The sequence below is a fragment of the Microtus oregoni genome, unplaced genomic scaffold (assembly GCF_018167655.1).
Source record: "Microtus oregoni isolate MIOR12 unplaced genomic scaffold, Mior012 000006F_ref0000085, whole genome shotgun sequence".
Lineage (NCBI taxonomy): Eukaryota > Metazoa > Chordata > Mammalia > Rodentia > Cricetidae > Microtus > Microtus oregoni.
The window spans coordinates 2117268-2186369 of record NW_024543065.1 but is presented as its reverse complement, the minus strand read 5'-3'; the positions used below and the strand labels follow the sequence as shown (position 1 = coordinate 2186369).

The 69102-nt window shown below is 43.0% G+C and overlaps 1 protein-coding gene across 1 annotated transcript; it reads right to left on the bottom strand.

The window, feature by feature from the left end:
• Positions 1-31920: 31920 nt before the first annotated feature.
• Il20ra (interleukin 20 receptor subunit alpha) lies at positions 31921-48111 on the bottom strand. The gene is made up of 6 exons (XM_041654942.1): positions 48020-48111; positions 41642-41820; positions 40017-40189; positions 38845-38989; positions 35638-35777; positions 31921-33077 (listed from the first exon to the last, which is right to left on the bottom strand). Exons 1-6 carry the CDS (start codon positions 48094-48096, stop codon positions 32313-32315), a joined length of 1479 nt encoding a protein of 492 aa, XP_041510876.1. The 5' UTR covers positions 48097-48111; the 3' UTR covers positions 31921-32312.
• Between the last annotated feature and the right edge of the window lie 20991 nt (positions 48112-69102).

Below are 69102 nucleotides of genomic sequence, written 5' to 3'. Positions count from 1 at the left end.
CTGTGTCTCTGTGCTCATCTGCCTTTCTCCTCTCTGCATCTGTGTCTATAATTGCACACTGGTCATCTGAATTTAGGACACACCCTACTCTTATATGACCTCATCTTCAGCAATCACATCTGCAATGACCCTGTTTCCAAACGAGGAAAACGGTAACATCTCTCTGGAGGACACATTTGAACCCATAATAGATAGTAACATAAAAATGGAAGGAAAGAAAGGATTGCTCAATAAATGGAATATAGATTTTTTAAAAAATTATTGGAGTTAAGATAAGGGAGTTAGAAGGATTCCTTGGTATAAAATAGGTTTCAAGTGGGTAAAGGAGAATACACGTGCCTTATTTATTACTTCTTAGGAAGTCAATGACTCTAACTGCAAGAGTAATAGCAGATGTTTACAAACATCTAAATTAACAAACAATATAGAAAAATTAAAATGAAAAAAAAATAAAAACAGGGGAACCATATGCAACTAATACAACGAACACACACAGCTTTCTTTGAACTCAATATGAAAAGGCTTAAAATACTAATGGAAAATTAAAGTGATAAAATTTATGAGGAGCTAAAACACTGATCATATGCTAGTATACATTACTAATGTAGTTCTGTACGGACACGGCTCTTAACAAAGCCATCAGTGATCTTCATCTTCCTAAACTAATTCTCCACTTTCATATCGCTTTTCCTGTCAATAATTATTGTTGGTCCCCCGTTCCTTTAAAAATCTTCTATGCCACATTGACACCTCGGGGTCTGTGTTCAGCTTGCCTGGGATCCTCCCTTGGCTGATCCTATCCCTGTTAACTGGCTCCGTCTTCTGTATCATCGACATTGCTCAAGCATCTAGAGGTCATTGCCAATATCTCTTCATTCTTCAAGGCTGTCCTCAGTCCACCAGCAGTTCTTTATTGCCCAGCTGTGCCCATCTGATCACTTACATATCTGCAGCCCCACTTCCCCGAGGTCAAGCTCCCTGCCTCTCACAGGCCAAGCATCCTTCCAGTCTTGTTTCCTGCAGTGAAATCATCACACCAACCGCAGAAATGGATCGTCTTCATAACATAGCACTCCCTTTCCCATGCTCCAGATCACCCAATTTTTCCCCCAGAAGCAATGGAGTTTCTTGTATTTTCTTCTACACTTACTCTGTGAATTCTCCAATAAACTCACTTTCATCCAGTGCCTACTTGTGTTAGAATGATTGATCTTCCATAAACCTATCAGATATTCCCATTATTCTCAGAACATAATCTAAATGCATGGCAAGTATGTTCAAACCTAGAATGTTCCATCCACCTTCCAAAAGACTACTCTGTCTTCTTGCAGTTCCTGGACACAGCAAGTTCATTCTTTTCTATGCATATTTGCACACAAATATTATTTTCTTATTCTATTTTCTTTGTTTCCTTGAGACTTCTGATCAGCTATGCCCTCAGCAGAGAGGTTTTCTCTGTCTCCCATCTAAAATACCACTTTATGCCTAATGACACCGGTATCTCGCTGTACTTCATAGGTCATCTGCCTTTTTTTTTTTTTTTTTTTTTTTGGTTTTTCGAGACAGGGTTTCTCTGTGGTTTTGGAGCCTGTCATGGAACTAGCTCTTGTAGACCAGGCTGGTCTCGAACTCACAGAGATCTGCCTGCCTCTGCCTCCCAAGTGCTGGGATTAAAGGCGTGCACCACCACCGCCCGGCTTTTGAAATTGTATTATAACTTATCTGCCTCCTGAAGTAGGCACAGTCTATACAGGAAATATTTTAATCACTACCGTAGGTAAAGGACCTACAACAATGCATGACATATGATGGCATCCAGTAAATATTAGCTGAAGAAAAAAACAATATGTGCAAATACGTAAAAAAATTGTTGCTTATCTCATGTGAAATTGGCATACTTCAAGGTTTATAAATATTGGTAATCAAACTAATAGGAGCTACTATTAGAATGTATAAACTGTTATCATTTTATCCATTGGCTAACAATGAGAAAAAGTGCATCAAGAAAGTTTATATAGCCAGGCATGGAAGTTTGTATCTGTCATCTCAGCACTCAAGAGTCTATGGCATCTCAAGTAGCTCAGACACCAAAGTTATCCTTTAAAGCCATCATTGCCTGCATGGGTGGTTAAATAAATTAATACAGATGAACAAAGTGATTATAAGGTGTAAAAGGAGACTACACCTTGGTTTCCTGGCCATTCAGACCGGGGAAACGACTACACAAACAGTATATTAATTACAACACTGTTTGGCCAATGACTCAGGCATATTCCTAGCTAGCTCTTACATCTTTAACTAACCCATTTCTATTAATCTGTGTATCGCCACAAGGCTGTGGCTTAGGTTCTGGCATCCTTCTCCTTCGGCAGCTACATATTGTCTTCCTGACTCTGCCTTTTTTTTCTCCCAGGATTCAGCTATAAGTTTTCCAGCCTAGCTCTATTCTGCCCTGCTATAGGCCAAAGTAGCTTCTTTATTAACCAATGGTAATAAAACATATTCACAGCATACAGAGGGGAATCCCACATCAATAAGATTATTAAATAATACACAGTTACACAGGAAAATGGAATGCTACGGCAGACAAAAAGGAAATATAAATCACAAACACTGAAATACAAGTTAGGCACATTTTTTTTTTTCCAGCCAGGTCCGCTGACATGAGCAACAATATTGCCAGAAAAAGCCTTTGCTGAAATCAGGCGAGTATTCTGGGGATGAGAAGCTGACACTCTAGAATTTTAATTTAATGAGTAGACAAAAATGCATCAGATTTCCTGAAGTGATGGGTCTGGGAGGTTGTAAACAGACCAAAACAAAGGGGAACATTGAGCTCAAATGTGCAAGCAGAATTTCAATCAAAACTTACCCATTTCTACACTGCCATAGCTCCCGGTGCTTTATCTGCATTCTAGAGAAGAAATTTTGCTGCCAGGGTCTAGCCTAGTGGAAACCGATTGTCCAGCCCAGGGTCTAGTCTAGTGGAAACCGATTGTCCAGCCCAGGGTCTAGTCTAGTGGAAACCGATTATCCAGCCCAGGCGTCTGTTTCCCTGGAGACGCATAGAACTGTACAGCAATGTAGATGAGGTCCTTCTACACTCCCTCGAGGGGATGGTTGTTCCTAGGCAAGATGTCCATGTCTAGGAGCCTGTGCCTGGCTGATTAGGGAACCTGGCATGAAACATGAAATCACTACCCCTTCACATCTGCCTCTGCCTCTCCTTTTCTCCCTCCATCCTACTTTCTTCTCCTTCTCTCTTCTCCCCATGGTGTATACAAAAATACCTGTGCAGTGTATGCATGTGAGCATGCAAATGTGTGGGTACATGGAGGCCAGAGCAGAATTCTGGTTGTCTTCCTGCATATCTCTCTCTCTCTCTCTCTCTCTCTCTCTCTCTCTCTCTCTCTCCCTCTGTCTCTCTTTCTTTTTTGAGATAGGGTCTCTCACAGAACTGGAAGCTTGCCATTTTGGCTAGGTTGGCTGGCTAGCAAGTTCTAGAAACCTTCCTGTTTCCAACCCTCCATACTGGGGTTACAGGCACATGCAGTCATGCTTCTCTTTTTATGCAGGCATTGGGGGTACACATTTAGGTCCTCATGATGCACGGCACGTGCTCTCATCCACTGAGCCATCCCTGTAGCCCCAGACACACCTTTATAATTAGGTACTCTAATTTCTTCTTAAACTCTCTACATTCTCTCTAGTATTTCTTCTAGCCCTAATCCTCAGAATTTCTAGGGAAATTTCTAGTTTGTCTTAGCTTCCATTTTTTTTTTTGTTGCTTTGATAAAATGTCCCGACAGAAGCACCTTCCACGAGACAGGGTTTATTCGGTTTACAATTTCAGGTTACAGTCCATCCCTCTAGAAGGAGCCAAGGCAGCAAAGATTTGAAGTTGGATATTAACAATGAATTTATCCTCATGGAAAAAGTGTGGGTTTTGCTTTCTGTGGACTGTCTAGAGAATCAGTCTAACCAATCTGCTAGCCCCAGGTTCACAGGGATAGCCTGTCTCAAAAAATAAGGTGGAAAAGAGAAAGACAGTCAGCATTGATGCCTGGTCACCACACTTGCACATGAGTGCACACCCACATGCACAGGAATGCATTCCTGCATGCACAAGAACACCTGCATACATGTAACTACTCATTCACCTGTCCATATACATAGTACAGACAGATATACACATACATATAGGTACACGGAGACAGACATAAACACAAGAGGAATAAAAATATCATTACTCACAGAAGACATGACCATGTGTGTCAGGATTCCAAAATATGGATGTACAAACAGTTAGAAGGCTTAAATTTATTTGTATAATTAATATTCTGCCATTAAGCTATCCCCAACTCTCCTTTAACTTTTTAAGACAGTGTCTCACTAAGTTCAGACTAGCCTTGAAGTTACCGTGTAGTTGAGGATGACCTTGAACTTACAGTTCTGCTACAGCCTCCCTAGTAATTTTATGATTCAGCAACAGTGAATTGCAAAAGAAACCAAGCTCTTTCTGTGTGGTTTGTAGAGAAGGAGCTCAACCATGAGAACATGGCAGTGGTGCTCAGCAACACCTGAGAGAGAGAGAGAGAGAGAGAGAGAGAGAGAGAGAGAGAGAGAGAGACAGAGACAGAGAGAGAGAGAGAGAGAGAGAGAGAAACTCTAGAGATCACACAGTCTTCTTTTACCCAGAAAACATGCTCATACCACCAAAAGTGTTGGTTCAGGGACAATCCTTGCTAGGAAATAAGAGCTTCATGCCATCAGAGGACTGAGACGAGCCAGGTCTTATCTGCTAACCTGCCCACAATGAGCTAGAGATGGATTTAGCTGAACCCCCCTTCCTCCCTTTATCCCATGGAGGGTTTGATGTCCAGCTCTAGGGGCTAGCTTCAAGCAGTAAGACTGGCACTTAACAGTGGTACCTGCAGCTATAATAGTACCCTGAAGACTGTCTGTGGCAGAATCTCCTCTTTCCTGAGCAGATAAAGGACTCAGGTTGTCAGCAAAACTCCTTCAGTCCCTTGTATGTATGTGCCTTGAAAGGGGAGAGCTTGTAGCCCCAGTTCTTGCCTACCTTTTCCCTTGTCTCTTCTACCTCACATGACCCAGAAAGCAGGAATAAAGAGTATTTGTTGTTTGTCAATAAAATAAAACAAAACAAGGTTTCTGGCAAGAGAGAATATTGCTTGCAAAAGATTATACAATTTTATAACTTCTAAAATTGTAAACAACACACCCGTCTAATCGCTGCCATGCCACCATTTTTGAAAATATGAAAGAACTTTGGAGTTTATTATTTTCTTTAATCTCCAGCTTTAGAATAGTCAGTTACACAGGATCACCCCTTGAGAAGCATGCGTTTGTGTGTTTCTCTTATTGCTAGTTTACTTTTCTGGCCTGTGATTGCTATCTTACTGCATGCAGCTGACTAGTTTTCTAAACCGTTTCCTGTGGATTAACCTCTGTCCTATTATGTTTGATTCCTTGGGTTGGCAAAATATGAAATTGTTGAGTGCTTGTATTATTTAATTTTTTGCTACTGATATCCAGGAGAAATGAATGTGATGTCATCACAGTTTTCCTCTTCTGTAATTTAAATTTATTTTCATATTTTTATAAATGTTTTCCCCCCTCCACGAGTAATTCCTGTATATTATGAAGTTTTATTTTGGGGTAGGGGAAACACAAAGAAATAAAATAAAAGCCATAGATAATATACAAATATTCTATCTGAAAATAAGACTGTGAACTATTTTGTGTGAAGTCCTTCTTAGCTTTTGATGTTACATCTGTTTTATAATAAACATTGTAAATTATTATAATTCATATTTACTATATAGTTTTATTGTTTATAGTCTACTTCATTGTGAGGGATATTGAGTAATAATCTATTTACACAAATATTGGAACATGTTTGATAAATTTCCAGTAACAGTACAAAACACATTTGTGGTAGTTTGAAAAAAAAATGTCCACACAGATTCATATATTTAAATACTTGGTCCTCAGTTGCTGGAGCTCTCTTGTGAGACTCAGAAGTATGGCTTTGTTGGACCAAGTATGTCACTGGAGATGGGCTTTGGGAGTGCAAATGCCCAAGTCATTTTCAGTATGACTCTCTCTGCTTCATGCTTGCAGTTCAAGATGTGAGCTCTGGGCTTGCGGCTCCAGCCACCATGCCTGCCTCCATGCCCACCAACTTCCTCGCCTTGATAGACTCTTACCCCTCTAGAGCCTTTGTCTTCTACAAATTTCCTTCATCATGGTGTTTTACCACAGCATTAGAAAAGCAACTGATAAGATATTTAAAGCTAATCATATATGTGTGTGTGTGTGTGTGTGTGTGTGTGTGTGTGTGTGTGTGTGCCTGTAAGTTTCACCAAGGTGTGTTCCTGAAATCATGGCAGGGTGTGTGGTCAGACGATCCCGAGCAGCTCTGATCCCATCTAACATCACTGCAGGAGACTGTAGATAGGATCCAGCTAGACACCTTGGGAGTTCATATGCTTCAATCTTCACTTGAATCTTGCATATTAATCTCTCCCAAGACTCTTTTTGCATGTACGTATTATGTTTTCACATTCTCCACCTTTTCTTTTCCACTGTGAGCTAATAAAAGGAACTCACTATCTTATAAGAATTCTTTCTATATGAAAGCTTCTAACTTCTTGTCTGTCACAAATTTTTAATAGGTTTGCAATTTGCCTTCTTAATGGCATTTTCAGATAACCATGAATAGTTATTGAATTTCGTCAAATGCTCCACTGGTACCTATTGATAATCTTTCTTGCTTTTAAACCCACAGATACATTATACTGCTGCAATAAAGATAAATGATATGTTAGACTACTCTTATATTACATAAACTCTAATATACATCACATGCTATAATTTTGCTTGTCAGTATTTTCCGGAAAACAAATCCTCTAAAGCTGCTAAGTTGTTCATTGCTTTCTATCACCAAGATCCTTTTGATATAAAGTGGTCCAGCTCCTTCCAGCAGCAGCAGGCATCAGGTGGCTGCTAGGACTGAGCCCCTGACCTGAGGGTAGGGAGCCAGTGGCCACGCTGGCACAACAGTGAGTGAGAGACCAATTAAGTTTCCCTCTTGAGGGTTTAGCTTATTCAGTCAGTGCGTGATGAGGTCTGGAGCCGAGAGCTTCTGCCAGAAGGACCAGGTGGCAACTGTGTGGGGCCATGTGCGAGATGAACGTGCAGATATGCAGCAAGCCCCAAGGTTTCCGATAGGACCAGGGTGCTCTTGACTTCCTGTGGGCTTTTAAATTTCTCACGTCTCCAGTGGGTTCACACGTACACAGATGCTGTGAAAAACTGCAGGGTCGCTTCATTTGCCACTTTCCCTCTTCTTTCTTTAGGGGACTTGGGGTGGGTCTCTGATTATGCAATAGAAAAACCTTCCCTAGGTACACTGCCACCTTCTTGTTCACCATAGATCAGGGCAAAGTATGTGGCTCTGTGGTCTCAGAATGGCAGAGGGTCACTTGCCTCTTTCTAAAGTCAAAGGCATTGAGCTCAACATTAAATGAACCCGAAGTGAAAGTTTCCTCCCAGCCCTGTAGTTCGGTGAATCTTTAAAATTAATAAATCTTTATATTGGGGGCATTTTCTAAACCCGGCTTGGTAGAATGCTAAATTAACACAAGATTCAATAAAAAGTAGGAGCCATAGGGCAATGTATTATTAACAAAGATACCTTAAGGTTGGGAGAACTTTTCAATTTTAAGAAATTGATTTCTTCTTCAAACCAGGAGTATTTTGCCTTTCCAGCACTGATTCAGAGGGTCCCTTTGCTTCCTAAGAGATGTAGCTACAGCTGTTGTGTGTCTCCTCACTAACCCAACAGGCCCCTCACAGTGAGAAGTAATCTAATCACCTCAAGGGAGGATGAATCATTAATTTCCATCTCGGGCCTCAGTTGGGTACTGATGGACAGGGCCTCAGTTGGGTACTGGTGGACAGGGCCTCAGTGGCTCTGCTCAGTTTGTTCTAAGTTACCCTGGCAGAACTGGGCAGTTTTCTCGGTGAAAGTATTGATTTAGGTCTTTAGAGGCAGTTGCCATCGAGATCAAGATAAGAGAGATCTGCTCTGTGAATAAAACAATTTTTTATATGCAAAACAGAACTCTGAAATGGATTTCTTATGGCCAACGGCATGCTCACTGGAACTCTAAGAATTGGTGATCATAGCTTGGCAATGGTGGCACATACCTTTAATCCCAGCACCCAGGGGGCAAAGATGGGGGAATCTCTGAGTTCGAGGTCAATCTGTCTACAGAGCAAGTTTCAGGACAGCCAGGGTGACACCTGTTTTAATCCCCCCAAAGAATAGATAATCACATTGTTTTTGAAGTGTCAGAAGGCTGAGGGCATCAAGCTAAGCTCCTATAGGAGCTAGCGCCATGCTGGAAAGTGTCTCCACTAACGCCCTTCTCAAGTGTGAGAGAGATCCAATCAACACTATAACAACTATATGCTTTTGAATTCTCTGTGTTTCTTTCTTCTTGTTGGTATCAAGCTGGGGCAGTCTTAGCTGATAGCAATACCAGCTACAGTGTATTTAAACCAATGAAATGTATGTATAACTATTACATTTGAACTTCCTAAAAGTTCCTGGAATGGTCTCTGCTGGGATGTGTGACGAGCAATGAGGGCTTCTCCAGACATGGAACAGTCATTTAAACTAATTGGTTTGCCATCTGGGCACGGTAGTGACACCCATAATCCCATCACTTGGAATGTAGAGACAGGATGATCACGATTGTGAGGCTAGCCTGAGCTAGATAGAAAGACCCCCATCTCAAAAACAAAACAGGAAAGCAAGGAAACACAAAGCTGATTCTTTTATAAATTACTTTGGTCAATCCCTGGTAACACCTATTCTGCACAGCTATCTCTGAATGTGTCTTAGGTTGGGTTTCCAAGAAGTGGTCCAGAAAATGAGGACTCCTTTGAGAATGTTCTATAGGGAATATGCCCATGAAGAGCTGGTAGGAGCCAGGAAATAAGAAGTCAAGGAAGTGTGCAAAGTAGTACAAAATATGATATTCCAAGTAGTACACAATCTAACACTTCAGGTAGTACACAATGCAATACTCCTGGTAGTACACAGTGTAACACTCCTGGTAGTACACAATGTAACATTCCTAGTAGTACACAATGTAATATTTCTGGTAGCACACAATGTAACACTTTGGTAGTATATAATGTAACACTCCTGATAGCACACAACATAACACTCTTGGTAGTACACAATGCAGCACTCCACGGCAGTACACAATACATTAGTATTCAGGCATCTGTACTGGCCTGCCCTTGGGGCCTGACAGGATACATCCTCAGCTGCAGCTGTGAAGAGGACCTTCTGTGCACATTCACTAAGTTCCCTTTGAAAAGGTGGACCTTGTCCACCTCCTGTCTATTTCTCTCTCTCCTCTCTGTTTCTCTGCCTGTTTCTCTGTCTCTCTTGCTCTCTCTTGCTTGCTCGGTCTTTCTGCCTCTCTCTTCTCTTCTGCTATTCCTTAGGTCAGTCTCTCCCTCCCACTTCCCTCTTTTTCTCTGTTCCCTTTTCCCTAATAAAAAACCCCTCCCTGTGAGCTCTGTCTGTCTCATGGTGTCTTTCTCTCCTGTTCTGCCTTTTGAAACTGCAACCCCTGGCAGTATACAATGTAACACTCTGGTATTACACAATGTAACACTGACGGTAGCACACAATGTAATGTTCCTGCTATTACACACCAACACTCCCGGGAGTACAGAATGGAACAGTCTTGGTAGAGCACAATGTAACACTCTTGGTAGTACAGAATGTAACAGTCTTGGTATATACACAATGTAACACTCCTGGTAGGACAAAATGTAACTTTCCAATGGAAGAAAAGAGTAAGACTAGCAGCCAGAAGATGGGGATTCCAATGGCTCATAGTCAGAAGCCAGTCCTGGACTAGAGATGGGTGGGTACTGCTAGGCAGGAGTGGAAGCCCAATGAAGGAAGGCACTGACAGCAGAAGAGATATCAGAGGTATCAGAGACTGTGGATGGAGACAAGCAGCAAGCTGTAAGTGGGATCTGAATTAACTCTGCCTTTGGCTGCAGGGGACAGAAACCTGACTTAGTGAGTGACCCAGAGTACGTCTCCTCTGACACACCAAGTGTAGAGAATGACTGGTGGCATAGGCTTTGTGTAGCACCTTCATGACGCTGTCGGTGAACAGTATTCCGGCTCTGTCCTCTCAGGGTGGCAAGGTGACCCTTCAACCTTTAGCCTGCTGTCTTCATTCCTCCTCAGAAGAGGAAGGGGAACAAAAAGAAGGCAAACATTTTCCAGAAACCTCTAGCAGACTTCTGTTTTAACTTGCCATAACTGTTAACCATATACTGTTGAGGTCAGGTATTCTAGGAAGGTGGCACATGACTCCCTTAAGAAGAATCACATTCTTAAGAAAGCAAAATTAATGGGGATATAGTAGTAGCTACCCAATAGAGGATCTCTGTCTTTCTCTGTTTCTCTTTTCTTTCCTTTCTTTCTTCTTTTTAAAAAGTCAGTAGGTTATCTTACAAGTTTCCACAGAGAAGATAGAAATAGTTTGGGAAGATAGGAAAGCTGGCCAATCGGAAGTTGAGCAAGGGTAGTTGTAAGAACTCTGAAGGAACCTCATGTTTTGGTGAATATCTGCCTGTGCCTTCTTAAAATAAAGGGTAACTTCATCTTTGAGCTTCTGTTTTGTAAGTGAATGGACCACTATACTGTGTGAAGTAGAACACAGTTTGTAGCTTAGGCTTATGGCACCATATGGGAAAAGAGAAACTTATTTTATCTTTTGTTTGAGACAGGATTTCATGCAGCCTGGGGCTGGGCTCACTGTGCTAAGAAAGGATAAACACCTTGATTTTTTGGTCTTTCTGCTTCTGTCTCTCAAATGCTGGGACTTCAAGAGTGTAACACCAAGTATATTGGTGTAGTATGTTGACACTGATTTGCACACTTCTAGGTTTAAACAGTCTCTCTCTTTCTAGAACTGTCTCTCCCCAGTAGTGAAAACCAGGGCTTCATGGAGGAGACAAGGGCTCTAGCATATATCTCCAGAACTACCCCCCCCCCGTATATTTTGATACAGAGTCTCACTAAATTACTTTAGTTTGGTCTCGAATTTACTCTGTATCTCAGTAAGTCTTGAACCTTTAATCTTCTGCCTCCACCCTTCCAAGTTGCTGAGATTATAGGTTTGTACAACCAGATTGAGATCCAAAATTTATTTTCAAGAAACATAGATTCATTTATCATTTTATAAGGAAGTTGCTCATACAATTGCATGTCTTTCAAAGTATCTCATTGATCATTTTCAGAGTGCAGAGAAAAGGGAGAAAAAGGTTTAAAAAGAAGAAGAGAAAATAAGATCTAATGGAAAGATGAGTAATTCATCTGTGGAGACTAAGAAGTAACATCATGCTGAAGATTGAGTTGGGAACGTACCAGAAATACTCTCTAATAAAATCAAGGGGAGTGTGAATCAAATAGTAAGTATTCATTGTGGTGGTTAATTTTAATTGTCAGTGTGAGAGACTCTAGAGTCATCTGGGAAGACAGCTTGGGTGAAGGATGTTAATCGATGTGGCAAACCTCAGCCATCTGTGGGCAACTCCACTCCCTAGGCAGGATATGGTGACCATTTAAGTGTAGAGACAAACTGAGCACGGGTGCATGAATTCTCTCTGATCTCTTGACTGTAGATGTGACTAGCTGCTTTAAGTTCTTGGTTTGACTTCCCCACAGTGATGGGTTTAACCTGGATTGTGAACCAAATAAACACTTTCTCCCTTAAAGTCAATTCTGTCAGTGTATTTCAGACAGCAACAGAAATGAAACTAAACTTTTCATCTTTTCAAAATCTTTGGATTTCTTCCTTTTTTTGTATTTTGATATCAACTCTGTTAAGCTTAATATGTCCTCATTTTTCAATAACTGATATGTGAATATGTTTTCTTTAGATTCAAACAAAAAGTGAAAGAAGTCTGCAATGCATCTGTCTACATAGCCAGGACTTTTGCCCTGGCCTGGGTTGGTAGTGGTGGCAGTGTCACCATCATCATCATCATCACCACCATCACCATCATCATCATCACCATCATCACCATCATCATCATCGTCATCATCATCATCATCATCACCATCATCATCATCACCATCACCACCATCACCATCATCATCATCACCATCATCGCCATCATCATCATCATCACCATCATCATCATCACCATCATCATCATCACCATCACCATCATCATCACCATCACCATCATCGCCATCATCATCATCATCACCACCATCATCATCACCATCATCGCCATCATCATCATCACCATCATCATCATCACCATCACCATCATCATCATCATCATCACCATCATCATCATCATCATCATCATCATCATCATCATCATCACCATCATCATCATCATCATCACCATCATCATCATCACCACCATCACCATCATTATCATCATCATCACCATCATCATCATCATCATCACCATCATCATCATCATCATCATCAGCAGCAGCAGCAGCAGCAGTAGCAGCAGCGAGATGCTTTCTATGTCAGCTTCACCAAGACCCTGTCCAGGGACCAGTTTACCAGTGTGTCCCTGAAGCACATACAAACATCTTTAGCCAATAACTGGTCCTTCTTGGCAAGTAAAAGTTTACTAACAAATTATTATAAAATAAAATGTACACATTGATATTGTGATAAAGTCTTTCAGGGAGTTATGAGATTTTTTTTTTTAGTTTAAACTTCTGGTTTTGAAAACTATCACAACATTTTGAAAGACAAATATTCATAAACTGGGAAACAGAAATCAATTTTAAAGTTGGGTTTGACTGGTAAAATAGAATGCTTTTTACGTGTGAAGACTCAGATGGCTCAGGCATTAACAAAGCAGGCAGTTCTAAATTTAATTTTCTTTTGCAGTTAATGACTTAGTGATAGCAGATAAACAGGAGTTTGAGTTATATACAAACTGTGGGTCAGTTTGTTTGTTTTTTCCCCCCACAATCTCCACAAAGCAGAGAAAATGTAAAAGGAAATAATAAAATACCATTGAACAAATTTGCATTTAAAATCAAATTTAGGCTGACATGAAGCTGGTTTGTACGAGAAATCAAATCTTTTCAGAATATTTTTCTGTAATAATTATCAGCCCTGGATTTACCAATATTCATATTTCAAAGTAATTTATCAGAAATTTACTCAGTATTATCACAGCTTATAAAATACTCTTAATGATTGCATCAACAGAAATTCCTTCCTCAAAGTTAAAATTATGAAAAAAATGCTTGCAACCTTTATTTTCCAAGAAAAAGTTTTTTTTTTGTTTGTTTTTATAATTTTTTTTTTTTTTGGTTTTTCGAGACAGGGTTTCTCTGTGGTTTTGGAGCCTGTCATGGAACTAGCTCTTGTAGACCAGGCTGGTCTCGAACTGATAGAAATCCGCCTGCCTCTGCCTCCCAAGTGCTGGGATTAAAGGCGTGTGGTTCTTCCAAGAGAAATGTGTATTAATTTTAATTATATTGATTTAAAATGAAACTGCCAAAAAATAAATTTTGATGATCCAGTATATAGCTATGCAGAAATGACAGAAAAATGTAATGATTGGCCAAGATATCAAATTAAGTACTATTTAGTATTCAAGATTATGACATCACATGTTTTCTATAGATGATAAATATGGTGGTTTGAATAGAAATGACCCATAGGCTCATGTGCTTGAAAGCTTGGCCCTTAAGGAGTGGCACTATTAGGAGGTGTGGCCTTGTTGGAGTGGGTGTGACCATGTGAGTAGAAGTGTGCCACTGTAGAGGTGGGCTTTGAGGTCTCACATGCTCAAGCTACGCCCAGTGTGGCACACCGTTTCCTTCTGTTACCTGGGGATCCTCCAGCACCATGACTGCCTGCACACCCCTGTGTCCTGCCATGATGACAACAGACAAAACCTCTGAAACTGTCAGCCAGCCCAATTATATGTTTTCCTTTAGAAAGCTGCCATGGTCATGGTGTCTCTTCATAGCAACCGAACACTGACTCAGACAGTGAGTTATGGGTTAGTATTCCCTGTCGTGTGTGTTAGCACAATCACTTTGAGTCCCAGTGGGACTGATCTGGAGAAGGGATCTTTAATGGGGAAGCCAGGGTTAGTTAAATGAAACTGTGGGTGTGGGGCTCTAGTCCAGTGGGACCGCTGTTCTTGTGCGAGGTGGAGGAAGATCAGGAAGTTTTCTCTCACCTAGCACTCAGGATAGCTGTCCAGGGATACGGTGAGATGGGGAATGGCATCTACAAGCTGGGAAGAAGGGCCGCAACGTCACCAGCCCTGGTGCCATCTTGGTCACAAACTTCTGTTCTCCAGAATGATGAGAAAATACAAGTCTCCTGTTTAAGTCATTCAGCTTGTTCTGTTTTGTTATGGCAGCCTGACCTCAGCAACACACAGTCCTTCACTGTATTTTTGTTCTTGCAGGGCTAGGCCGATGCTCTACCACCAAGCTATGCTATACCTCTGGCCTTTGTAAAATATTTTAAGAAAAACAAATCTTTATACTTTAGTACCTTTAATAACATTTCCTCCTTGCTTCTGAGAAAAATCCCACTTTTATTTCCCACCAGGTAGGTGCTGAAAAGTGTTCAGTCAGCTCCCTGAGCGGAGGCCATCCTGTGCCTTCCGCCATCTTCACAATGGCGTTTCCTTCATCATCCTCTCCTAGATCAGCTGCTTCCACCTTGACTCTATATGACCTTTTAGGTCAAATACTCAATGGTAGCCAGCCGATTAGAACCAAAATTCTAAATGGATGGGGGCGGGGGGGGGACCTCGCTGGCTTATCCTAGCTCCAGCTCTGTGTTTATAACGTCACATGTTCCTCTGTTCTGTTGTGCTGGGGCTCTCACCAGTATATTTGCTGGTCCAGGCCTTCATCTGCGAGGCTCAGGTGGTGGTTCAGTCTGGGTTTATGCCCTAAGTGAGATGGTTGGAGTATGTATAGAGAAGGTAAACTGACTCCATCTGCCAGCTCAACGTCTTCCTACAAGGGCATTCAGCATCTGCAGCCGTAGTTGAAGGAAAAGAAGAAGAAATCAGTGATCATTCTGAGGACCACCTCAGGACTGTCTTAAACAGCTATTTATTGAAAAATAAAATATACCATTAACGATAGGATTTCTTGGAGATTTTTAACAGAATAATGTATAACTCAATTTTAGTTAAGAGTATCTAAATTTGTGTGTGTGTGTGTGTGTGTGTGTGTGTGTGTGTTACAGGAGCTTGAACCCAGAGCTAGGCACATGTTTGTCATAAAAATATAGTGATACAATATTAAAAAAGTGATACTAATGGTTGGTGTGATGGTATGATGGGAAACTACAAATAAAGTGTCACACATGCCCGACAACCTAAGTTTGAGCTCTGCAACCCGCATAAAGGTGGCAGGTGAGCATATACTCCAAATAGTGAACGTTCTCCGACTTCTGCATGCTGACCATGGCATGCACACAGCAATAATAACAAATAATAAAAAGATTGCAATTCCAAGACTCTTGTCCTATGTTTTCACGGGCGAATTTGGAAGATTTCGGTCAAAACGAGAGTAAAAGTTAGGATCACGGATCACTGAAAACATAGCACTGCAGCACTTTAAGGAACCAGAAGTAAGTGACGGCAGCAGCCTGGACCAAAGCCAAAGAAGAACAAAGCCCTCTGCGCCCCCGAGACAGCCACAAAACCAGTGCCGTGAAACTCCTCTGCTCTGTTGTAGAAGAGGGGCTCACAGAGGTCACACTCTTGATTTAAATGTTGTCTGGATAGTGTGCTGATGTGGTTTGTTCGCCCCCAGCAGACGAAAACAACAATTTCTTGAGTAAAACATTGAGAGCAGCTTCTAAAAGGCTTAGAGTGATTGCTGATGCCTTTCAAGAAAGAAAAAAAAATCCACAGTCATCGGGAGACAGTCATGGCACATGTGCTTCACCACTCTTGAATATTTGTAATAAGCTTGAGTTAAGGGACTGTCCCTAGCCAATCACAATGCGCACTCCCAGGATACAGCAGTCAAAAAGTTGGTGCCCACTTCAGAGAGTTATAGCATAGCATAAAACACCACTATAATAACACAAATGGAGATTGACTGGGCTTAGGCCAGAGCAATAAGCTAAAATGCTGCCAAGTGCTCCCAATGAGATTAAAAACCTGAATTAAGGCTGGCTATAAAGTTGGAGAGCCGATCTGTCAGTTTGGTTTTCTGCTTTGGTGATTGAAACACGGCGACTCAGGCAACTTAGGGAGGAAACAGCTTATTTGGGCTTAGAGTTCCAGAGGATTAGAATACTTGGTGGTGGCAACAGCGTGGCAGCAAGAACAGCAAGGAGCTTACACTTTGAACCAAACACAAAACAATGACAGCAATGACAGTCTTTAAACTGTCAAAGCCTGCTTCCGGTGACATACTTCCTCCAGCAAAGCCGCTTCCTCTAAACCTCCTCGACAGTAACACCGAGGACCAAATGTTCAACTACAGAGGCCTGTGGGGGACACTCTTACTCAAGTTACAGCATTGGTAAGACTCGAAAGATCAAAGAAGTGAACAGAATTACTGATGAGCTTGTGAGTGTTATTCTTTTTTAAAAAAATGCTGCAAGATCCCCGCGGCCGTAAGCAGCAGAAATGCTGTAGGTTCCAAATGGTGGCAGCGGGCCATGTGGTGGCAGGCAGCGGGCTCTGGGAGCAGCCAGTCCCAGGCAGAAATGGCTGCTGGTCCCAGAGCAGTGGCTGGTTCCAGGCAGGGAGACACATGGTGGGCGGGCAGAAGACAGAAACATGGATAGACACGACATGCAGGGTGAGGTTGAATGTTTATTCAGGGGGTTATGGAGGAGGAAGGGTGAAGGGGGGGCAGAGAGAGAGGGAGAGAGAGAGAGAGAGAGAGAGAGAGAGAGAAGAAGGAGGAGGAGGAGGAGGAGGAGGAGGAGGAGGAGGAGGAGAAAGAGACAGAGAAGGGGGGAGACAGAGAAGTGGGGAGAGAGGCAGAAGCGAAGCTGCCTCTCCGAGAGGAAGATGGAAAAGAGAGAGAGCTCAGGCAGGAAGCTGAAGATCAGCCTGCCTCAGCGGATGCGGAGGGGAATGGGTGTGGCTTGTCTCTTAAAGGGACCAAAACCATAACAGTGAGATTAGGTGCGAGGGAGGAGAAAGGGCAGAGCTCAAGAGTTTGGCTGGTGTGAAAATGTTTGGGGCACCTAACTCTCTCGAGATCATTTTTATCCAGCTGACTTGGAAATCATATATACATATAAAAGGTCAGAGGAGCACAAAATCTTCCTGCCAGCGGAAGAAACATCTCGTTTTAAATGGCTGGTGCACAGAGAGCTTTGTAAGTTCCTTCAGGGCAGAGCACACATTGATTATCCTACATTCCCAGTGCCCAAATATGGTAGATACTTAATAGTAATAATGCATTTACTTGATTTCTAGAAACCAATCCAAGTCACCTTGACCTTTTTTCATCATCTCCCAGAGGCAAGTAAAATAAGACAAAGAAACATGTAGATGTCTTTTGTCTCTTAACTAATTAGTGGTGCCCGCCTACTGAGGAGGACCTCAGGAGCTCAGACTGACTTCTAACTTGCTACATCTTGAATTCTTCATCTTTTTCCCACATCCTGAGTCAAGCCATGTACCACCACACCTTGCTGTTTGGATTGGAAGCGTCACCCCAGCCCCTAGCCTCCATCCTTGGAGCGCCAACGGAGCAGGAATGGAGCACGAAGCTCCATTTCAAGGCCTCTTGCCTGTGAGTTGCCTTGGTCTGGACTCCACCTCTGGGAAAGCCTGCCAAGCAGTGACCCCTCCCCAGGGAGGGTCAGGACCACTCCCACAGGCTGTTTAGGCTGCCGCCCAGAAAACAACACGTGGTCTCAGGGTTTTGCCTGGTCTCCCCTGCTCTCTTCCCTTTACCATGCTTTCTGGGTACCACCCAGGAGCGCCGCATTAATTAAACACGGGCATCTTTTATTTGCTCTAATTTGATCTAATTGGGATTATTTGCATCGGTGGAGAGGCTCCTCTTAAGAAATGTACCTAACACTGGCCATATTTATCTTTCAATTTGTTTCTCAGATAGGTATTGAAAGGCCCTAATTGTCTGATGAGTCAAGAGCTTGTGGTATCACCCTATCCATCTCTTCAGGCTCTAGCTGATTGTGTGATTTTTCTTTTCTTTTCTTTCTTTCTTTTTAGCTGCTGATGCTGATCATCTGCCTGGCTCAGCAGGGGCAGGGAGCAGAGGGAGCTCTTCCAGGCTGTGAGTTCATGTGCCATTGGCACGCTGTCCGCTTACATATCCAGGCAAGGGTTGCCACTCCCTCAGCAAAGGAAGCTTCCCTTTTCCACTGTGGAGCAAATTATTCCCTGAAACATTCCCGCTCCCCATTACGTTCCCGGGGTGAGGGGGGAGCTCATCTTTACCCGCAAACAAATCAAGACGTACTCAAAGGAAAAGACAGGAATTGAGTCAGGTCTGGACACAGTTTAGACTCGATGCCTATGGAGCTTCTTGAAAAAGAATGCTTTTATGATTTTAGGTACTGACATCTACTGTGGAATTATTTTAAAACTCCCCCCCCCCCCATTTGGATGTTTAATTTTCAAGTCTGAGAAATGGAAGCATTTATCCTTTATTAAATAATTCTGAATCATGGTTGATCTCTCTGGGGGGAGGGGGGGAGGAAGCCATTTAAAATCTCAGTTGACTGGGAAGCAGGAGCCTAAACAAAATAAAAAGCTCACAAGAAAACAAGATCCACCCCCTCCCCCAATCACGTTCACTCTTGCATGAGAAATATACTCTATTATATCAGAATCAGATCAAATCGGTGAGGCTGATGGCAGATTTTGCACTCCCAAATCTCTGCTTGGCACCATCCTGTGTAAACCATTAAACTACAAGGGAAACACAGCCGTGGGCTTATTGTGTCTCTTGGACAGAGGAACCATTCTTGCGTTATCTGCTTTCCTTCCAGTCTTTCTGTAGCAATTGTCTATAAACCCGAGGTGGGCTGTTTTTCCATTAGCCACATCTTGCAGGGAGTTTATTCTGAAAACAATTTAGCAGGAGAAAGAGAGGCCTCTAAGGTTGCCTGGAGCAGAGAGAGGGTGAAGCAGGAGCCAGACCAGGATACTTGGGCAGCTCTGGCTCTTATCATCTACTGTCCCCAGTGAGGGGCCATGGTGAGGAAAGAAGGATTTGGTCAAGACCAAAACCGACACAGTATCCGGAAGATAAGTAGAAAACCAAGCAGGAGGGTGGGCAGCGCCTAGGTGGGTGGGCCAGCTAATAGATTCTATTCCATTTCTGAACTGGTGGTGGTGGGGGGCGAAGGTCACAGACATTGTCATTTCCATATTAGGAAAGGTTGCAGGGTGATCAGGACACGACAGAGCTTTCCAAGAAGACTGTGAGATCAGATCGGAGTCATTTTTGGATGCAAACGCCTGTGGCTCTCCTGCGCAGTTCAAGGAAGACTTAATTGCTGTGTGCTGCCTCCCTGTGCTCCTCTCCCGCACTCCACCGCCCACCTTCCCGGAGCACATCTGCAGGCTAGGCAGAGACGTGGCAGGCAGCCATGATTCTGTCCCACACTCAGCACCATCTCAAATGGCAGACTTGCTGGGATTCTGCACGGGTGAGAAGAGGATACCCAAGCAGTCAGAGAAAAGCACCTTTGACTAGTGCAACAGCTTCCCAGGAACAAAGCAAACCTTCTGGGCTGAAGGAAGAGAGGCATATTACAACAAACGGCAAGTTGGTGTGTGTGCTGCTGTTCTCAAACATTAAGTGCTTTTGGTGCTGGAGATTGATACTTGCCTCTCCATGGGGCTGCAAAGAACACCTTCCCACCCCGTTTCCAAAATTTTAATTTCAAACTCCGCCTTCTGTACTCAAGCTGGGAAAGCAAATCCAAACCGGAAATGGTCATATTTACTCACTCCCCAACTAAAACCCTTGCAAACTTTGAATTCTTAGCAATTTTGCTTTCCGGCATATACAATGTGTGGCCTCGGAGGTTATCCAATGGATTAAGACATTTGCTTATTGGTGTACCAGGCTCTAGCCAAACCCAGCACACTTTCTCTAAGTGAACCTTGTTTCATACCTAACATTAAAACAGAAGGAAGTTCTCCCCACCGCACAGTTCACTCGGGTTCATTGACTCATGTATTTGCAATGATGGAGACCCAGTCCCTGGCTCACATATGTTAGGCAAGCCCCGTCACAGAAGCGCAACCCTGACCTTCCAGGTCTTCCTAACGCTGTGCCCTTTTAATACAGTTCCGCATGGTGTGCTTACCCCCAGCCATTAAATTATTTCATTACTACTTTATACATGTAATTCTGTACTGTGACCAATTGTAATATAAATATCAGATACGCAGGGTATCTGATCTGTGACCCCTGTGGTCTCAACCACAGATTGAGAGCTATCATTTTAGACAGTTACAGCTGAAGCATCCCTGGATTGACAACACGCTTTCTGTGGCAGACCTGAACGACTACCTTGTTCTTAGTGACAGCAGAAGGCTGCTGTTTATTTCAGGGTGGCTCCTGTGTGGTGTCGTCATCCCGGGCCGTTTCCTCATTTCTAATGCATTTTGAATGTTCCTATCTGAGCTCCTATGCCTATTTAACACGGCCGGAAGGATGCTGCTCATTCACTTCTCATTCTTTCATCTTCATAACTTCTGCAAGAGCCCTTAGTCCTTAAAGAGGCACTAGCCCCAAGGCGTCTTTGTTCCCGAGGGTGGTACCAATCCCAGAATAAATGTGTTTGTAATAGAATTTCCACTGTTTTCCTTTCAAGCAATTTTAGGGGTGGGGAGGTAGTTCGGTGGGTGCCTTACTTAGGTTATTGTTGCTGTGAAGAGACACCATGATCATGGTAACTCTTATGAATAAAAACATTCAATTGTGGTGGTTCGTTTACAGTTTCAGAGATGCAGTCCCTTATCAGCAGGATGGGGGAGTGGCATGCAGGCAGATGTGGTGCTGGAGCTGAGAGTCCGACATCTTGACTCAGAAGTAACAGGAAGTCCACTGTCACACTCAGGGAAGCTTGAGAAAAAGACCTCAAAGCCTGCCTCCACAGTGACATACTTTCTCCAACAAGGCCACACCTCCTAACAATGCCACTCCTGTTGCGGGCCAGTTTCTTTCAAACCACCTTAGTGCATATAAATGCTTGATGCACATGTATGAAGACTTGAGTTCACAATCTCCAGTATCCATGTGAAGATCTAGGTGTGATCTTGTGTGTCTGTAACATTGCCACTATGGGAAGGAGGACAGAGATAAGGGGACCATTGGGCTTGTTGGTTGCCAGTTCCAAGTCGAAGTGAGAGTCTCTATCTCAAGAGAATAAGGTGGAGAGTGGCAGAACTGGGCACCAGCATCCTCCTCTGACCTCCATGAATAGCCTGCAGGGGCACATAAACACATACACAAACACACATACACACAATGTTCAAATGTCACAAGTGATGCATACCCATGGTTAAAAATAAAAACAGGAAACTGAAAAAAAAATCATGTACTTTCATGTTTACTTTTAGAAATAAGTATTATTTTAAAAATGCATATATACTTATAAAATAAAATATTATATGCCCCATTGCTTTGAAACATTTTCCTACTTAACATATTGCAACTATTTCTCTTAATTCAAATGCTGGGCTAATTTTGTGGTGAAACGGAATTGGTTTAATTGATCTTTTCTATTGGAGATGCAAATTCCTTTTAGGTCTTTGCTACTGGAGATAGCTGCATGGTATCTTCGAGTTTTTATTTCTGTGCATTTGCCCTATCTGTTTTATAATGTAACTTCGCTAGACTCAGTTTTGTTCTGACCACAGCTCCACTCATGGCCTCAATGTTGTCGGCTTCAATGTGCCCTGGCTTTGTTGGTGCAGATGGTGAAATTACCTTTATTGGATTCTCCATATCAGTTCCTCTGGTGTGGACTCTTGATTCTGGCTGTTGGGTCTCTTGTTGTTTCTCACTTTGGGTTTTCTGGGCTAGAGGCTGTCTGGAGTGGGCCAAGCTTACCTCTATAATCTTGTGATCCCTGCCATCTCTCAGCACCGCCCGGCTTTGTCCTCCCTTTACACATCTCAAAGCTTATATTTCCCAGATGCAAACCATGCTTTGTTCCCAAATTCCAGAAAATTAAAACAAATACAGAAAAAAAACATTTCCCAAGGAAAACATCTGACTTATTTTACTCTTTTTGTATAATCTCTCTGAGTATTTTATTGTATCTTGTTATTTATTGTAGGTGCATGTGTGCGTGCACATGTTTGAGACATGTATGTATGCACAGTGCACCTGTGTAGGTCAGAGGGTAACAAACAGAAGTTAGTTCTTGCCTTCTACCCAGGTAGTCTTGACTGGCACTCAGGTGGCCTCTCTGGCCTTCTGACTGACCCGTGTTATCTTTTTAAAGTTGAAGGTGCTTGCTTGTCCACTTCTGAAGTCAAATTTACCTTACCAGCCTTATCACACTATGTCAGTCTCTGGTATAAAGCTCCCCAGTGACTTCCTACAGGTGTGAGGGTACGGCCCTGGGTACTGACACAGTCCCTCTCTCTGTCCCCTGCTTCATATCTCAGCTGGCTGCTCTTGCTTCACTACGGCATCTCTCTCACATCCTCTCCAACACACACATAGAAGCCAGGACCCGAACATGTCCCCTGACCCTTCCCTTGTCCATGAACCCCTGTCTGCATTCTGCTTTGTGTATTGTATCTCAAAACCATCTTGAGACCCAAGGTAAGTTAGGCTTTTCTTCTGCAGTTTTCTTTTGAGAAGTCTTCCCACGTAAAATTAAATTAAATGAAAACATGAAAGGCTTTTGTTTAAATTCTTCGTTTTCTTGGCAGCAGAAGCCCAGTTGGTTCATACTACCTAATGCATGCACACGGTCCTTTTCTATTGAATAACTGGTGTCCATCAAAGCTCAATTGAGTATATTTGTATGGCTTTATTTCCTGACATCAGTTCATATAATTTCAAGATTTATGTATTTATACATTCCCCCTGCAGCTATTTGACTGAGTAGCTACAATGTCATAGGTATTATTTTAGGTATTGGAAATATAAAAGTGGGGAAATGATTAAAATCCTCACCATTTTTATATCGAAAAGACAGCATTGTCCCAAGAACCACAAAGAAATAAAAAAGCCCTTGTCTTGAAAAAGTTGACATTGCAGAAGTCATGTGACATATTACATATTGGAATAGTTTTGGAGTTATTTATAACTGTTACCCAGCTGAACATTGCATGCACGTCCAGTGTACCTGCTTGTCCATCACAGACTTGGGCTGGCTGTTGTGCACTGTGTAAGGTACAGGTGATCTGGACATCCCCTCCTCCCCTCCCATTGCTGTTCACTCTGATTTCATGTTTTTTTTTTAACCTGTCGAGAAATCCCAGTAGTATGATTATCAGACTTGAGACAGAGTACCGTAGGAAACGGAGCTAAGCGTCAAGCTATATTTAACAATGCAGCCACACTCCAGCAAAGAAACCTTTATTCTAGTTACGTACAATGTCCCTGTGATAAGCGTCTGAGAGAAAGACTCTAAAGAAGGAATGATTTCTTTTTAGCTTGTGCTTTCAGAGGTGTTCGTTTGTGATTGGCTGGCTGCATTGCTGGGGTCTGACAAGAGGCAGAAACATTGTGAGGAAAATCTGCTCGCCTCATGCCAAGTGGAAAAGCAGGGACAGAGAGACAAGCGGTCAGGAGCATATAAGCTCTTGAAAGGCTTGCCTCCAGTGACCTATGTCTTCCACCCGGGCTCCACCTCCTTTTCTTCCTCCTCCGCCCCAGCAGCTCATTTGGTGTGAACTCAGTGCATTAACTCGTTGATGAAGCTAGTACCCTCACGATCCAATTGCCTTCCAGTATTGTCACTATCTGGGGACCAATCTTTCAACACATAAACAATTTTGGGAAACATTTCATATCCAAACCATAATAGCTGGCTTTGGGGTATTCTGAACAATGAGCCAAGAACAGAAAATGTTATTCAGATGGAGGGGGAACACAGGCAGTTTCTGGCAGCTCTACGTCTATGACTTATGCGTACCCTTGAATTGTGGCATTGTCCATGTAATGTCTAGACTTGGTATAGAGTTTGGAGACGGGCCCAAGATGACTTCTTTGCCTATTTACATAGTTCTTCCTTTTTCAATAACTTGAAATTTTCTTTTAAGGGAGGAAAAAAAAGGAACATGGGGAAGCAGGAGAAATGATGGACAGGGAGGAAAGGATGAGGATAAGAGTCAAAGTAAGTTCTTGGAAGACTGAGCTCAGGGCTGCCTGTCCGGTTCTGACTCCTGAGCGGAAACTTCTGAACTGTCATGAGTCACATGCAAGGAGAGGCACGACTTGGCTCTTTGTAGGCTGTGGCCAAGGACAAGTTCCTGGTAGTTTGTGGGAAACACACTTTCAAGCTACTGAATTGCTTGGAAGAAAAAGAAGGAAAAAAAAGAGATCATTTTAATCATTCCAGGAATTTTATTTTTATATTTTATATTAGATATTTAGAGGTGGGAGACATTTTGGAGACCACCTATTTTCACTTACCTTATGGGGGATTCTGTCCTCAAAAGCTTCAGGATAAACCAGTCTATGCTTCATTCAGTGATGGAAAACTCAGTCTCATGTGGTCAAGAATTGCCATTTAATTATTTAAATGCCTCCTGACTTGAGACGAATTCTGTTTTTTAGCAACCCTAGCTATGTGTCCTACCAGATTGTCTAACGTCCCTTCACTGGAGAGTCTTTGCCTGTGGCCCCTTCAGAACATCACTAAATCCTGGATTCCATTCCTCCTCTGCACATCTGAGACTCCAGATCCCTTTAAATAGCTTTCTAGTTGATTAGCAATCTTGCCAAGGTGTAACGTTCAGAAGGAACACAGTACTGCTAGTTTTTTAGACTAGGACGTAGTTGAATGCCAATAAAAGTCTCACTTATTTAATTGCACTTCTGATTACACAAATGTCTTAAGTATACTCTGTTTTTGTTTTCATTCTCTCTTTTTCTTTCTGCAAAGGTAAAATTTCTAAATTTCTTTATTATACGTGGATCAAAGATGTGCCTGCTTGACAGTGTTGTTTGAATCTGCAATTAGGCAGTCTTTCATTTTGGAAGTCAGTGACAATAAGCTACCAGGAAATGTGAAACATGGAAAAAGCAAAGTCATTCTATTAAAAAATGATCACTAAGCGTTTGTAACCAAGGCCGCCACAGCACAGGAAAGGACAGTTCCCTCAAGTGTGAAGGCCAAACATTTTGACATCTTTCTTCTCCACACACTAAAATCTGTTAACAGACTCCAAGGTTAGACCCTTCAGTACCTGTGAGCATTGAAGAGTGGCCTGAATTTCAAGTTTGTTTGAATCATAGTCTTCTTCATTTCCTGCAGGGCTCAGCTGTTCTTTTCAGTTTTCTAGGAGAGCCTAGATACTCAGCTCAAGTTCTTCAGAGCAGAAACGCTACTAACAAAAGCATCCACAACTCTTCCTTGTGTAGAACTTTAGTCAAAGACTTGGTAAATACGGCATGATCATAAACATACCTGTTTCTGGTCCACACGTGAAAATAATGGCCTTGTCATTCCAAAGGCCTTGACCAACATTATGAAGGCAGTAACTAGCAATGGAGCATCTCAGAATGCCATTAAAGTATACCAGAGACTTCAGGGTTCTGTTTTTGCTAAACTAAATATACATATAAGGGTTCGTATAGCATACTAAATTTGAAGAAAAAATAATAAAAGGAACACACTGTCCATAGGAGACTCTTACAATTCTAATGACCACCCCTGTTCCCACTCTGTCCTTTGATTCCAAAGGGGGGAAACTATGACTATGTACATTGTAGTACTCATTGATGCACCTTTCTTTATAGTTTTGCCACTATATTCTTTAAGAAGCAAATCAGTGGATTAGAGAGTCAGCCTCACACCTCTTATTTTGTGAGGTTTGGATTGAAATGAACTCCATGTTTCCCCTCTCACATCAAATATCCTGAAATGTCTACATATTAAATCAGCATAAGTAGATTTAAATACATCCATCAATCCCCATCCAAAGACTGGGGAATATATGAGGAGAAGGCATAATATGTAATGTATCACAATTACATAAGGCCTTTCCGAATTGAGTCTAGTTCTTATTTCCCGTGGAAACCAGTTGCAGAGATGCCAATGGCTGGTCACACATCTCCCCATCAGTGTCCATCTGTCTTGGTGGTCTGTGCATGGAAACATGACCATGAGCCAGATGGCTACCCCTGATGAGTACCGCCTTCCCCAGGATGACAGATCCAGAAACAAAAAGCCATCTATTGAGCAGCATAAACAGAACACGACTCCTCTGTTTCTTTAGACAGCAAAAGGCAGATGTATTTTTTGCTGGAAGGAGCCTCACCTCAATGACCCGAATATTAACCTGAAGCTGTCATGTGACACAACAATGAAGCTATTAGGTGGAAAACCATACGGGAAGAAGCTTCAGCTGGATTTTCCTTGAATTAAAATCAGAATGGAAAACAATGGGCAAGTTTGCTAAATATGAAAATGAGAAAATTGGTGTCAGGATCCTATAGCTGCCCAGGCATGGAGGCAGTCCTGGAGAAGAGTGGTAGAGGACCAAACAGGTGAAGATGCACCTGACGGTCATCAGGTCACATGACAGACCATCAAAAAACAATGCTTTTTAGAGACTCGGTCATATTGAAAGCACACACTATCTATGTTTTAAAACAGCCAGGTCCCAGTGTATGAGAAAGGATCTGAGGTCCTGGAAGCTTGAGGAATGAGGCGGGCAGAACAGCGTAGATGTTGTAAGCCACTCGGGACTTACTGACAGAAGCGTGGTCCTGGGTAGCAGCAAGAACAATGGATCCTGGTGTTTGGATGAGAACTAAGGGGCTTATCAAGGGGTAGAGACAAAGGTGACGTCACCCAGTCTGGGATGTACCTGGTTTAGCTTAAGCTAGCATCAAGGACATGAGGTGTATGAGGTGTCGGTTGCACCAGGGTCTCATCACTAAATTGCACATAGGACTTGTTCTGATTTGAATGTGAAATGTCTCCAGAAGGCTCATGTGTGTTCCTGCATGCTGTGAAACTTTTGTACAGGAGCCCTGGTAGGCAGACATGGGATTGTAGGAGTGGGCTAAAGAACTATCTGCTTGGTTTCCTGATCAGTGGGGCTGTAACAGACCACACCCACAGTCCTTATCGCTGTGGTTAGGGCCCCAGTGCCTTGTCTCCTCCGTCATAAACCTGTAGGCTAACATACATTCTTCTTGGGTTAAGTTGCTTCCTGTCTTTTTTTTTCTTTTAATTTTTTTTTTATTTTTCTATTCAAATGTTTACACTTCCTTCCCTCCTCCCAATCCCTTCCCGCTCCCCCACTCCCTCTCCTCCCTCGCCCTCCCTGCTTGAGAGAGGGCTGGGAACCCTGCCCTGTGGGAAGTCCAAGGCCCTCCCCCCTACATCCAGGCCTAGGGAGCTGTGCATCCATATAGACTAGGTTCCCAAAAGCCAGAACATGCCGTAAAAACAAGTCCCAGTGCCTTTATCAATGGCTTCTCAGTCAGCCCCATTGTCAGCCACAATCAGAGAGTCTGGTTTGATCACATGCTCATTCAGACCCGGTCCAGCTGGATTTGGTGAGCTCCCATTAGAACAGGCACACTGCCTACATTGGAGGACCAATCCCTTACAGTCCTGATTTTCTTGCTCATCTTCTCCCTCCTTCTGCCCTTCAACAAGACCTTGGGAGCTCAGTCCTTTGTTCTGATGAGGGTCTCCGTCTCTATCTCCGTCCATCGCCGGAAGACTCTATGGTGATATTCGAGATAATCATCAGTGTGATGGTGGGGCAAGACCAGTTCAGGCACTCTCTCCTCTGCTGTCCAAGGACCTAGCTGGGGACCCCCCCCCGTGGACACCTGGGATCCCCTCTAGAGCCAAGTCTCTTGCCAACCCTAAAATGGATCTCTTAATGTAGGTATCTTCTTCCCTGCTCCTATATCCTCCTTTCTTCTATCTCCACCCTCCCACTCCCCCAAGCTCTTGCTAGTCCTTTCCTTCTCCCTTCCCTCTCCCCCTCTCCCCTTCCCCCAACCTCACCCCCACCCCTGCCTCCACCCCCATGCTCACAACTTTTGCCCAGACATCTTGTTTGCTTACAATTTCCAGGAAGATCTATATATGTTTTTCTTTGGTCCCAGGTAAACTTGGGCTGCATCGTGAGACTCAGAAATCAAAACCAAAATCAAAGTCTCCAGACATTGCTAATGGTCCCCAACTGAGAACAGTTTCTCTGACCTAATATACTTACAGTGGTTAAATCTGTGCAGGATTTAATTACAAGTAACTAAAACTATTTCCATTTCTAGCTGGTCTATGATCTATCTATCTATCTATCTATCTATCTATCTATCTATCTCTCATTTATCTGCATGTATCTTAATGAATTTTCTACAATAAAAATAAAAACTATTAAAATACCCACAGCCATACTATTATTATAAATTACAGGCACTTTTTTAAAAAAAGCTTTGAAAAACAACTGTAGATTGTGGCTGATATAATGTGAGGAACCAAAGAGGGAAAAAGAGAAAAACAATCCCAAGATAATTTAGCTTGGATTCATCTGGAAGATGCCGGGGTGGTAATGTGTGGGCCAGAGAGAACAGGATTTATGACCCAACGCCCCCAGCCAAGTTCATCAACTCCCTGTTTGATGCCCTGGGTAGCCTTGCTCTCTGGACTGTACAAAGAGCTTTGCCTTGCTGTACTGATTTCTTGAGGTAAGCACAGCCCAGAGCATCAGCTCTTTCTCCTGTTCCCGGGAGACAAGTTCCCTTTACACACTCCCATTCCACGGGCAAGATACGACATTTGGCGTCACTTGCTTCTCAGTGGTGGAATCGCCTTTCTTTTGTTAACAGTATTAATTAATTTCTTATGTGTCTGGGTGATTCGCCTGCCTATATGTTGTGTACCACATGCATGCCCGGTGCTTGTGGACTGAAGAGGGTGTCTGACACCCTGAAACTGGAGCTGCAGATGTTGTGAGCAGCCATGGGGGTGCTGGGAATTGAACCAGGGGCCCCGGGAAGAACATACAGTACTCTGACCATTGAGCCATCTCTCTGGCTCCAATGGTGGCGTTTAGGAATGAGGGGCTATGGGTCCAGATTCACTGACAAATGTCTTCGTGAGTAAGAGAAATCTATTGTAGAAGCCGTATATAAACCCCCGGACGGAGTGATCATCGGTGATAAGCTGAATGGCATTGGTCAAGAACCCTGCTTCTTCACAGTCATACTTCCTCCACAGAGATAGACTCACACGAAGAAGTAGAGGAGGTGCTGGGGCCTGACCATAGAAGAAAGGATACATGACAGCTGCCCCCCACATCTGAGACATAGTGACCCTCTTCCTACAAGAAATACACCAGAGTCTTGTTTGAATGTATTGCTATGATTTCACTAATTAATTCATCATAGGCTGAAAATATAACTCAAAAAATGAATTTAATATGCTGTATTAGTTTCATGTAGTCACAATAATAGACCTGGCACAGGCTATTCATTAAGTAAAGAAATGCTGATCTTTGGCTCACAATTCCAGTGGTTTGAGCTAAAAAATGGACAGCCTCTTAGATGTGGCCTCTTTGAGGGTCGCATACTAGGTCAAGCGTGCACAAGGAAACCAGTGTTCGGAGCACAAACCAGGAAGCAAAGACTGGGAGACCTAGGTCTCACAATTCCCCTTCAAGGGTATATCCCCAGTGTCCTAAATCCCTATACTAAGCCCCACCTACTTGACGCCCACAGTTTTTAATAGCACAGCCTTGGGGACCAACCTTTCAACATATGGACCTGAAGAGATACTCAAATTTTAGCATTGCTAATCCAGCTACCATGGCAACTCAGTCTACCACAGAGCCTTTTCCCCTTTGTGACCATAGGACTGACTGGGAGCTGTGTCTCCCCAGCGTTAACAGAAACGGTGGTATATCACTAGTTAAAAGAGCAACCAACTCTCCGAATCGAAGGTGTGCATTTTCTACAGAAAGCGTATACCTTTGATCCAACAAGCAAGTTGAAACATCCAAGTCGAATCCTAAGCCAGGGATTCTTCCTGTCTCTGTCTTCCTCTGTGTGTATGTTCACATGTTCCAAGATACTAAAACCCTGAACGCTTCTGATACGCTTAGAATGGCAAGAGACAGAAAGACAACCCAGAACTAGATTCCTCTTTTAAAGGCAGAAAATGTGGTTCAACACGAGACGATTTCAGTGGCGGCGCAGAGAAGGAGGCAAATCACCACTGTGCTTTCAGGTGAGAGAAACCAAGTTAGGCAAGGCAGACATTTGCATCATTCTTGTGTCAAGATGGCTGCTGGCTCTGATGCTGAGCACACGACTCAGCAGAGAATAAAGATGAGGCCATAGCCGCCATTCCACGCGCTGCCCTGCTCTAAGTGTCCCCTGCAGCCTAGCTCTTTTCCCCCTCAAAACAATGATAAGGAAGTTTTTATTTGTATTTCACAGATGAGGACATTGATGGATTTAGTAGGCAGTTCATAAACAAATAAATATTTCGTGAATGAAATTAATAAGCCAAACTATCATCAATTATTTTCCTTTTTGCTTTTCAAAACAACCTAGTCTTTTCTATTCCTGAACTTCATTTCCAGTTTGTAGCATAAATCTGTTCTTCCGAGCCACCAGAATCATTTCTACAAAGACCTAGAAGAACAGAACACTCTGATTAATATGATTATGCTCTAAATTAAACCATTAAATCAGAAACTGTTTGGATTTGTGGATAATTGCAAAAGACCATGACCCCAGAATCTATCTCTCCTACCAGAGCTGTCTGCTTCTGCCAAACATATGACTAAGGAAATAGGATGATATCTGTCTTCCTGAAAGACGCGCAGTGGGCTGAGTTCATAATTAAACAAAAACATAAGGCGTTGATATTCCTGTAGGTCTAAAACATGGAAACCTCAATCGTTTTACGTGGTTCGGCTTTATAGATTCTGTCGTGTTTAATGTAGTGTGATGTAGAATTTAATTAAATGGGGGAGACGATGGGAGTAGTTACTGGAATTACCAGGAAGGTGTTTTATGATGTACTTTAGCTCCCAGAGTGAACCATGTCAAACTTTAATAAACCCTTCCTCACAGTCATTTAACTTGCTTTCCTATGCCCTGTGTTTACTTACTACGGATTTCACTATTATGGAGTGAGGTGATATTCATTCATACATCTCCCAAGAGACTGGGCAGTATTGACTGTCCCTGTAGAATGGTTAGTGATTCAGCGCTTCAGGTGTGGGACATCTTACAGTTACTTAAATGTATTTTAAACAATACATCTCCCCCAAATAAGTGTGGCATTCTATTAAAAAACTGTGGCAGATCTTTTAGGCAACACAGGGCCCCACTAAATTACTGAGAAGGTGTTATCCTGACTACGAAAGAACCTCCATTTAGCTCACACTTCAAAACTGCCCCAAAACCGATAAACACTGCCTCTTATGGAAGACAGAAGCATGAAGGCTGGCCTGATTGCTCGTTCTGAGCCTGGGTCATCACGACTGCACAGTGAGTTATGTCCTTTATATGCTAACCACTCTCCATCCACTTCGTGGCATGGGTACATCTTGGAGCGTCCTAACATTCACACAATCAACAAATTATAGAAAAGGTGTGTTTCTAAAATGCGTGACTTTTATGAAACATTTGGATAGTGTTCCATGCATATGGTAAAAATCCAGAATGTAACTGCACAGGCGTACTTGTTAGAAAATAGGAAACCTTGACCATGGTACATACTCCCCATCCAAACTGGAAATGCTTACTCTGTCTACAACAAAGCGCAGGGCTCTGTATTCCAGAAAGTTCCTGTGCTCCAGAATTTGCTGTGGATTGGGAAGATGGTCCCGTAGAAGTCAACCATCTGGAGATGGCAGGGTCAACCAAGTGCGTGAACAGAAACAAGACAGTCATGTCTAATGCTGGGGAATCTGAACACCAGTTGACCTACTCATTTCTGTGGTTCACCCCCTGGAATGGTTCATTCATTTGCTGACAGGCACATGCCCTGTCACTTTTAAGAAGTCAGCCAACAAAACGTATGGGGTTAGCTTTCCATTCGTACACTCAACCCCCATTCCTCCATAAACTGCATGAAATAGTTCTCATGTTCATCCTCTGGCTTGTCAGGTGCCTGGCTCTCATAGAGTCTAGACAAAAGGTCACCCTCTGCAAGCCGTTCTCTCTCATAACGTCGATATTCCACAGGCTCCTGGCCAAAGCTAGGTAAAGAAGGGATGCACAGCCTGCCAGTGTGAGGGTCCCAATCCACCAGTGTTGTAGATGACTCTTCCTCTGGCCCCTCTTCTGAGCCAGGATGCTCCTGTCCCAGGGGACGTAGGTCTTCAAGAGGCGGACCGAAGTTTGCTAAAGATGCCTGTGGCTCAGATAATCTCCCTGTGCTGGATGCCTCTTCCTGTCCACAGAACTGGCGGTCTTCAGCCTCCCTGTAGAAATCAGTTGGGACACTGTACTCGGGCTCAGTGTCTGCCTCCGGTGTGGGCATGGTGCCACTAAGCCATTCACGCTGGCCTAGGCAAGCATTTCTGTCGCTTAGCTCAGCACCACAGACATTGTCCATCAAATGCGAAGAGTATCCTAAGTGTTGTCCCTCTACTTCCTCCAGATGGGGTTCCCGGCTTCTACGGAGCTCGGGGTCATTCAGGCTGGAACTATCACTGCTTTTTCCCAGTAAGCTCATATCCTTTTGAGAACATTTAGAATCATCCAACATATCGAGGGTGATAAAATTGAACGTAATTGTTTCAGTAGGTTCAAAGAACCTTTCAATTTTATTTCCGTAAATCAAAACCTGCAGAGAGAAGAGAAGGAACTTCATCTTTTCACTTCGGAGAGAGATTACAAACAGAGCCAGCTAGAACTTCTGGTGTTGCCGGATAGTGTGAGACCCTCTCTTACCAACTCAGCAAAGAGAATTAGGCTCGGCCTATAGAGAAAACTTCACTCCACCCACAAAACACAACCAGAAGTGAACTACATCACTGGTGAGCATCTGATGTGAGGTCCGCGGGGTGGGGGTGGGGTGACTGAAAAGGGGGCTGCTGGTGAGTCAATCAAGTTCTAGAATCTTCTCAATTCTTTAAGATTGAAAACTCTGCTAGATGAGGACTGTTGATGAGTAAGGCAGGTGAAAGCGTGTTCTGTTTGCTGTTAGTAAGCTGGGGCTGCCCAGACCACTAGCCCTTTCCTGGATAGGCCGTGGATATGAAATGTACACAGGCATAAACATAGGATTCAGAAAGGGAGTATGATGTTTCTATTGTCGCCTTGACAGTACAGAATCACCTGGGGGAACAACTCAATGAGGAACTTTCTATGTTTGGATTAGGTTGGTCTGTGGGCAAGCCTGTGAGAGATTTCCTTAGTTAAGCTGAGGTGGGAGGACACACCCTGGACGTGGTCAGCATCTTTCCCTAGGCTGGGCTTTGGAGACATTAAACCATTGTTTTCTGTGATATTCTGCTTCAAGCTCCCACCATCTTCCCCCATTCCCCATGATGAGCTGTAATGATGTGGGATTCCCATCTGTATTCTATAAATATGTTTTATTGCCAGTGGTTTATAAAGAATCTGCTTTGGGCCTATGACAGCACAGAATGGGGTAAGGTGGGAATTCCAAGGGGAGAAAGAAGGCAGAATAAGAGAGACGCCGTGTAGCTGCAGAAGGAGACAGATGCTGGAGAACCTTACCTTACCAGCAAACCATGAGCCTCATGGTGATACATAAATTAATAGAAATGGGTTAATTCAAGATGTAAGAGTCAGCTAGTAAGAAGGCTGAGCTAATATAAGCAGTGTTGCAATTAGTTTTGTGTGATTACTTTGGGTCTGGGTGGCTGGGAACAAACAAGCAGCCTTTGTCTACATTGTAATTTGAAACTATGGGCTGAAACAAACTCCTTTTCTCAGAAATTGATTTAGTCAAAGCACTCTATTACAACGCCAGAAAGGAGTAGACACAGGAATATAATGTTCAAATTGTGCTAGGAAAAGAAAAAAAAAAGCAATTCATCTGCTAGTTTATGGGAGATTTTTTTTAAAAAAATTCTAAATCATGTCAAGAATATACAAGAATAAGGAAAATCAATCAGGCCCAATAACCCCAGACACTCTGGAGGCTAAGAGAGGAAAGACCATCTGAAGCGATTTAGTCAGACCTTGTCTCAAAAGAAAAGATAAAAGAATTGTTTGGAGATGTAGCTAAAAGGCGGAACACTGTCTGCATGTGCAGGGCCCTAGCTCCACCTTGAGCAACACAGACATAATTTTTGTTCTGCTTTGGGGTACATGGAAGGTGCTTGTTATTGAAGGAAGCATTAGTGACAAGGTACAATCTTCCTGTCACCCCGTGACAAGCTTTCATTTAACTGCTTGAGCCCATGGGGTCCTTTTCACCAGATGGTTCCAGAACATCTCATTTGCTTCTTCATCTTGCTTCCTCTTGCAGTGTATGCTCAAGTCCTGACCATGTGCCTCCTAAGTGTGTTTAGATTCCACATTCCAAATCCCTATCCCCATACCCCATTCTCCTCTTTGAGACTATCATCTTTTCTCCCTGGATAGCGTCTTAGCTGCATTTGCTTTACTAGAACAAGTTGCTTTTATTTTCTACAAGAAGATCTAAAACAAAATGATGTTCATAGCATTGCAGCTCAGAACCTTACTGAAAATTCTCTGAAGACCAAACAAAGCTCAGTCCCGAGAACAGCACCAAATACTCCAGCGACACAGCCCAGTGTCGGCTCTCCAGTGTGGCTGTTCACGGAGGACACAATAGGCTGGTCATATGACAGACTTTCCCAGCATGCTATCTGCCTCCCCTTGCTCTGCTAATTTCTCTGCCCATAGTAAGTGTCCCAGCTCCTACTTTCATGCCCTTGAATATGAAAACGGATCCCCCCCATAGTAAAGATTTCAGGGCTTCCTTCTACCCCATAAGTCCTCAAAAGCTTGTTTTCTTTTGTTTAACCTTCACGTGTTGTCTCTAAGAGGCTTGAACTTGGAGAATGACAGAGAGATCATGACTTAAATTATCTGTTTATTCCACAACCTTATCTCAAGCACTTATTAATTATAAAAGTGTTTCAAACCTGAGGAGGGTTTAGTGTTGGCATATCTGTGAGTGAATTCAGTACAAAAGCTGCTTTTTGTTGGGTTTTGGGGTGCAGGGGGTATCACCCAGGATGGCATACACACTATGGAAGGACTCTCCTACTCAACTGCTCTCAGCTCAGAATGTGTTTTAGAATTCATCTAAGCCACTTGGCTCTGATGTGAAACCGTATCTGTTCTGACCCTCCTCTTCTCTCTTTCTGTTGTCAGAACAGTCTTGCCCCATGCCAAGCACTCACCAAATTCGACGGGTGCTTTTCTTTGCCAACGTGGATGTAACGGTAAACTGAGTAGCCAATCACAGAAAGAAGAAAGACAATGACAGACGTGGGCAAGACATACCAGAAGATGACTTTAAACTTCAATGCTGACATTCGAGCTGTTAAAGAAAAATCACAGGTCAGGACTGAACAGTTGTGTTTCTCAGCTAGATGCCGAGAAGCTAAGTATGTAAGGGGTCTCAGAATTTGCCATCTCTCTGACCATGAGGGTCTCAAGGCACTGTCAAAACTCACCCATGTCTTTATAGTAAGTCTGCATTACTAATATAAGTCATTGTGCATTCCAACATCTTTTTTAATGCTCTGACATTGTCCTGGCTCATGTATGTGAAAACCCATGGGTCTGTCAGCCTAGGAATTCACAGCTCTTCAAACCAAGCAGCAATGCCCTCTTTAGTGAAATCCCTAGTGCCAGGCACGGGAAACCTCCCTTTGAGTTAGTCAGGCACCTTTGTGAAGCTCATGGGGACTGCTTGGAAGTTGTGCCTGTTAACTTTATATGTCAACGTGTCTAGGCCATGGATACTTGCTAAACACTATTCCAGATGATTCTTTAGACGTTTGTAGATGAGATTTAGCATTTTAAAGAGTAGATTTAGAGCAAAGAAAATTGTTCTCTATAATGTAGAAAAGTCTCATCTACTCAATTAGATGCTCTTAAGAAAAAGAGACCAATGAGCCTGAAGAGGAGGAAATTCTACTCCCATGCGGCATTTGGGAATGAACTACAATGCCAGTTGTCCCTAGGGTCCTCAGATTGATGCCTGCTCTAAAGATTTTGTACTTTCCAGCTTACACAATGACGAGAGCTAACTCCTTAATATCTCTCTTGTGTCTATATATATTCTATTGGTTCTGTTTCTCTGTAGAATTCTAAAGTGCTGCAGAAATACACACTGGGCACACGCTTGCACACACGTGCACACACACACACACACAGACCATGCAAACTTAGCACAAACCACAAAACCCTTGACATCCTTTATATACTAATAAGATCAGCCAGTGTGTCACAGGAGTGTTCTCATCCATGTGGATGTTGGATGCTGTCTGATGGAAAGAAAACAGTGTAGCATCTATCTCACTAACTGCCAATTACAGATGTAAATGGGAAACGGATGTGTGTATGATGAAAGTGATGGGGAGCGAGCGACCACACCAGTGGGAAAATCCATTAGGGGCATCCCTTGAAGCCTCTTTTACTGACTCCAGGGTCCGCAGAGAGAGTGCTCGTTGGCTTACACAGAAATGTGCCAAGGCCGTGGTGCAAATGCTGTGGTTGTTGGATACTTGTCCTACTTCAGCTGGGACCTGTTCTGCTTTAGATGGCAGCTCAGCCCTCAGCACAGCCCCTGATCTCACTGTGAGACCGGGCTGATCCTGGCCTAAGAAGATCACGACAATTTCTGGCGTTTAGTGTGACACAACACATTTGCTACAATAAACCTGATACATTTTGTTTTCACTTGGGGGGTTTAGTTGAGAAACTTCTGGAGCAGAAATATTTTTCAAGGCATAGTTCCTAAAGAGATAAAATTGATTATTTTTAAATAAAGGAAGCAGTGTCTTGGAAGGTATGCTCAGTCATTGACTGGGTGGGGTATTATGGGAAACTTCAGTACTAGATATGGTATGTCTGTATCTGTTCCTTTTACTGCACTGGTGAGGAAATGGGTTCCATGTTCTCACAGAGAAGATGTTGGGTGAGCTGTATTTAGTTGTCTTAGCTCTGCCTGTTGAGTAAGCAAGCTCCATTGGATGGTAGGTAAATGACCTGTTACTGGCACTGATCAAACTGTTAGGAAACACAGCACTTATTCCAGACACAAAACTGATACCTCCAGCCTGCTTTGGGTCTTTTTCCTGCTTGCTTGGCATTTGAGTTCTACTTGTATATTCGGGTAGAGCATCTTTTCTTGCCAAAGAGATGGCATGGTGAAGTGAGAGTCCCAGGTACAATAGAGAGGGAAGAAGAGAGCAACAGGGTGGAGGTGGAGCACGGGCAGTACTGGGCCTGGGCTTGGAGGCTCTTTTTTTCTAAATTTCTAGACAGGGTTTCTCTGTGTAGCCATGACTGTCTGGATCTTGATCTATAGACCAGGCTGACCTCAAACTTAGAGTTTTACCTGCCTCTGCCACCTAAATGCTGGGATTAAAGGTGTGTGTAGCCATTGACTGGCTGAGGGATGTGGGCTCTCAGTCAGGGATGGGGAAAGAACCAGAACCTGCAAGAGGTTGTGACCATTTGTTAGAGGGGAAGGTCAGAATGATAAGGGATGAACACCATCTGATGAGGCAGAGGAACTTGAGGGTCTATGCTTTCTCCCCCCCCCTTTTTTAGGGGTTGAGTTGAAGTTCTCTCGGTAGGGCAGGCTTATTAAACAAACACAAGGCTCATAACTCCAGGTCTTTTAAAAGAAGCACTCAAGACAACAGTTCCTTGGGAGCCTTGCTTGGAAAACCCAAGAAGGAGGCAGAGAGAAGCAATCGTAGGAGAGTGATTCTGATGATTCCACGTCTGCCTGTGATTGCAAGTGACAGGTGATGTCTGAAGGCAACTTGAGGAGCCTGTATCCCAAGGGGGAATCAGAGCAGTGGTGTCTGCAAGTGTTCAGAGGACAATGCTTTGTTTCCTACTGTATAGTTTTTGGGTGTTCTCAGAGCCATGGTTAGAGTGTCTATGACTGGATAGAAGAAAAAATGACATTTATGAAAATTCTTTCTTGTGAGAGGTGGGATTTCAAGACAGAGTTTCTCTGTGTAATAGTCCTAGCTGTCCTGGAGCTAGCTCTTCTAGATCAGGCTGGCCTTGAACTCACAGAGATCCTCCTGCCTCTGCCTCCCAAATGCTGGGATTAAAGACATGGGCTCCCACCACCCATCTCTCATGAAAGTTCTTAATTCTGTTTCTCAAGGTAGAAAGCTCTGTTAAATTGGGGAGGATGGTTGCCAATGGAGTCCTGGGCCTTGCCGACAGTTTTCAGATGTTGTGACAACCCTCCCTAATAGTGACCAAGCTCAATGGCAGATAGTTCAATGCATTTAGAGAAGTAGACATTTTACTACTGTTTCAAACCTGATATTCATAGACTCTATCTAAACTGTCGTACTTTTTGTTTTATCAGCTTTCTTTCCTGAAGCTAGCTAAAATCTCTCACAGCTTACCTTTCAAAGTACTGAAGCATCGCTTTTGAGAAGGCAGAGGGAGGCGAGGGGGCCCTGGGACAAGAGACTCCACATGGATGCAGTATTGAATGCTTGGTTCCAGCCAGGTGAACTCCAGTGTGCTGTTGGTGATGTACTGGGACCACTGGAGCAGGGAAGTGCAAACCGAGATTAGAGCCAAAGATCCCAGGACCTCCCCAGGACAGCTCAAGGAAGAAGGGAAGGGCCAAGATGCCACCATATCCTTCCTGTCATAAATTATAAGCTTTTACTTTTCTCAGTGTATTTTTAAAAATATATTTTCATTTATCTGAGCAGGACATAGTTAGAAGTGGACCCATTCTTTTTTTTTTTTTTTTTTTTTTTTTTTTTTTTTGGTTTTTCGAGACAGGGTTTCTCTGTGGTTTTGGAGCCTGTCCTGGAACTAGCTCTTGTAGACCAGGCTGGTCTCGAACTCACAGAGATCCGCCTGCCTCTGCCTCCCGAGTGCTGGGATTAAAAGGCGTGCGCCACCACCGCCCGGCTAGACCCATTCTTAAGGTAGGGTTCTTGCTTAACTTTGTCCTGCCTTCTTGCTCATATGTGTGTGTGTGTGTATACATATATGTATGTGTGTGTGTGTATACATATATGTATGTGTGTGTGTATACATATATGTATGTGTGTGTATACATATATGTATGTGTGTGTATACATATATGTATGTGTGTGTATACATATATGTATGTGTGTGTATACATATATGTATGTGTGTGTATACATATATGTATGTGTGTGTATACATATATGTATGTGTGTGTGTATACATATATGTATGTGTGTGTGTGTGTATACATATATGTATGGGTACATTATATAACATATTATATATTCATATATCTATAATCCCTGGAAAGTGTCTGAGAGATGATGTGGCAGTAAAGAAGCTTCCCCAGGTGAAATGCCCGAGTGCCCTACACTCCGATTGTGCCGTCACGCACTGTTAGCAGTGCGCGTCAGCACGGAAAGGCTGGAACTCTCCTCAGCTCTCATTTTATCTTGTACAATATCTCTTCTGAATAGTATCAGCTACCACCTTCTCAGAAGAGAACTGAAGCAGCAGAATTGCCCGTGCTTGTGGCAGCACAGAAAGGGAAGCCCAGAGGACAGACCCCATCCCCGGCAGGGCTCACCGTTCTTGATTTAGTGTTGTACACAGACACGTTGTACTTCAGATTGGAGTATATCTGTTGCATAGAGACAGGGTCATCTTTGGGATTTATCTTCCACTTCTCCGGTGCTGTCAGGACAATAGAGATGGACTTCTCGCCCGTTTTCAGGATAATCTCTGGCGGGCCAACTTGTGCTTAGAGGAGAAGACGGTATTAGCATCTTCAGGCGTGAAACAACCCTGAGATAAGGTTACAGCACAACCCTTTTTGGGTCAAAGACCTAAAACCATGCTTTTATGGGAGATCCTTTCACCATAAAAGCCCAGAAGCTCTCTGCAGGCCCAGCATCTCTGCTGCAAGGACTCCACTCAGTTTGTGGCTCAAAAGCAGTCATTGGCCTCAGTGTAAACAAGTGAACAGGGTTGGAGTTCTGGAAAACTTTATATACAGACACTGAAGTCTGCAAAATTCTTTTCTAGGTTATTTTTAAAAATTTATTTTTATTTTATGTGTATGGGTGTTTTGCCTGCATACCACAGTGCTCGCATTGCCAGTGGAGGCCAGAAGAGGGTGTCGGATCCTGGGGAACTGAATTAGACGTGGTTGTGAGCTACGTAGGTGCTGGCAACTAAACCCGAGTCCTCTGCAAAGAACAACATGTGCTCTTTACTGCTGAACCATTGCTCCAGCCCCTGACATTGAAATGTAAACTTCATGTCATTTTCACGTGTCAAAAATATATTTTTTAAACTATTTTAAAAATATAAATAGCAGCCGGGCGGTGGTGGCGCACGCCTTTAATCCCAGCACTCGGGAGGCAGAGGCAGGTGGATCTCTGTGAGTTCGAGGCCAGCCTGGTCTACAAGAGCTAGGTCCAGGACAGGAACCAAAAGCTACGGAGAAACCCTGTCTCGAAAAATCAAAAAAAAAATATATATATATATAAATAGCATTCTTCGCTTATGCCCTGTTGAAAAACAGAGGAGCCGGATCTGACCTGAGGACATGGGACACCAACCTCTGACAGACCTGACAGGCCCCTAGAAAAGGGACCACCCCCGGGGCCTCTGTGGCCTTGCATGTTTCATGATGGTGGCCCTGCCTGCATCCCTCATGGTTGGGTCAGTCACATATAAGGGGAAGGAAAAAGAATGCCAAAAAAAGAAAAAAGGAAGGGAAAATAAAGAAAAAATAGCAAAAAAAAAAAAAGCAAATAGCAGGAATATTCTTGCTTTAATTCTGAGTTACACCTAGAAGAAAACAGCACAATACCATGTTTAATAAAAATGAGATTTTACGGTGCAATCAGAGCACATATCCATGACTGACTCACCCACAATATATTTTTGAATGCATAGCCTCTTCTATGATAAAAAAATGATAAGACAAAATCAAAGTTTGGTATTATAGGTAGCTGTCTTTAACTCTGAATCTGAGAGAGACCGTAACGATACCTTGGCCAAACCTATCAACCTACACGTTTGACTCTGGGGTTAACCCACATGAAATGCAGGGCTGGTTCTCAACCTGCTCCACAGACCAGAGTCAAGCAGACCCTTTTCCCTGGGCTAAGTTGCCCATGAGGTCAGAGGACCATGCTAGGAATCCAGATTAGAACATGCTCAGTGGACAGCGGTGTCACTCACTTTCTAGGAAAGGATAGAACCGTCCCGTCTCAGCCCATTCGGAACACTTGGTTTCCCAAGTGGCCTGCACCTTGGCATAGTACTGGTGCTCGTAGTCTGAGGTCTCAGCAGAAAGATCGCAGTAGGTCCTGCTGATGCCTCTGCATTCGGACACACTCAGCCATTCCTTCTGCCCGTATCTGCCAAGAAAGAAATGATGAATTAGTAAATGAGGCCCCTTGCAGGTTTTACCATTTAAAAACATCATTATAGAAAAGTGGACGGGAGACCGTCTCTTCAGCAAAACACAGATGCCTGTCTTTCTGGTCGATCGGAATCCCCTTTGGCTGTTGTCGATATTTTTATTAGCTGTCAGGAGCGTGAGACAGAGTTTCTATAAACACTTTGCTTTTCTGTGAATTATAATGTGGATAGTGCAGCCTGAAAGCATATTGGAGTTTCATACTTCAGCGACAGTAACATTTTTAAATACTGTGCGATCAGTCTCTAGTAATTAAGTTTTTAGTCTACTATATATTACATATATGAGGTTAGAGTGATGGATGCATTGAGGAAAGTTAGTCTTTTTTATTGGAAGAGATATTACTTTGACATTCTCATAAAATTTAAACTTAACTAAATATTAAGAGCCTGGGGGAAATTTTACTAGGATGCAGCACGTGAGAGTGTACCATCATCATATTGCTACTAAATTGAGAAGGTTGTTTATAAGTTCTTGTGGTTGTTGCTGTTAAAATACCAACATCCAAAGAAAATGGGGAGGGAAAATATTTTCAGTATTTCTCAGGTTAGAGAGACTGCGGCATAAAACGTTCAGTTGAGTGATATGTCAGTCAGAGAGACTACTGAAGGCTACTGGAGACTACTGAAGGGATTAAAGCAGGGCTTTGGGGAATAAGCCAAAAGGCACGGTTTAGAAAGCCAACCAGTCATCTCCAGAGAATGTAGTGTGTGGTGGTTGCCTCTAGAGGGCAGTCTGGAGGAGTCGGAGGTGGTAGTGAGATGAGGGAGGACACAACAAAAACAAGAACTTGTCGAAGCCAAGACCGTGACTGAGTACATGCAAGAGATCACACACCGAAGATGATGAAATACCTCTCCCCAGTTAGGGCAAGAGCAGAGATTATAATTTATCTGATAAAGATCACCAAAGAAGAGTGAGTTTGGGAAATTGGGGAGGGGAAGGATAGGAGGAGGAAAATCTAATAAATTCAGTAGTGCCAGGCTGAGTTTGAGGTGTGTTAAGAGTCTTCCAAATGCAGGCACTCTGGGTTCAAGAGACAGGTATGAGTGGGAGGTAGTGATTTTGGAGTCAATGCTCAAATTGCTCGTGGATGGCTTAGGCAGGAATACCCAGAGCAAAGTCTGCATTCAAACTTCAGGAGCATGATTGAGCATCCTTTGAATATACACATTTACACAATGGTGTGCTATACAGCAGAAAAAAATAATGACATCTTGAAATTTGCAGGCAAATGGATAGAGCTAGAAAACATCATTTTGAGTGAGGTAAACCAGACCTAGAAAGACAATTATCACAAGTACTCATTCTTAAGTGGTTTTTAAACATAAAGCAAAGAAAACTAGCCTACAAATCACAATCCCAGAGAACCTAGACAACAATGAGGACCCTAAGAGAGACATACATGGATCTAATCTACATGGGAAGTAGAAAAAGACAAGATCTCCTGAGTAAATTAGGAGCATGGGGACCATGGGAGAGGGTTGAAGGGGAGGGGAGAGACAGGGAGGGGAGCAGAGAAAAATGTAGAACTCAATAAAATCAATAAAAAAGATTAAGGAAATAAAGTCTCATAAAGTGGAAACAATGTTTTATAGCAGTGTTGCTTTTGTTATTACTTTATGGGAAAAAGTAGAGAAATTTAAGAAGGACAAAGGTAATTAAAGCTGTACAAAAAAAGGTTCAGGAGCATTAAGGGGGGGCCACAAAACAGACTTGGGAATAGCAGCAAAAGGGGCGAGTGGAGAAGCATTCATAACAAAAGTCTTGGGAAGAGTTTGTCTTGATAAGGAGGGTTTGGCAACCTTCCTGAGTATTGCCAAAGTCGTCAGAAATGTGGCAACAGAGTTCTGAAGCAAATCTCTTTTATTCCATAAATGCCACATTTGCAAAAAGATGTTAGCAGTGCAGTCAGATCTTAATCATCTTTTCCTTGCAGGTTATCAACCATGCCTGGGGACTTTTTGATTAATGATAAAGGAAAAATGGATCTGTATTTACATAGATAGTTACATTTTGATTCAGTTCACAGAGCACACTAAGGCACAGAAACAGGTTTTACCAGATTATACCCAAACTTCTTTGTTAGCTGTGCGTTTGGCTGTTTACCAGTCCATACCATTCCAATTCTTTCCATACAAGATACCATTTATGTTACTCAAAACTGATCTACTCGTCAATTTCTTCTTCTTGTTGTTTTTGGTCTTTTGCGATGGGAGGCTCATGCGGCTAGTCTTGAATGCACAATGAAGCTGACAATGACCTTGAACTCCTGATTCTTTTGCTTCGACCTTCCAGATGTTAGGATTAGGAATATGGGCTCATGTTGCCTTCTTAACCTGTCAACAGGTCTTGACTTGAAGTGGGGGAAATGCTATCATTACTTCCTTTGTATTCCCTTCTGTAAACTGCCTCACTCCACCAAAGGCAGGGCACCTTCTTACCAGGTAGATGCTGACCGAGAAGAAAATGCCGGTCACAGATACCTGCTTGGGAGACCTGACTAATAGTCCAACCCCAATCCTGTGGGGGCCTTGCTGGTCTCCATCTATTTCTAGTAAGCGCCAATGTCTATGAATACCTGTGATGAGCTGAGGCTGGTACTCCAGGCTTACACATTTCCCCCTATTGTAGCATGCCCAGGAAGTTGAAGAAGGACGCAGGAAGTGAGCTTCCTTGTTCTTGTCCCATTATTACAGAGCAGGAAATTGAAACTCAGTACAATGAAGGGATCCAGTCAAGTTTGCAGAAGTAGCAAAAGGTTTATCTGGAATTGGAATCACTTTCCCCAGCACCAAAGCTGGTGTTTTGGGTGTTCTGCTGTTTTCTACACTAAATTATTCTGTGAGTAAAACTGAAACTTTAAACATTTTTGCTCTGGAAACCAACCTCACTAAACACTATAAAAGTGTGTACCACGCTCAAGGTTGCTCGGGCAGGCTCACAACCTGGCCACAAACCCAGGACTGTCTTGACTCCAGCACTACACCCATGTTCCTGTCTACTGGTACATACCCAAGTGCGTCCGAACACTCATGAGGCAAGCGTCTTTTTAAGTACTCCTTTTAAAAAGTTGCATAATTTAACTTATTTGTTCTCATACGGCAATGATAACCCTGACTATTATTTAAAGTACTTTCACAAGCCCTGGGAAGTCTACAGGACAGAGCAAGCTCTTTGCCCCACCCGATGGGAGGAAGAGTGAGGAGAAGCTGGTGAGCTATCACTTTCTGTGAAGCTGAGGTCTTCCTTTAAACACCAGCTCCCGACAGCATCCTTGGAGGTGAGAACGGGTTTCAAGACAACGGCCAAGGAGTATTTCCTGAAGTTTCCATGATCAGAACTCATTTCCCAAGGACAAAAATGGTCATTGTCATTGGCAAATGTGGTACATGCATGTGTTTTAAAGTTCAAATCATCATACAAGTCAGGAAGTATAACCAAGGGAGAAGCAAATCACTCTAACTCATTAACCAGAAACATTTGGTGTGAGTGATGCCAGGCGTTTTATCCTACTTATAGAAGGAAGATTAGACAGCTACGTGGACAGAAATCAGGTCATACCTGAAGCGGGTTTCTAATAAAGCAATGACTTTTACTTGATTTGAATCTTAATCAAAAGGAACGAGGTAAAATGAACCGAATTGCTGAAGTTCAAGTGTTCTGTCACTGTGAGAAATATTAGTTCCTCACGACCTTTGAGGTAAGGAAAATGGTTTTGAAAACCACCGAAAGGTTAGCTAACGAAACGATGATGTGCTGTCGATCCTTGGTACCCATGGGGACCAACTCTGTAGGTTCAACCAACCGTGGATTAAAAGCATTGGAGAAGGGATTGCATCTTTACTGAACATTTGCCGTATGGCAGTATTTGATAACATTTACACTGGTAGCTTGTGGACACGGGTACACACTACCCCGGGGGGCTTAAAGACTATGGGAGGGTATGTGCAGATTATAGGCAGATGCCATGTTGTCTTCTAGAAAGGTCTGGTACAACTGTGGAAGGTTTGGAACCAGTTTCTCCTGGATGCCAAGAAAAGATGAAGTTCTACAGTTATGCTTCCTGCCACAAATCAGTCTAGAAAAATTCTATAAACAGCCCTATTTCTCAGTACATGTCTTTAATCCTGGGTCTTGAGAGCTAGATAGAAGAATTAGGGGCGGGGGGCATCTCAAAAACAAGAATAAGGACGAGCAAACAGAAAAGGTTATGCTGTTCGTGTACTTTAATAAAACAGCACAGACCATTACTCTGAATTCTTCCCTTACTCCCATGGGAAGGGTCTTGGAGGAACTTTTTATTCAAACTCACTTTCCCCTTCATGCTCAAATTAGGTGTTATCCTAATTTCTCACTAGTGCTTTGAATGTGGCTGGCTACCTGTTGGCTAATCAGGCAAGCCTCATCTGTCATAGACAGAAAGTGGTAGAAAAGATCCCAAATGAAACCAACAAAAGAACGAACCCTCCCAGCCCACGAGACCCTGAGAACTGTGGAAAGACTAAAATAGTATTTAAAAGTCTGAGGTGTAGGCGTGGGATAATGAGCTTTTCTGTGCAGAATTTTAAACTTCTACTTCTGTCAAATACTTCTTTATCAAATCTATTATTCCTTCTGTGGGAGCCCCTGCCTGCCTTCAGCTCCTGGCCTCCTGGGGGGTTGGTGTGGCTCATGGCACTGCGGTAAGGTCATGGTCAGCGTGGGCTGCTAACCATCCTCTGCACCTCCTTTCTTCCTGCCTCTCTTGACTCTAGGGTTGTCGCTGCACTGTGACTGGGCCCCCATGATGAGCTGTCACTTCAGCTCCCTTTCCCATGAGATTCTGCGGCACCAAACTCTGGCTCCTTAGGGCTGTCTCACTGGTTTCTAGCTGTAAGGACACTAATGTATCCCTTTTCGGAGTGTTGGGTCAGCCTTTTGAGCACTTTGGCACTTATTACTGAGGAATTATTTTTACTTGTAGAGCTCGAGTGGTAGCCAGGTGGGGCTGGAGAGATTGTGCAGTGGTTAAGAACTTTACAGCACCCACACCAGGGGCTGGGGAACTCAAGTTCCAAGAGATCTGGACCCTCTCCTGGTCTTCACGGGCACCCACACATGTTTGACATACACTCACACAGACGCATACACATGCAAAAGCACATACACATCAAGAAAACGAAATCTTAAAATAAATATAAAGCAGTTCTTAAAAAAAAAGTGCCGGCCAGACGGTGGTGGCGCATGCCTTTAATTCCAGCTCTCGGGAGGCAGAGGCAGGTGGATCTCTGTGAGTTCGAGGCCAGCCTGGTCTACAAGAGCTAGTTCCAGGACAGGCTCCAAAGTTACAGAAAAACCCTGTCTCAAAAAAACAAAAACAAAAAAGAAGGAAGGGGGCTGTTTTGCTTTTGGTGTCTGTGGTTGTTTCACTCTGGGTTCTACAGTATTTGGTTTGCTTGCTTCCCGGTTGGGGGTCCTTTAGTCTCTGGAGATGAACACTGTCTTGAGTATTTTGGCTTCTTCCATGCTTGGTAAAGGGTCCTGGAGGACAGGTGAAAAGTATCCATTTGCTGCTATGTTTAGTAGGAATCACTTAGAATTCTGCTTTGTTTGAGCTAAGAACCATAATTCCCATAATCTTAGAGGTCTCAGAGTTGGTGGCCTGCTTCATTTGCATACACAAACTACCTCTCTAACCGACTTCCTTTCTCCACTCATTTCATCCATTGTAACTTCGTCTGTGTGTGTATGCATGTGCGCCAATGTGTGCACACACACGCACGCATGTACCACAGTGTGCGTGTGGGTGAGAGAGGACACCTGGCTGGAGGCAGTTCTCTCCTTCCAACATGTGGATCCCAAGAACGGAATTCAGGTCCTGAGGCTTGGCGGTAAGTATGTTAACCTGTCAAACCATCTTGCTGGTCTCCTTTCTCAATTTTTGTAAGGTATCTCCTAATGCTCTGGCCTGAATATTCGGTGCTTCTGGCTCCGCAACAAAATCACTTTATAATTTATTATAATAGCAAAGAAACAGGAAATGTCCAAACTTTTCTTTAAAAGAACTTAATGCCATAGAAAGTTTACCATTGCATGATTAACAAGGTCTGAATCTCGTATTTATAAACTACGTGTAAGGAAAAGAAGCAACTTACATGAAATACTGCACAGTGTATGTGACTTCAGCTCCGTGTTGACCGTCAGGGGGATTCCAATGCAGGACATTCTTCATGTTGATAGACAAGAAGGTGATATTTGTAGGTTTAGGCAAATCGCCAGGGACACAAGGAACTAGAAAAGGAGTGGAGAGGAAGTGGCTTTTTACTGGAAGGAAGAAAAACTTAATCCTTATAGTAAGTGGCTGACCTTTAAAGATGGCCCCAATGCCTTGAACCCTGCTTTTCTCTTCAGACTCAACCTCAGCGGGTGCTGCGAGTTGGTTCATCCAAGAGCAAGTAGCTAATGTGACTCAGGAATTAGGACTTAAGGTCATCTTGAAGTTTCTGCTTTTCGTGCTTTTAACCTCCTGAGTGGCAGCAAAATGACAGCCAGAGTGATGAAGAGACCACGCCCAGAGGTCATTTGAAGGAGAGGGTTGGCTGTCCCAACGTCCCAGCTGAGCTCAGGCTTGAAGTAGTTGTGCCCACTCCAGCTCCCCCGCCATAGACTGAAACTCCATGAGAGACCTCAAATAAAACCAGCCAAACCACGCAGCTGAGCCCCAGGAGACCCTGAGAACTGAGAGCAGTATCACCACACAGATCGCAAGCAGTTGGTTTGAGGGCAGTTTGCTATGCACCAGCAGGAAAACGAACAGTCTAGCTTTTAGAGTTAGATAAAAAACCCACGAGTCTGCACTGGAGGCCATGCTCACTACAGAGCCAGCCACTCCCCATTTCCCACCACGACCCAGCGTGCGCTCTGCTAAAGCCCTGTGCGTATTAAAGCACAGAGTCTGTCCCTACCCTGCTAAGCTGCTATCTTCTCTACAGTGAGGTGACAACTGCTGAGCCCCTGTGCAGACTGCAGGCCTGTCTTAAAGATTTAAACAGAAACTAGCTTTAAAAGTTTAAAATTATCATGCTGGTATTATTCAGATCTGAAAGTTAATTGAGAAGCCTGGGAAAATGTGCTTTATGGCTATACAACCAAAGTTTTATTTAAGCACGGATCATTTTAAAATACACTCTTATGGTATTAAAGATGAGAAATAAAATTTCTGATGGATATTATTGAAAGACTGGCATTAGCGGAGGTTGGAGTTTTGACTGGATTCACCAGCATATATAATAAGACAACAGACAAATAACAGTCAGTACAAGGTTAAGTTACTCATTTAGTATGTGTGTGCATGTGTGTATGTGTGTACATGTGAGTGTGTGTGTACATGTATGTTATAGTGTGTGCCTGTGTGTGAATATGTGAGTGTGTATGCAGGCATGTGTGTATGTGTGTGCATGCGTGTGCATATAGGAGAATGTGTGCATGCATGTATGTGTGTGTACATGTGTGTTCATGTGTGCCTGTGTGTGCACATGAGTGTATATGCATGCATGTGTGCATGTGTGCACATGTGAGTTGTATGCATGTGTGTGCATGTGAGTGTATATGCATGTGTGCATGTGTGTGCATGTGAGTATGCATGCATGCATGCGTGTGCATATAGGAGAGTGTGTGCATGCATGTGTGTACATGTGAGTGTTTGTGTGTTAGCGTGTGCCTGTGTGTGAACATGTGAGTGTGTGTGTGTATGCATGCATGTGTGTGTACATGTGTGTGTGTGTGTACATGTGTAGAGGAGCTCAGAGCCAAGGAGAGCAGAGAAGGCACTGGATCCTCTGGAATTTTAGTTACAGACAGATGTGAGCCACACTATTGGGTTCTGGGAACTAAACTCTGGTTCTCTGCGAGAGCAGTAAGTACCCTTAGCCACCTAGCCACCTCTCCAGTCCTCAGTTTTTATTTTGAAACACTGGCAAGCTCACATAATAGCTCTGTAAGCCAAACTCTGTCTTAGAGGATCTATTCATAGAAATCCTCTGAAAGACACAACGAAGGATTGGGAAGCTACCACAAACAATGGGAAGAATGCATTTTTCTGAAATAAGTTCTGTGCCATGAGATGCTCACTGGGTAAAGGCTCTTACGGCCAAGCCTGCGGACCTGGGTTCAGTTCCTGGAACCCACATGGTGGAGGGAGAGAACCAACTCCTAAAGGTTGTCCCCTGGACTTGTGTGCCTTGGCATGTCCGCTGAAATAAATAAAATGTAATAAAAAGTAAAATAGACTGATTCTTTCATTGAGTGTGTGACAGGGATGTGGATAGGATTTTAGGCTTTGAATACGCTAAGCATGTTCTGCATGCCTGAGCTATCGCCAAGACCCGTGATGATCCATGAATGAAAATAAATGAAAGAATTTAGTGTTAGCATGTAGGAATCAAAGCATTAACACCAGAGAGATTGCAACATGCCATGTAATAAACAGTTGCCAGATTTGGTGAGGAACTTATCCTTTTGTAAATATACATATTCTAGTCTATGAACCTGGAAAACGTAAGATTCGATATTTGCAAATGAAGCTTAGGAAATCAAATTTAGCCCAGTCACTGACATGGGTCTCTTGATACTTGCATGAATTAGCTGGAACTAATGTCAAGGAAAGGAATTAGCTTAATGCTTTGGGCAATCTTTGGCTCCGATTACCTCTATATGATAAATTATAATACCACAAGGCAAATAAGAAAAAGAAAAAATTATTTGTCCTAGAATTAAACTTTGCAATATTATCCTGATTCTAAGCAAGATAAGCTCTTCAACATCTGGGGGACTGAGGGCGCGTAGCTGTGTGTGCATGCGCAGTGTTTGTCCTGCCTCCCGCTTTGCACCTTGATCACTTTTTAAAATAAAAAAATAAGAAAGTTAAACACTAAAAAAGAAACGCCGTCAGCTTAACCAATCTCCGCACACAGGGCTAGAGAGGTGATGTCTCTGAAGGGCCAGCTTGACCTCACACCTTAGCTCTTCAAACTTCCCCTTGGGAACACTTTGTGAAAACTGATGCTCGCAGGTTCTGTAGGATATAGATAATGTACAGTGTGCAGTTAGCGGTGATTTAATTTCGTGCCACGGACTAGGAGGCCCGTGGATTAATCAGATTTTTGAACAGGGAACAAGGAAGGCAGATAGGCAGTATCTCTGACCTAAATAAGTCCTGGTCGTTCAGGACAGAGGAGCCGCTTTAACAAAAAGGAGCCTCTAAGATCCTTGTAGGTCTAATTTCCCGTGGAGCCACAGTTTTACATGGCACTGGCATCTGTGGAGTGGGAGGTATCCCAGGAGAAATGAAACCGAAATAAAACCGCATTCTGATGTCACTGATGAAAGAAATTGCCAAAGCAAGGCTTAAGAGATGCAATCGAAAAGGAGTGGGATATTCTGATGTGTAGCAACATGATCTGGAGATACAGATCTCAAGTAATCTTAGATCTTGCAGCCCAGGCACATAGCCTCAAAGTTTATATGCATAAGCGTCATCTTCGGTAACAACTAGTCTCTATTTGACTTTAAAATAAGTAAGCAACCCACAAACTAAAGATGCCTAAAACGTGCCCCCAAAAGACTTAGGAAACATTTTGGATGAAAAAGAATGGATTGTTCATTTAAATTAAATTTGGTGGTTGTTACAAGGCAATAAAGCAGTTTTATTCTTCTGAAATGAATTACACTCTGGAATACGTTTTCAATCATTATGTTCACTGATCAATAGACATCTCTCTCTTCCTTGTGCATATGGTATATTCATTTGTGTGTCCATGGGTGTAAGTGCTCCTGAATGAGTTGACATATGAGGGCTCTCTCTCTGTCTCTGTCTCTCTGTCTCTGTTTCTCTCTGTCTCTCTGTTTTTCTCTGGTCCTACTCTAACTTGGAACTCATTGTCTAGACTGGCTGTCCAGTGAGTCCTGGGACCCACCTCTCTCTTCTTGTCCCTTCTTCATGTTGCGATTACAGGTGTGTGCTACCATGCTTGGATTTCTGCATTTTTATACATGCTGGGGATCTGAACTTGGGTACTCATGCTTTGAAGCAAACACTTTATTTACTGAGCCATATCCCCAGCCTCTCAACAGAGATCTTGATTTGTATTTTGCCATTGTCCAAATGGACTTTCACAAATGCTGGGCTAATTATCAAGAGGGCATCAAACTCTGGTGATGATTTGTTTCAGAGTGTACACAGCTTTTGTAGAAACACATTTAAAGTAGATGTTTCTGTCGTACTTACTATTTCTCTAGCCCCGCAGATTCACCACTGGGGCCAACGTTATTTGTTTTATGGCTTAGGCAGAAAGTATGGCAGTTTTGGATCATCTCCTTGTCAACGAATCAAAGTATTATCCAGGGGGTGGCCCCACTATGAGCAAAGTAGGTCACACTTTATCTCGCCATCTCTCCAGGATGCAAAACATATTCTTTGTTGTGGCAAGGCTTGCTGTTTCCCAAACTGTTTTTATCAGAGCACATTAAGCCATGCTAATCATCTTCACTCAAGCATAGTACATTTTGTTCCTCTGCTCACAGATTGCTTATTTCCAGAAATGGATGCTGAGCAGCGGCTGCGGGTTAGTAGTTACTTTGTCTATATGTACCTGTGATACCTTTTGCTAACTATGGAATTTTCACGATTTGTCTTTGGCCAGTGACAACAAAGAGCTCTAACTACAGGGAATTTAAGGGTTATGAGTATTCTCCCAGCTGCTTTTGGTCCAGGTCTCATTTCAGTAGATGCTGGGTCTCTTAGGGACAACTGAAGATGGTACGCTAAGCGACTGTTTTGATAGTGAATATAGTCTGTACATAAACCTCAACTTACACGAGACTGCACAAAACATACAAGTTGGAAAAATCTTCATATCTTGATGACAGGCAAGTGTGTAATAGAAATAGTTGCTTAGGTTTAGAATCATTGTTGAGATAGTGTAATGTGTTTTGCACAACCAACTCAGCCAGTCTCCACAGAAGTCTTATGGTTGGCACTGCTATCATCCTAACTCTACAAATAAAGCAGCTGATGCACAGAGAAGTTAATGGCATAAGTTCATGTAGTTAATGTGAAGAGAAATGTACTTGCAAGTACACAGTCCCCTTTAAAGACCACTCAGTCACCACCATTGCAAAGCAGTTATACCAAGAGAAGTCAGAGCTTATGGGAAAGCATGTGAATTCTATGACATCGATATATAAAATAATTTAAGTATTACAATGATTTGATACAGACCTGATCAACACACTAAAAAACACCCACCACATCTTATAATAGAAGGTCTTTCCCTTTTCCTCTCGGAATACTGTCCTCCGTTTCCTTCCACATCTGACCCAGAAGGATGCAAGTAGGAGCTGTCTACTAGTGTGTTCTATTAAACACATTCCCCAACAGTGTGGTGATGGCAAAGGCAAGGGTTCCTAGACTGTTGTGTCTGAGTTTAGTCTAAGTTCTTTTAAGTTGATGAGTATATGATCTCTATTCATTTGGGATCACAATAAAACTATATATTTCTAAACGTTTCACTTTAACCTTGAATGTTAGCTTATTGCCTTTCACATTGACCACTAAAGTCAGTTCCCCCTGTATGAATATGAAATGCTGGTTCATCATCTTAGTTATTCACTTCATTTATTACTTTTTGTACTACAAGTTGAATTGTGTCCTTCCCTTCTCTCTAGATATGCGGAAGTCCTAATTCTCAATGGCTCTGGATGTGAGCTCATTTGGAAACAGGTTTGGGGCAGAAACTCTATTAAGCTGGGGCCACAGTGGAGCAGCATTAGCTCTTAACGCAGCATGACTGGTGTCTTTGCAAAAACACAACCGTGTGAAAAGACACAAAGAGAGAGGGAATCTTGCGGCTTGGAGAATGCATCGGCATGCACGTCCAAAACTCCTTGGGATTTCCAGGAGTTAGGGGAAGGATAGACATAACATATTCTGAAGGCTTCCAGCAGGAGCTCAAGCTGGCCAGCACCTTGATTTTAACTCATAGCTTCCAAACCATGAAGGAATAAATTCTGTCTTTTCAAGCCTGCCATACTGTGGAGCTAAAGCCTGGGACTACTCTGAGTATATCTAATCATGACTAAGAGATGAGTTTCTGTCTTTATAGAGTCTCTGGCCAATGAAAAGAACGAAAAAAACTAATCATTGAATTAAGCAGATAAATTCTTACACAGTGATGATCAGACTCGCAAAGGGTTGTCTGTCACCCCTGTGAGTCACAGAGCATTGTTGGTCAGGGATTTAGGGAGAAACCTAGGCTTGGGAGAGCAGCATTTCCAACAGAGACTCTGTCATGGGAAAAGTCATCTGAGAAGACAGGGCTCTTGCCGCTGTCTTCACATTTGAAGCACAATGAGAAAGTGGTCCAGCCTCATCAAGCAGGAGATATCATAAGCCTATTTATATCTAAGTGGAGGCCTCACTCTGGAGGGTGTTGAAAATGCGTTGAAGGGGACGGATAGAAGGAAGTGGAGACTGGTGAGACTATCCCAGCATCATCCCAGGGAACAGACAGGGCTTCCACCAGGATGCATGCTTGGGGTTGGCAATGGACCTCAAGCAAAGTTGGGCCAGTTATCCAGGAAAAGCCCTGTGGAATCAGGTGAAGACCTATCAATGAACTCTTATACCTTTGCTGTTTCAATAATACAAAGGAAGAATTAAAAAAAAAACAGGATTAATACTTTTTTTTAAAAAAAGACAATAAAATATAATTTAAAAAGGAAAAACATGCATTATGGAGATAGCTCACTCAGTAAAGTGCTTGGCATGCAAGCATGAGGATCAGAGTTTGATCTCCAGCAACTATGTGAGAGCCAAGCGTGAGGTTCTTTATGTCTGGGCTTGCTGGCTAGCCAGCTTGACTCAACCGGTGTGTCCAGCTCCCCGTGAGAGATCCCTGTCTCCATAAACAAGATGGACAGGTCCGGTCGCACAACACATGGCCTCCATGTGTACGCATACGCATGTGTACACACACCCCTCCAAGGAGAACATGCACACCCACACACTCACCTACTCCTACCTGCATCCCCCAAAATGAAAAGCAATCTGATAATTAATGATTCTTTGGTGGTTAAAGGAAAGAGCTACAAAATTTTAGGCAAAATTTCAAGTTAGAAAACTAGAAAGATCCTCCTGCATAAACAGTCTTGTTGGAATGAGTTATTTCTCTAACCAACTACTGCTAAGACAACCTAATTAATATTAAAGTAAAAAAATAGGCCACACCCACATTGTTTATAGGAGCCACTTGCCAGTTTAAGGGTAAGAAAACCAACACCATTTCCATAGATTATGACTTGAAAGCGTAACTGATTTTCTAATAAACCGTCACTGCCAAGGTCGGTACACAGATTCTTCATGACCAGTCCTGGTCTCTGTGTCTTTGCTGTTTTCCCAAGGCACCAAGTTCACCAGCCATTTCTAATCCCCCTCCACACCACAGCTCAGTCTGCTCTTTCAGGTCCTTAGACATTAGTGTTCTATGCCTGCCGAGTCTTTCAGAACTGAAACACTCTCAATACTATCTATCTATCTATCTATCTATCTATCTATCTATCTATCTATCTATCTATCTGTCATCGTTTGCTGAGTGTCATCTTGTGCTATTTTTAGCAATATTATTATGGCATGGTGACATATATCATCAGTGTGGTCTTCATGCCACTGAACATTCATGACTCCAGACAGCTGGGTGGAATGTGTTGGACTCGCGACTCTCTTCTGATTTTCTTGACTCCTGTGGAGACTAGATCCCTTTGAGTGTTCGAAACTGAAAGGACCTCAGCAAAGCTGTGAGGGATTGGCGGGGAAGTTTCTGTCAACTGCATGAACTTTAAAGTAAAAACTGATTGTCTTTACTTGTGAACAAACTCTTATACTTTGGTGCCAAATATGGCCCCGTTGGTATGCTAAACCCAAGGGCTCAATGTTATATTTGAAAGTGGGGCTTTGGGGAAGTGGTTAGATTATACAGGCTAAGTCTCATGGACGCTGTTGATGTCCCTGCCCCCCTTTTAAAGATCCCGAAGAGATCCATCTTGCCCTTTACCCGAGGAAGATGCTAAGCTGCCAGACTGTGCATTAGGGAGTGAGCTGTCACCTGTCACCAGAGCTACTAGTGTCTTGATATTGGACTTTCTCACCCCAGTCTCAAGAGCTGTGAGAAATTAATTTCTGTTGTTTAGAACCCTTCCCCCATCTTTAGTGTGTTATAGCAGTCTGGACTGATGAGGACAGTTGTCCTTTAAAAAAGACACCAAGCTCTGCTTCATCTGAGAAACACCTCTGCAATAAGGAGACCTGTGTCTGCACTTGGGTCCTTCCAAAAAGAGATTGGGAAACAGACTTACAACCCATGAATCTAAGACAATTTCATTAATGGAAGTTGATTGACTGAATGATATTATAGTAATGGGGAGTTGAGCCCAGGTTTTACAGTTAGGCAAGTGTCCTACTACTGACTGAGATACAATTTCAACCCTTTAAAATATTTTTTAAAATTTTGAAACAGTCTTGCTAAGTTGTCTGAGCTGATCTCAAACTTGCGGTTCTGCTGCTTCAGCCTTCAGAGTAGGTGGGGCTACAGGCATTCACAACTGTGCCTGGTTTTGTTAAGTGCATCTTATAAAATATGGTTGCTACACTGTTTCTAAGAGACATCTGGGATGCAGTTATCTAGGTATAGCAGGACGGTATGTGGTATTTTCTTATCGCCTCCCAAGCTAATAATACCAAACAGTATTTAATAATGTTGCAGTTTAGGGCCTGGGAAGATGGGTCAGCAGGTAAGATCATTTGGGGGTCTTGTAGAGGACCCATGTTCAGTTCCTACCACCTACATGGGGGCAGCTCAGAACTACCTATAATTCCATCTCTAGGGCATCTGATGCTCTCATCTGGGTTCTGGGGCACCTGCACCCTATGCAGGTGTGTGTGTGTAATACATAATGAAGTAAATATCCTCAAATGTTGTGGTTTTAATTTTATACTTGTAAATGTGTTGCTATGCTGCAGAAAACATTGATAGTGCCACTGGGCACTCACAAAAAGTGCCTTTCTCCAGGACAATGCATGAAGAGCCGGACCAAGCAGCCTCTGGGATTCCTCCCAGTTCCCTCTTTTGAAGTTGAGGCATTCTGACTTCCCCAGAAAGGATTTTGTGTTCAATAAGCCATACGAAACAAATGGAGACTGGGAGGGGCCTAAAGCAGCCACTTCTGGGGACTTATGGGAAAGCACGTTGCTCAGGTCCATGACTAACTGGAAACATCTTGACACTGAGGGCATCCTGCCCAGCCTTGCGCCCCCCCCCCCAAAAAAAATTCCCAGATGCCCAAGCCCACTCTATTCTTCCAAACAGGAGCAGTCAAGAATCACAGGGCTCTTTTAATTGACAGAAGGGGACACCATATCTTGAGGACTTTCAATGTGTCATATGACAAATGCGTGCCTTGTTGGGAACCAAACCGAGCAGGGACCTGCCAGGCTGACAGGATCATGGCGAGGGGCAGACCCCAGACTCACTTGGGCATCTCAGTTGTGGTGAAGCAGCTTGAGCCATCAAACCATTATAGGTTGATTTATAGCTTGAAATCACCTGGGTGCACATACACGGCACACAGGAGCAGTGTGACCTGCAGATGCTCAGCAGCTGTTTTCATATATATATATATATATATATATATATATATATATTTATATTTAATGAAGGAAGAAGAGCCTATGATAAGTGGCAGGTCCATGTTGTAAACTCATTACTCAATGAAGAAATACCTTAATAGGGAAGACGCAACACGACACAAAACACATCCCTCGGCCCTGAGTGAGTTTGCTTCTGCAGAAAACAAGGTTAAAAAGAACTCGGGTAGGACAAGCAGTAGAGGAAGACTGGCTCGTTTCAGGAAGCCAAAGTCCTAATGACTGCATCCTAATGGCCAAAGAACAGAACAGGCGCAACCGCTTTCGAGTGGGTTATCTTTAGCACTGGCCTGACTTTCAGCACGCTGGAAACAAAGATGCTTTCCGCCTCAAACTGTAAACCATTTACCTTGAACTATATTAGCTGCTTTCTCTTCCTTTCCCACCTAATTGCATAAGAAGTACCTTGAAAGGTAAGTCCTCCAAACAGCACTTTATGACTCAGTACTCACCTGGGAAGAAGGACATGCACTTCCTAGTTGCCTAGCTGCACGCTTTGGGGCTAACATCCATTCCTTTGAACTTGATTTTCTTCTAGCCACCATCCCTGCTGCTATTTCTCTGAGTACTCTTTGTTGTACTCGTGCGTGCCTCAGTTTCTCGGAACTGTCCACTCTATAAGACACTGCCACTTGCTATATCTCATTGGTCTCTAATAAGAGTTTTCATGAGCAGGTCAGAGAGGTTTTGGACACACACTGGTGCCTACGCCTAGATTACCACTTATTAGCCACACATCTAAGTGAGTTACTCAACTTTCTATCTCTATTTCTTCACTCGCGACAGTAGAACAGTCAACCCACCTCCTAGGCTTGTCCCAATGATGGCAAAGCATGGTACAAAGAGAGCTGGATAAAATAACTGTTAGCTTGGCATCATGCTACATAGTAACTCTGCTCATTTTATAGCAGGTTGACGGTAGCCCAGGGAGGGTGGAGGAGTTACTCAGAGTAATTCAGTTACTTGGCAGATGCATAAGCCCCAGTGTCCTTTGCAGGGCTCTCTTTGCTAGGACACTCACCCATTGCCTTCAGAAAATGCTCCGAAGAACAGCACTGTGGAAGCAAGAATTACATGATCGCTCTGTTTTGCATGTTATGGACGGTAGCTTCTAAGGACAGCAGAAAGCCAATGAGGGGCTTCTGGGCTTTTAGTGGCTGTAATTCAAGCTTTGCACATCTCTGCTTCCATGGGACCTTGCAGAGTTCTCTTGTCTTCCTGTAAGTGCCTCAATCCAGCCTAATTCCAAAGTGGCTGGGTCATGAGATCTTCAAGTAGTATCTAGAAAGATACCATTTCCAAATGTCATATTGTGGGTTTGTTGATGACCTGAGTTTTCAGTTATTTGTTGCACGAATTATAAAAACTCAGAGACAGATATCTGATCTTCAAGCTAAAGATCAGAAAACAGAGCAGCGAATCACTAGAGAGAACTTCTATCTCTACCAAATCTTCAGATTGAATGGGTGAGATCCTGTCTCCATGAATCCTCAGACTCCACACTCCAGTGAGTTCCTGTCTCTTCCCTTTTATATTCCTCTCTCAGCCCCGCCATATCACTCCTGTCTCTACCTCCCTAGAGCTCGGATTAAAGGTGTGTGACTCCCAAACACTGGGATTAAAGATGTGATCCACCATCACCTGCTTCTGTTTCTGGATCGATTTTGTGTAGCCCAGGGTGGCCTTGAACTCACAGAGATCCATCTGCCTGTCTCCAGAGTCTTGTGATTAAAGGTCTGGACCACCACTCCCTGGCCTGTGTGGCTGACTAGTGTGACTGGCTTTGTCCTCTAATCTCCAGGAAAGCTTTATTTATTAAAACATAAATAATATACCAGTATAGATATTAGTATCAGCAGATCCGCCGCTGCATTGACAGAGTTAGAACTTTTCCAGGAACAGGGTGGGAACTGGATCAATAAGCCACCCACTTCATACTTATTCATTCAAATTAGCACGGCCTTTCAGGAACTGTGTTGAAACAGGAAGTGGGAACAGCACCTTTATTAAAAAACCGCATCTTAACACGTGTGCCTTCTCATAACTGTTTGTGGTTTGATTCAGTGCTGCAGAGGGCTGCAGACCACAGTGGCTTGTGGAGTCTACCAATGACCTTGAGGTCAGTCTCTACCCACAGAGGTCCTCCCTCCTACCCACTCCACAACCACCAGTTTCAGAAAGAGCATCCTTTCTACGATGTTGCCGTGTTTTGCTCAAATGTATTTTGTAAGTAGGAAATGTACGGGAAAAAGAATATCAGTACCTGGTGATTTAGAGAAAGGATTCACTTAGTGTGGGACTTACCCCCGCCCCCTCCCTTTTGCTAATATTTAAATGAAAAAAGATTAGATGTAGGATCTGATCTCAGCACCAGGAGAGCCATCAGTGGGGTGAGTTTCTGACCTGTGGCAGTAGCCCGGGGCCCCGGAACTCAGACGTTCCTCATCCCCTCTATACTTCCTGGCCTTCTTGCAGGGCCTATAACCCCCCCCCCCCATACTGCCTCTCTCTTCCTATCCCACCCAGCTTGCATCCAGAACCCTCCCCCCTTCTGCCCCTCTTCCCCCTTTGGGCACATAACTTCTCCCAGCTCAGCCTGTCTTGGAGCTGGGACCGAATCCTTTGGGCAACCACCGGGCGGGCGGGAGGTCCTTTGTTTCAATAGCCTGCCTGCAGCAAGCAAGGTAGGTGCTTTGTTTACGAGCTACCCAACCAGCATGGAGATCTGATCTCAGCACCAGGAGAGCCATCATTGGGAGCTACCCAAGCAGCAAGGAGATCTGATCTTGGCACCAGGAAAGACATCAAAGGAGCACCAGGAGAGCCATCACTGGGGACTGCCATCACTGGGAAGATACATCAGTAGGAAAGGAGACCTGATCCTGTAAAAGAAGATCCATAGGGGAGCATTCAGAGGAAGAGATGGGCAGGCGCCACTGTAGGAATTCACCCAACAATCACAAAAACAACTTGAAACCACCAGAACCCAGCGGCCTCACAACATGTAGACATGAACACCTTAATCAAGATGAAGTAGAAAAAAATTGACTTTATGAAAGTGATTGATGCCCTTAAACAGCATGTAAATAATGCCCTTAAAGAAATGGATGAGAAGTATAACAGAAAGTTTGAAGAATTGAATAAATCAGTGAATGATACCCTTGGAAACCAAGGAAAAACAATCAAACAGATAATGGAAATAGTTCAAGACTTGAAAACTGAAATGGAAGTAAAGAAGAAAACACAAACGGAGGGCCGGCTGGACATGGAAAATCTAGGTAAACGAATAGAGCCTAGAGAAACAAGCATAACCAACAGAATACAAGAGATAGAAGAAAGAATCTCAGATTCTGAAGATACCATAGAGAAAATAAACACACTGATCAAAGAAAACAGCAAGTCCAACAAACTCTCATCACAAAACATTCAGGAAATATGGGACACAATAAAAAGACCAAACCTAAGAATTATAGGAGTAGAAGAAGGAGAAGAAGTGCAGCTCATCGGTCCAGAAAATATATTTAACAAAATTATAGAAGAAAACTTTTACAACCTAAAGAAAGATATACCAATGAAGATTTAAGAAGCATACAGAATACCGAATAGGCTGGATCAAAAGAAAAAAAAAACATCCTTTCGCCATATAATAATCAAAACACAAAGCATACAGAATAAAGAAAGAATATTAAGAGCTGCAAAGGAAAAATGCCAAGTTACTTATAAAGGTAAACCTATCAGACTTACACCTGACTTCTCTTTGGAAACCATGAAAGCCAGAAGGTCCTGGATAGATGTACTGCAGAAACTAAGAGACCATGGATGCAAGCCCAGACTACTATACCCAGCCAAGCTTTCGTTCACTATAAATAGAGAAAACAAAATTTTCCAGGATAAAAACAAATTTAAACAATATGTAGCCACAAATCCAGCCTTACAGAAAGTAATAGAAGGAAAACCACAAACCAAGGAGTCCAACAATGACCACAATAACTCAAACATCTAGAGACCCTTCACCAGCACAACTCAAAGAAGGGAAACACACAAACTCTACTACTAAAAAAGTGACCGGAGTTAACAACCACTGGTCATTAATATCACTTAATGTCAATGGACTCAACTCACCTATAAAAAGGCACAGGCTAAGAGATTGGATACGAAAACAGGACCCAACATTCTGCTGTTTACAAGAAACACACCTCAACCACAAAGACAAGCACCTACTCAGAGTAAAGGGATGGGAAAAGGTTTATCAAGCAAATGGACCTAAGAAACAAGCAGGTGTGGCCATACTAATTTCTAACAAAGTTGACTTCAAACTTAAATCAATCAGAAGAGATGGAGAGGGACATTTTATACTCATAACAGGAACAATTCATCAGGATGCAGTCTCAATCCTGAATATCTATGTCCCTAATATAAAAGCACCCACATACGTAAAAGAAACATTACTAAAACTCAAGGCAGCCATCAAACCGCACACACTAATAGTAGGAGACTCCAACACTCCTCTCTCACTAATGGACAGGTCAATCAGACAGAAACCTAACAGAGAAATAAGAGAATTAAGGGAGGTAATGAAGCAAATGGACTTAACAGACATCTATAGAACATTCCACCCAAATAGGAAAGAATATATCTTCTTCTCTGCAGCTCATGGAACCTTCTCGAAAATTGACCACATACTCGGTAGCAAAGCAAACTTCCACAGTTACAAAAAAATATTAGTAACCACCTGTGTCTTATCAGATCACCATGGATTAAAGTTAGAATTCAACAACAATGCTACCCCCAGAAAGCTTACAAACTCATGGAAACTGAACAGTCAACTACTGAACCATACCTGGATTAAGGAAGAAATAAAGAAAGAAATTAAAGTCTGCCTTGAATTCAATGAAAATAAAGAAACAACATACTCAAACTTATGGGACACTATGAAAGCAGTCCTAAGAGGAAAGTTCATAGCACTAAGTGCCCACTTAAAGAAAACAGAGAAAGCACATATTGGAGACTTAACAGCCCACCTGAAAGCTCTAGAAAAAAAAGAAGCAGACTCACCTAGGAGGAGTAGAAGACTGGAAATAATCAAACTGAGGGCTGAAATCAACAAAATAGAAACACAGAAAACAATCCAAAGAATCAATGAAACAAAAAGCTGGTTCCTGGAGAAAATCAACAAGATTGATAAACCCCTATCCAAACTAATCAAATGGCAGAGAGAGAATATGCAAATTAATAAGATCAGAAATGAAAAGGGGAACATTACCACAGACACAGAAGAAATTCAGAGAATCATTAAATCTTACTACAAAAGCCTGTATGCCCAAAACTAAAAAATGTAAAAGAAATGGACACTTTTTAAGATAAATACCATTTACCAAAGTTAAACCAGGACCAGGTGAACAATCTAAATAGACCTGTTAGTCGCAAAGAATTAGAAACTGTTATCAAAAACCTTCTTACAAAAAAAATCCCAGGACCAGATGGTTTCAATGCAGAATTCTACCAGATCTTCCAAGAAGACCTAATATCTATACTCCTTAATGTATTTCACAATATAGAAACAGAAGAGTCATTACCAAATTCCTTTTATGAAGCTACAGTTACTCTGATACCAAAACCACACAAAGACTCCACCAAGAAAGAGAATTACAGGCCAATCTCACTCATGAACATCGACACAAAAATCCTCAACAAAATACTGGCAAACCGAATCCAAGAACACATTAGAAAAATTATCCATTATGATCAAGTAGGCTTCATCCCAGAGATGCAAGGCTCGTTCAACATATGAAAATCTATCAATGTAATCCACCATATAAATAAACTGAAAGAAAAAAACCATATGATCATTTAATTGGATGCTGAAAAAGCATTTGACAAAATTCAACGTCCCTTTATGATAAAAGTCTTGGAGAGATTAGGGATATAAGGGTCATTCCTAAATATAATAAAAGCTATTTACAGCAAGCCGATAGCTACCATCAAATTAAACGGAGAGAAACTCAAAGCCATCCCACTAAAATCAGGAACAGGACAAGGCTGTCCACTCTCTCCATACCTCTTCAATATAGTGCTTGAAGTTTTAGCAATAGCAATAAGACAACATAAGGGGATCAAGGGAATCCGAATTGGAAAGGAAGAAGTTAAACTTTCGTTATTTGCAGATGATATGATAGTGTACATAAGCGACCCCAAAAACTCTACCAAAGAACTCCTACAGCTGATAAACACCTTTAGTAATGTGGCAGGATACAAGATTCACTCCAAAAAAATCAGTCGCCCTCCTATACACAAAGGATATGGAAGCAGAGAGGGAAATCAGAGAAGCATCACCTTTCACGATAGCCACAAACAGCATAAAATATCTTGGGGTAACTCTAACCAAGGAAGTGAAAGATCTATTTGACAAGAACTTTAAGGCATTGAAGAAAGAAATGGAGGAGTATACCAGAAAATGGAAGACCTCCCTTGCTCTTTGGATTGGTAGGATCAACATAGTAAAAATGGCAATTCTACCAAAGGCAATTTATAGATACAATGCAATCCCCATCAAGGTCCCATCAAAATTCTTCACAGATCTTGAGAGGACAATAATCAACTTTATATGGAAAAACAAAAAACCCAGGATAGCCAAAACAATCCCATACAATAAAGGAACTTCTGGAGGCATTAACATCCCTGACTTCAAACTCTATTACAGAGCTACAGTAATGAAAACAGTGTGGTACTAGCATAAAAACAGAGAAGTCGACCAATGGAATCATATAGAAGACCTGGATTTTAACCCACAAATCTATGAACACCTCATTTTCTATAAAGGAGCTAAAAGTATACAATGGAAGAAAGAGAGCATCTTCAACAAATGGTGCTGGCACAACTGGATGTCAACCTGTAGAAGAATGAAAATAGACCCATATCTATCACCATGCACAAAACTCAAGTCCAAATGGATCAAAGACCTCAATATCCTTCTGAACACACTGAACCTGATAGAAGAGAAAGTGGGAAGTACCTGACAACATATGGGCACAGGAGATCGCTTCCTATGTATAGCCCCAGCGGCACAGACATTAAGGGCAACATTGAATAAATGGGACCTCCTGAAACTGAGAAGCTTCTGTAAAGCAAAGGACACTGTCACTAAGACAAAAAGGCAACCTACTGACTGGGAGAAGATCTTCACCCACCCTGCAACAGACAAAGGTCTGATCTCCAAAATATAAAAAGAACTCAAGAAACTAGACTTTAAAATGCTAAATAGCCCAATTAAAAAATGGGGCACTGAACTGAACAGAGAATTCTCAACAGAAGAAGTTCAAATGGCCAAAAGACACTTAAGGTCATGCTCAACCTCCTTAGGGATCAGGGAAATGCAAATCAAAACAACTTTGAGATATCATCTTACACCTGTCAGAATGGCTAAAATCAAAAACACCAATGATAACCTTTGCTGGAGAGGTTGTGGAGGAAGGGGTACCCTCATCCATTGCTGGTGGGAATGCAAACTTGTGCAACTGTTGTAATAGTGTGGGTGCCACTCTGTTGTAATAGGAGCAGCGGGCTACGTTCCCGGCACCAGGCCGCCCGCATGGCTAGCTTATGTCCAGAAATAATTACACGGAAACTGTATTCTTTTAAACACTATTTGGCCCATTATATCTAGCCTCTTCTCGGCTAACTTTCGCACCTGGACTAGCCCATTTCTAATAACGTGTGTAGCACCCCAAGGTGCACTTACCAGGAAGATTCTAGCCTACCTCTGTGTCTGGTGGGAGAATCATGGTGACTCCTGTCTCGGATTCTTTCTCCCAGCATTCTGTTCTGTCTACTCCGCCTACCTAATTTTCTGTCCTCCCAAATCATGCAACCACTTTGGAAATCAGTGTGGTGGTTTCTCAGGAAATTCGGGATCAACCTACCCCTGGACCCAGCAATACCACTCTTGGGAATATACCCAAGAGATGCCCTATCATATGTCAAAAGCATTTTTTCAACTATGTTCATAGCAGCATTATTTGTAATAGCCAGAAACTGGAAACAACCTAGATGTCCTTCAATGGAAGAATGGATGAAGAAAGTGTGGAATATATACACATTAGAGTACTACTCAGCAGTAAAAAAACAATGACTTCTCGAATTTTGCATGCAAATGGATGGAAATAGAAAACACTATCCTGAGTGAGGTAACCCAGACCCAAAAAGATGAACATGGGATGTACTCACTCATAATTGGTTTCTAGCCATAAATAAAGGTCACTGAGTCTGTAATTTGTAATCCTAAAGAAGCTAAATAAGAAATTGAACCCAAAGAGAAACATATAGTTATCCTCTTGGCTATGGGAAGTAGACAAGATTGCCAGGCAAAAAACTGGGATCTTGGGGGTGGGGCGGGATGGGGTAAGGGGAGAGGGGGAGAGAAAATTGAGAAGGGAAGGATGGGGGGAACTTGGGGAAAAAGGATGATTGGGATAAAGGAAGGTTGGATAGGGGAGCAGGGAAGCACATATCTTAGTTAAGGGAGCCACCTTAGGGTTGGCAAGAGTCTCGAACCTAGAGTGGCTCCCAGGTGCCCTGGGCTATGTCCCCAGTTAGTTCCTTGGGCAGCTGAGGATAGGGAACCTGAAATGACCCTATCCTATAGCCATACTGATGAATATCTTGCATATCACCATAGAACCTTCATCTGGCGATGGATGGAAATAGAGACAGAGACCCACACTGGAGCACTGGACTGAGCTCCCAAGGTACCAATGAGGAGCAGAAGGAGGGAGAACATGAGCAAGGAAGTCAGGACCATGAGGGGTGCACCCACCCACTGAGACAGTGGGGCTGATCTATTGGGAGCTCACCAAGGCCAGCTGGACTGTGACTGAAAAAGCAAGGGATAAAGCCGGACTCTCTGAACATGGCAGACAATGAGGGCTGATGAGAAGCCAAGGACAATGGCACGGTGTTTTGATCCTACTTTATGTTCTGGCTTTGTGGGAGCCTAACCAGTTTGGATGTTCACCTTCCTAGACCTGGATGGAGCGGGGAGGACCTTGGATTTTCCACGGGGCAGGGAACTCTGACTGCTCTTCGGACTGGAGAGGGAGGAGGAGAAAAGTGGGGGGAGAGGGAGAGGGGTGGGAGGAGGGGGAGGGAAATGGGAGGCTGGGAGGAGGCGGAATTCTTTTCTTTTCAATAAAAAAAGATTAGATGTATATTGAATTGTTAATATTTGATGCAATATATAGGAAACAGTTTTGGTTATTTGCTGAATTTTAATGCATTTTCCCAAAAGCATTTAATGGCTCTTTTTCTATTAAAATACATTTGTCTTCTGTTGCCTCTTTCCTACTCATGCAGGAACGTGATGTGATGCATCCTCTCAGTTACATTTGCACCACAGCGACAGGAACGCCTGACAGAAGAGGGTAGGAGAGAAAGACGTCATTTAGATCAAGAATTCAGAGACTGTCCTATTAGAAACCTCTAATTTGGAAGGCTGGAGGGAGCTGGGGGCAGCTCTGCTGTGGAGGCAGAAACATGAGGCAAAAGCTGCCCACCTAGCATGAACCCGGAAGCGGAAACTGCAGGCCAGAACCAGGGACAGTCATGAGGCCCACCTCTAGTGATCTACTTCTGCTAGCAGAGCCCACATCGTAAAGGCTCTAAGACCCTTAGAGCAGGCCTACAACCTGGGAGGAACATTCCAGACACGAGTGAGACATTTCAGATTCAAACTGCCCCATCCCCACATTATATTAAAGCTTTTCCCACAGGGGACCAATGCTGCCCTTGGACTAGACGAACTGTCTTGTTCTGTATGTCTAAGGAAACTCTTCCCTTCAGTTCTGGCATTGGCTCCCTAAGTTTCCTCTCTTTCTCCAGAGACTACATGAAGAAGGGGTCTTTTTCTTGTTCAGTGAGGAGCCTGGAAGAGTTCCTACGTGTATAAATGATTGACACTAAATGAGTGAATGGGTGGGTAATGGGATTATTTAAAAAATCACATTGAGGAAGGATATATTTAAACCTGGGGGAACTCAAAGTGGATACATAGGACATTGCACTGATCTCCTTTTGTGCAATCTGACCAACTCCAATTTCTCATTTTCCTGCACGTGCAATTTTATTTTGCACTTAAAGAACTATTTTTTTTTAATAATACCATGTTTAGGAACACTTAGGAAGTAATTTAGCTGACACTTTGCAACACACACACACACACACACACACACACACATTAATATAAAATGGAGGGAGAGCTGGGTTGGAATAAGACGGGTCGTTTGCCTCCCACATATTTGGAGCAGTTAACTGCAGAGATGGGAGGCAGAGGACTGAGGAGAGAGCTTCCCTCATGCAGGAGGTTAAATACTACCAGTCTTTGTTAAGAGCCCGCAGCGGCTGTCCTCCATGTTTATAATATGGAAAACGTAAGAGAAAACCTCGTATCTGCTCTCAGCTTTTTCAGCGCAGCCTTCCAGGTCTGACACGTCCAGAGACACTTCCTGTCAGTAGTGGACACAGACCACTAGCGGTCCTGAACAGGAAGGACTGCGTGTGTGTAGCTGGAAAAACCTCCCTGGGGAAGCCGTGCCAAGCCTGCACATCTTGTCATCTCCGAGTGTGTGGTAGGTGTTGTGAGTTGGATTGTACTGCCCAAGAGAGATAACTGAAATTCTAATGCCCTACTCCTGCCCCCAACACCAGTACCTCACAATCTGCCTATATTTGAAAACATGGCCTTTACAGTCACAGGCTGGGTTGAAATCCTTTAAAAAAAGGGAAAACTTGAACAAAGAGGCAGACACACATAGTCTTCAAAAAGGCCATGCAAAGGGACAGAGAGAGGTGTCCACTTGGAGACGAGATCAGACAGGGCAGTGATGGAGCAGCCTGCCTACAGGTGTAGCAATACCAGATACTGTTAGCAGCTGAAAGCAGAGGGCGAGCCGTGCAACAGAGCCCATCCCCAGCCCCTGCTTAGGAAGGTGTCAGCCCCTAGCACAGTACTTCCGGTCTCCATAACTGTGAGCAATAAAGTTACGTGATTTGAATCCACTTAGTTTGTGGTCCTTTGTTATGACAGCCCTATAAACATTAACGCAGCTATCTTCTTCCTTAGAAGGAATACCCAACTTACTTAAGAGTATTCTGCAAGAACTGCTGGGCCACCTGCAAGTTAGAAGGCAAGGCCTGATGTAGGAAGTACAGTTGCATATGGAAGGCGGAGGTTTAAGTGGTGGAAGCGTGAACAAATGCCGAAAATCTCCATTGTCAACAAAACATGTTTGCTCTTAAGCTGCGTGGAGGGAGACTCTGACTCCCATCCAAGAGAAAGCTGGAATGTGCCCATGAGGAAATGAAGTGTGTCTGGGACAAGTGTGGACAAGATGGAGTGTTCATTTTCATACTCTCTGGTTCAAGCAGACTGGGCATCAGATTAGGTAGTGGGCAGAGTGAGGAAAGTCGCCACCTTGGTGGGTGTGATCA

What these genes read in the sequence shown, in the direction of transcription:
- Il20ra (XM_041654942.1), bottom strand. Translation starts at nt 48,096, where the DNA reads ATGAAGAATGTCCTGCATTGGAATCCCCCTGACGGTCAACACGGAGCT. An exon ending in ACAACACTAAATCAAGAACG is followed by an intron (nt 38,990 to 40,016) that starts GTGAGCCCTGCC and finishes TCCCTGCTCCAG; the next exon opens with TGGTCCCAGTACATCACCAA. An exon ending in ATGCTTCAGTACTTTGAAAG is followed by an intron (nt 35,778 to 38,844) that starts GTAAGCTGTGAG and finishes TTTCTTTAACAG; the next exon opens with CTCGAATGTCAGCATTGAAG.